This window comes from Schistocerca nitens, chromosome 3 (genome assembly GCF_023898315.1).
Source record: "Schistocerca nitens isolate TAMUIC-IGC-003100 chromosome 3, iqSchNite1.1, whole genome shotgun sequence".
NCBI lineage: Eukaryota > Metazoa > Arthropoda > Insecta > Orthoptera > Acrididae > Schistocerca > Schistocerca nitens.
In genome coordinates, this window is record NC_064616.1 from 302,901,749 (window position 1) to 302,973,837 (window position 72,089).

Here is a 72,089-nt window from a genome sequence, read left to right on the forward strand (position 1 = left end):
AGGTTGGATTAATAGAAGAGATAGACATGATCCAGCGAAAAGCAGCGCGATTCGTCATGGGGACATTTAGTCAGCGCGAGAGCGTTACGGAGATGCTGAACAAGCTCCAGTGGCAGACACTTCAAGAAAGGCGTTACGCAATACGGAGAGGTTTATTATCGAAATTACGAGAGAGCACATTCCGGGAAGAGATGGGCAACATATTACTACCGCCCACATATATCTCGCGTAATGATCACAACGAAAAGATCCGAGAAATTAGAGCAAATACGGAGACTTACAAGCAGTCGTTCCTCCCACGCACAATTCGTGAATGGAACAGGGAAGGGGGGATCAGATAGTGGTACAATAAGTACCCTCCGCCACACACCGTAAGGTGGCTCGCGGAGTATAGATGTAGATGTAGATGTAGATCCAGGGAATATGTGGTCATGAATAAACTCCAGAACTTCTCCAAAACCTTTGCGAGTAAGTGCACGTCTGACTCCACGTAAAAATGTGTGTACTCTCCTAAAGTGGAGAAGTTGGATTCTCGCAGACATTCACAGCTTCCTCAAACTCTGCATGCGTTATATCATCACCTGTAAGGTTGCTAGAGAATGCAGTTATATCGGGTAGCCTGGTTTTGTTGAGTTTTCCCATACTATCCAGTTACTTGTATGGAGAAAGCCCCTCCCTAGAGTTGAAACTTTTACTCATCTGGAAAAGCAGGTCAGTTGATGTGCGTGTCCTTCAGATGTAGACTTTCAACAAGTTTCTGCAGTAGCGCCTGCATAAAACGGAGCGAGTCAAGGAAGTTGTGCGTAATTCTTAGAGACATTTGTTTGGAGAATGAAGTATACTTCTCAACACTCTCAGGTAGGACACTGACGTAATTTTTCTCCCAGCCGAAATCAGCGAAGTGCTTAAAAAGAAAGTGAGCATCAGACCCACTTAAATTATGAAAGGAAACAGGTATGTGTGGCAATAACTGATACTTCAAATAGCGTGTGTTGTGAGCTGTGCCGTGGAACTTTCCTGTAAGGTGAGATTGGTCCCTATGAGGTGTTTTTGCTTTTCTGTCTAACAGTAGGCCACAATTATGGCACTCAACCTCCTATGAAATTTTTTCAACCTCAGTGAGAAGCGGAACTGCAGGATTATCCTGCGCCTAAGACACGAAGAATAGGATGATGCAACTTGGTGCGCTGCTGCATATGGTGTTTTTCTCTGAAGGTAGTATGTAAGGTTGTAGAGTCGCCTTCATTGTGGGTCACAGGAGCAAGGAGTCATTCAGCGTGGACATATACCAGAAACAGGCATCACTCCTGATGGTGAACATTCTTAAACTTCATGAATTTGTTTTCCTCAGTGGGTGTAATTATACGTTCCAGATCCTTGAAAGTGCTTTCTACTAGATGCTTTGCTAATAACTTGCCTGAGGAAAAGGCCTTGGAGCACCTTAAGCAAATACGCTTTTTACACCTGTGTTTACTAATTTGGGATAAAAGCAGGTGGAACATGTCCATGAACCAACCGTAGTGATAACTGCTTTTCTCTTTATTTTTCTCATCTGAGAATAGCAGCATGTTTACATGCATCTTATGCTCAGCAGCAAATTTTGAGAAATGGAGGGCTCCAACAACTATATGCTTCTTTTGCGCGTCTTAATTGAAATTCTCCAGGCCATAAATATGAACCGATATTCTAGTAGTCTGCACCTTAAATTTAGTTATGTCCTGAATCTTTATGGGTAACTCGATAGCATCAAAGTTATAACACTTATGAATGTCAAGGTATCTACCATATCGAGATGTGTTCTGTGGATCTTTGATGTAATTTCTTTTGTGAGCCAAGACTGACCATGCAAAACAAGCCTGGTCAGTTTTATTTTTGACATTAATACATGCCTTCTTATCAGCTTTTTCTTAGGAAGCGTGATACAGCTGGACTCAGCATTTACAGCACCACAGACTTACGTATGGATGTCAAGGTGCGGTATTCAGCTGAGTGCTTTTAGTTGGCCCTCTAACTACCATCTAGGGAAACTGGTCCATTATAACATTCAAGGTAGACTCATGAAACCACTCGGTAATTGATGAGCTTGCATTATCGTGCCATCATTCCCCCAAAGGTAGTGAAGGCTTGGCTCTTCAACGCCAGAGGCCTCTTTGGTGGGGTGCGACAGTTCGATGCACAGCACAGCGCTTCATTTAATGGCGGGATACCACAGATACTTAACAGCCTTGAGGAGTACCATTTCCAGAAACCCTACAGGGTGTTGGTACCCTCCTGCTGGACTCTCGATCCTAGTGAATGGGATTCGCTCCTCAATAGTTGGTGCCACAATCCTGAGCCAGTTGCCAGAGGGAGGCTGGCCCATGGACGCTAGAGCGGAGCTGGCATGGGTGGCTGCTTTTGCTTGCATGGTGGCGGCTTCTCACGTAGCAACAACATCTGTCTTACATGGTGGAGCATGTCGCACAGGACCATGTCTTGATAGTGGTTTCTTCACTGTGCCCAGTACCCATACCACTACATACTGCATGGACAATAGTGCTGTAGAGAAAGAATAGTGAGAAATATACAATGTTCCAGACATCGACTGCTGCTGCAAGGAAAGAAAGAACACTGGTTATTTGTAAGTACAATGAGTACACGAACAAATTTCCTATCTTGCTTTGGCACCATGACATATCCCTCAGGCCATCTGGCATCTCATAATGACAGAGCTCCCTCTCTGTCTCCCCCACCCACTCTGGCATCTCCTTGCCTGAATCACCATGAATCCATCGATCCCGCTCCCCTACATCACCTACAACAGTACCATATTTATTTAATAAAAAGAACATACACATACAAAAACCTAGAAAAAATTTGATGAACGATTATGTACTTACACAATAGCTGTGATGTGGATAGCATCACAACCTTTGTCCCTTCTTGTTCCTGCTCATTAAAATCATCTACAATAACAACAAAAATTTTGCCTTAAGCAACATCATATTATGTATACAATGAAATTTTTTGAAAAGAATATATCTAACAACACCATATTATTTATACACACAATAGTACGAAGACAAAAAAATATATATACTTATGATGCTGTTGTTGCTGCTGCAATCTTTCACTTACAAATGGTCCACAATTTGGCTGATGTATACTTAAACAAGAAGGAAAAAAAATTAACACAGAAATCCGATCTCATGTTATGAAACCTAAATACGAAAAAAAATTATGATACAGAAATCTGAAGTGTTAGTGGATGCTAGGAAACTTTTTTTTAACGAATGTATACTTCTATATCTGAACACAGTGATTTGATACTTCAACACTTTTTACGAAAATATGCACAACATAATCCGATCTCGTGCTCTGAAGTTAAATATATAATATGCTTACCTCTCCTTGCCTCAGGCGTTTGTCACTTCCACTGGTGCTGATGCTGCTGGTGCTGCTAGAAAAAAAGTTTCATCTTGCAAGCACTCTAACACAGAAACAGGCAAACTGACAATCAAACTAATGTAACTATGGACGATAGCAGAATGGGTTGGGTTGGGTTGTTTGGGGGAAGAGACCAAACAGCTAAGTCATCGGTCTCATCGGATTAGGGAAGGAAGTCGGTCGTCCCCTTTCAGGGGAACCATCCCAGCATTTGCCTGAAGCGATTTAGGAAAATAACGGAAAACCTAAATCAGGATGGCTGGACGCGGAATTGAACCGTCGTCCTCCCGAATGCGAGTCCAGTGTGCTACCACTGCGCCACCTCGCTCGGTGATAGCAGAATGAGGATAACAGCAAAGGGTTTAGGGTCTATATATCTTCACTGATTCAGTATTATTCAATATGTACATGGTATTGTGAGGAGGGATGAAACCTCCATCTGCATGGTTTGGACATAATGGTTCATGCGGAAACAGGAAGTAGCAGCTTGAGAGACAGTGGAGGTGGTTTCCCAGGTATCAAATATCAAAGTGTTGCTGCCACATGTTGATTTGTTCGACAGGAAGCAGCCACTTGAGAGAGCTGAAATGCATGCATCCACTCAGATGCACCCAGTGGCTGGCTGTGGGGCCTCCAACAGCAATTTCCCTGTGGCTGGCTGTGAGGAACCCAATAAGCGTTTCCTCTGCATGCAGTAAGTGAGGTGGACAGGCACTCTGCATATGCACAGTCTCATGATAGTTCCGTGTGGCGACAACAGATGCACATGCTGACACATACATGCCATTAGGCTGCAGACCTCCACAGCAAACAGAGCTCTCAAAAAAATGGTTCAAATGGCTCTGAGCACTATGGGACTCAACTGCTGTGGTCATCAGTCCCCTAGAACTTACAACTACTTAAACCTAACTAACCTAAGGACATCACACACATCCATGCCTGAGGCAGGATTCGAACCTGCAACCGTAGCAGTCGCACGGTTCCGGACTGCGCGCCTAGAACCGTGAGACCACCGCGGCCGGCAAACAGAGCTCTCAGCTCTTGGCACACTGCCCAGCATCTGTCAGCACATGGAACTAGGGCCTCAGTAAGGACCCGACCTTGGAGACATGCACAGCAGGCCCATGTGTGGCTGATCGAACACAGAGACTAATATACCACAACTCATTCAGTTCCCCAGTGCTTACAGTTATTACTTCTTGGGAAATGGGGACAGATGTGAGCTCCAGTTTCCTGCAAACTAATAAAATGCAGAATACACGTCAATATATTACTGACACTGATTTGAATTTTGTGTTGTGAGATCCTTGTACTCCAGCACAGACTAAGTGTTTTTCCCACCAATTTCCAGGTGGAGGAGGGGAGGGGAAGTGGGGGAAGAGAGGGAAGTGCTGTAGGATTTTCCAGAGGGCGGAGGGTTTAATTAATTTATCAAATTAATTAATTTATCTATTTAATAAATTATTCAATTAATTTGATATCGGAAGTGTGGTTGTATCGGCGATGGGGAGGAAGGAAGGGTTGGAGATTTCCCAGAAGCTGTGGGAGGAGGAGGGGGAGGGGTGTTGGGGGCTTCTGAGAAGGACAGTTTAACCCCAGGGTGTCATAAATCAATTAACATAACAATAGGTTAAGGGGAGGGGATGGGGATGGGTGGGGGAGGGGAGGGGGTTTCCCAGAAGAACTGATTATACTTAGGAGGTCGTAAGTAAATTAATTCCCAGGGGGTCATAAGTCAATGAAGTCTACCCTTGAATGTATATAACCTGTACAAACAAAATGCACATGATCACATTGTTCTACTACTAGTGTTCACATGTTGACACAATGACATCATCAATTACGATTTCAGTGGGCATGGGACCATCGGGATTCGACTGTAGATCAATGGAAACGTGTCGGCTCTTTGGGTGAATCACGTTTGCTACACTAGGTCGATGGTGGCCTCCACTAACAGGGAAAGGTGAAAGGCTCTAAACATGCAGTGCATCACAGACACAGGCCAGTAAGAGTAGTGGTATGCTATGGGAGACATCCTCCTGCTCTTGAATGGGACATGCGGTGGTAATCGAAGACACATTGACAGATGTAAACTACCTGCACCACTTCGTGCTTGATGTCAGTAGTGGGACAAGGTTCGTTTCAGGGCATTTTGTTAGTGCAGGGTGCCTACATCAGGGGCAGCATTGCACTCAGGGGCAAACCTGTTGTCCTCCTTTGATAGTCAGGTTATTAAGCTATTGTTCTCCTTTGACTGACTCGTTCTCAACCTATTGTTCTGATAAAAGTATACTTCCTTTGGATTGACAGGTCCTTAACCTATTGTTCTCCCACCCCCTTCCCCCACCTCTCAGGAAACCTCCAACCAACCCCTTCCTGGAGGCTGCTACAGGTACACTTTCAGGTCAGAGCTATTGGAATAGCCCCTCTCACTCTGATCAATTAGCTTGACTACTTAATTAAATTGATCACTTAATTAACACCTATCCCTCTGGTAACCCAACCTCCCAGAAATTTGTTGGAAAAAGACTCAGCTGATTGGTTATTTGGAGGGAATTCGATTGCAGTGAATGGTTCAAAAATGGATCTGAGCACTATGGGACTTAACATCATCTGAAGCCATCAGTCCCCTAGAACTTAGAACTACTTAAACCTAACTGACCTAAGGGCATCACACAAATCCATGCCCGAGGCAGGATTCGAACCTGCGACCGTAGCGGTCACACGGTTCCAGACTGATGCGCCTAGAACCGCTCGGCCACACCGGCCGGCACACTGAATAGAATATTGTTTAAACAATTTAGGCAATGTATGGAATACTGTTTAATTATTTATAGGCATGTATAGAATATAGTTGATTTATTTAGTTAAAGAATTTGTCAGGAAATCGATTGCAGTTTATGGAATATTTTTTAAACAATTTAGACAATGTGTGGAATATTGTTTATTTCAGCAATTTAGGGGACTCAAGGCAGTGTATTGAATATAGTGTAATGATTAATTTAAAGAATTTTGCAGGAAATCGATCCTCCCCCACCACCACCCCCTCTCTCTCTCCCCCCACCCCCTCCCCACCTCTACCAGGAAATTCGCAGCTCTGTGGTGAAGAGGAAGGATCTCATGAAGCATAATTCATGGGTATATTTCTTATTTATAAAAAAAATCAGTTTGTGTGGGTTGGATTTCTCTTGTTCGTCATTCTTTGCTGTTTGGAAAGATGTAGATCTTGTAAGAAGTAATTGCATGGGGAAAATATGTTGCATATCCTAATGTGCGGCACTGCACTCTAGGCTTCTTAACATAATGCTTGGCCCTCTCTTGGCATTTAACCTATTGTTCTGTTAAGTGGTTTTCCATGTCACTTCCGTCTGCACTGTTGCTCTGATAATATACACTCTGGCGATCACCGCATATATTCAGTGTTGCGGTATTTGGTCGGAAGTAACGCAATACCTCGATTTATGAAGCCAGTATAGCTTTTAGCATGGTTGCTCGTGGGCACCTGTAGAACCAAGACCGCTTGTGACAGTAACATAGTCATTGTGATCGTATTCTTAACATATGGCAGCTTGTAAGACGATTACCTCTTTATAAGACACTGTGGTACCACTTGCAAGAAAAACTTGTGAGACATGTCCATCCATCGCTGAATTTCGCTCAGTATTTTTTCATATCGCCAGAAATCAGTTATTGGCGAAGTATTATACTTGGTAGCAGGGGATGTGTGACAGATTCGCCTTGAGCTTCAGGCTTATGAAGTATGAGGGTGTGTTCCGACATGTGGAAAGCAAACGACTATGTCCAGTCGTTAGGAAGGTATGGATTTGACGTGGAATACTGTGATAGCAAAGGGAAAAGTATGTCAAGTCATAGGAATTGTACAGATATTTCTATTTCCAGAGCCACTGGCGTCAGCAGGAGTATCTCTGATACTTCGCTCATTGTCGAATGTCGTCCAATTGAGATCGTCATCGTAAAATTTAATTGAACGACAGTGATAAAATATATATGTAACCAATTTCCTGGGACGATTCTGTCTAGGGGTGCGCGGCGCGGCGCGGCGCGGCGGCAATGGCCTGTGGCGGGAATGATTCACGTTTCCCACTAATGGCAGGAGCTGTTAAATGGAAAGACTAGTTGGGGTACAGGAATGTAGCTGACCTAACCATGTCGTCCTCTAGGCGGCAGAATAGTGAACTAATACTGCGTTGGGCAGCCTTCATGATGGCGTGTGTTCTCTGTGGATTTTTGAGAAGATACAATATGGACGTGTGTTTGCACCTGACCATTATTCCCTCCCATGTAAATTGTCCAATTGACTGCTTCTGCATATTTCTCAACTTTATTTGGTTGAGAGAACGTCGATTGTGGTGTGTGTTGTGTGCATCTAGCAGGTGAAAGACGGGTGGAATACATGTTTGCTGGTTCTCTAGACATCAGAAACACCTTAGTTGTCTTTGTAAATTATATGGATGATTTGGAATCTGTTATATCACCGCCATCGGTATTCGTGAATGGAAATATCAGTTCCCTCTATTTTTTCTAGATTTCACATAAAGGTTTTCACAGAAGAGATAAGTTTCTAGTTACTCCGTGGATTACAGCACGCTGCATCTCGCTAAGGTTTCGGGTTTCTAGAGAAATATTTCCCAGTCTATATCTTCTGAATTATATTGTGCAAGTGATCGGTAGCATACTGCTAACTGCTTGATACCGAGAAGTATCGCGAAAATGGTATTATATTCTCGTAAACCATATGAAATACACATGTTCTTGTAGTCCCAGAATCTGGAGATGTGTGTAGAAAGCAAGCAAGTTAACAGGTCAGGGCCAGAAACAGTAACCCCTTGGTGCAGAGGGGAACCGACCCATCCTTTGTACAACAGTCTTTGCGGTGTATGTACTAGTGTCTGTTGATCAATAGCTATATGTAGGATGCAGAAGTGATGATTTTGTATGGATCAGGATATGAATTTTGTGTTTACTGCGTTGATATTGTGCGTGGAGATCAGTTTCATGTTGAAATATTCAAGCTTCTGTCGTCGGTGGCAGAGCAGTGTAATTGGGGAAGTGTCTTTCCATGAAACTTCCTGGCAGATTAAAACTGTGTGCCTGACCGAGATTCGAACTCGGGACCTTCGCCTTTCGCGGGCAAGTGCTCCACCATCTGAGCTACCGAAGCACGACTCACGCCCGGTCCTCACAGCTTTACTTCTGCCAGTATCTCGTCTCCTACCTTCCAAACTTTACAGATGCTCTCCTGCGAACCTTGCAGAACTAGCACTCCTGAAAGAAAGGATATTGCGGAGACATGGCTTAGCCACAGCCTGTGGGATGTTTCCAGAATGAGATTTTCACTCTGCATCGGAGTGTGCGCTGATATGAAACTTCCTGGCAGATTAAAACTGTGTGCCCGACCGAGACTCGAACTCGGGACCTTTGCCTTTTGCGGGCAAGTGCTCCACCATGGCTAAGCCATGTCTCCGCAATATCGTTTCTTTCAGGAGTGCTAGTTCTGCAAGGTTCGCAGGAGAGCTTCTGTAAAGTTTGGAAGGTAGGAGACGAGATACTGGCAGAAATAAAGCTGTGAGGACCGGGCGTGAGTCGTGCTTCGGTAGCTCAGATGGTTGACCACTTGCCCGCGAAAGGCAAAGGTCCCGAGTTCGAGTCTCGGTCGGGCACACAGTTTTAATCTGCCAGGAAGTTTCATATCAGCGCACACTCCGCTGCAGAGTGAAAATCTCATTCTGTCAGCCGGCCGCGGTGGTCTCGCGGTTGTAGGCGCGCAGTCGGGAACCGTGCGACTGCTACGGTCGCAGGTTCGAATCCTGCCTCGGACATGGATGTGTGTGATGTCCTTAGGTTAGTTAGGTTTAAGTAGTTCTAAGTTCTAGGGGACTAACGACCTCAGCAGTTGAGTCCCGTAGTTCTCAGAGCCATTTGAGCCATCATTCTGTCTTTCCATATTTGACGATCTGTAGGCCACTTTTGCAGGATTTTACTGTCAGTGCAGTATGGCGATCTGTACAAAATGGTTTTTCTGCTGAAAGCCTCACCTGCAGAAAAAAGTGGCGTACAGTTCTCCCGCACCATCAGCAGCAGTAGATTGGGGGGGGGGGGGGGGGGCGTAAATTCTGTAAGAGCCAATCAGAATGCTCTATTCACCCACAAGACATTCTTTGTGCTGGGATATCGGATCCTCTACATAGCAATGAGAACGTTTGTCATTTCAGAGATGTTTCTTGAAAGCAGGACATCACGATTTCAAGGAAGAGTAGCACGGAATGTCTCGTTACCACCATCAAACCGAATGAATTCTGTGTTTTTCTGAGCTATTTTCGTAAACAGCTCCTTTTTGGGCAAGAATTTCCATCCAGACAAGCTGAGAAATCACGAAAGCTCCTACAAAAGCGACCGTTAACTATTTCTGCGACACTTTACGATTTCCGTGAGGGGCTGATATGCGATGGACTGGCTTTGCTGTTAGGAGCATCAGGAAGATTCCATTTGGTGTCACTGTGGACTATTTACGTTAACAGTTTCTGAAAGCATTGCAGAAGATTTCTATAGCGCATCCAGAGGAAGACTTGGCTCTTATTTAGATAGACCTGTGACGTTGGTATAACACAGACAATCTTTTACTGGCGCTTGAGATTGTTAGTTGCTCGGCAATTAGGTCTTCACTGGACCACAGGTACAAATGCTATTCATCATTGCATCAGCAACGGTAAAGACGTGTGCAGCTAGGCGCACCTCACTGTTCTGTTAGAATTGCTATTAAGAATGCAACCTGTATTATTCTGGGAAGCATTGTTAAAGATTTCTGTAGTGCTTCCAGAGGGGAACTTAGCTGTTACTTACATAGACACGACACATCAGTATAACATCGACGAAGTCTAACCGTATACCCTGAAAACAGACGCTACGTTCACCTGCTGGCTGCCGGCGGCAGCGGCGTGAGAGCCGTGGCTCGTGGCCCAGCGATTGTGACTTCGCAAGGGCCGCGGGTGCTTCCCGACTCCTGGCAGCATGTGCGGAGTCGTCGGCGTCGGGCGTCGGGCGTCGGGTGGCGGTTTGTGTTTTTTATTAGCGATATTTTGTTTAAACTATTTTCCACCGATTTCCCCTACTAATAGGATGCTGGGAATTAAAAAAAACTACCCCACACATGTGAAGGATATCGATTTAATTAATTTTCATAATTATTTTGTATACATTTTTTATATCAACGTGATATTAGCAGTACAATACCTAAGGGGAGAGTGTGGGAGGATGGGTGACATGGAGCAGAGCAGCAGGTTAAGTGCAGAACACTATGTTAATTTGCATAATTTTTTTGTAAATTGTGGTACAATAGTTTAAAGGGTGGGGGTGGACAACAAAGAAGAGTGCCCATGAAATGGCATTTAAAAGCGCATTCGAAAAGTGTACCAGAAAATGGTGGGACAACATAAATAATTACTTATTTGCATTTCAAAGGCGGTACAATACTTTAATATGATGGAGGTGATGAGGAAAACCACTTAATAGAACAATAGGTTATGTGCCAATGATGAGCAAGAGAAATCCAACCCCTGCAAACTGAATTTTTTATAACTAAATAATACACGCCTGAATTACACTTCATGAGATCTTTCCTCTTCACCACAGAGCCGCCAATTTCCAGGCAGAGGGGGGGTGGGAGAGAGGGGAAGGGGGAGAGGGTGGTGGTGGTGGGGGAATCGATTTCCTACAAAATTCTTTAAATTAATAAGTAAACTATATTCAATACACTGCCTTGAATCCCCTAAATTTCTTAAATAAACAGTATTCCATACATTGTCTAAATTGTTTAAACAATATTCCATTCACTGCAATCGAATTCCCTCCAAATGCCCAATCAACTTTTTCCAGCAAATTTCCAGGAGTGGTGGTTACCAGAGGGGGAGGTGTTAATTAAGTGCCGGCCTGTGTGGCCGCGCGGTTCTAGGCGCTTCAGTTTGGAACCACATAACCACTACAGTTGCAGGTTCGAATCCTGCCTCGGGCATGGATGTTTGTGATGTCCTTAGGTTAGTTAGGTTTAACTAGTTCTAAGTTCTAGGGGACTGATGACCACAGATGTTAAGTCCCACAGTGCTCAGAGCCATTTGAACCATTTGTTAATTAAGTGATCAATTTAATTAAGTGGTTAATCAAATTGACAAGAGTGATAGGGGCTATTCCAATAATAACTTGTAAGTGTAGCTGCTGCAGTGTGGAGAGAGGGTGGGTTGGAGGTTTCCTGAGTGCTGGGGGAAGGGGGAGGGGGTGGAGCAACAATGATTTAAGGAACTGTCAATCAAAAGGAAGGATACTTTTAGCAGAACAATAGGTTAAAGAAATGTCAACCAAGGGATAACAATAGGTTAATGACCTGTCAATCAAAGGATCAAAATAGGTTTGCTCCTGAGTGAATTCGTGCCCCTGATGTAGGCAACCGGCATTAACAAAATGAGCTGAAACGAACCTTGTCCCACTACTGATGTCCTCTTTGACGGCGACGTCATCTTTCAGACGTATAACTGGAAATATCTCGGAGCTAGAACCATGCTACAGTGGTTTGAGGAGCGTTATAGTGAATTCACGTTGATGTCTCGGTGACAAAATTCGCCTGATGTAAATTCTGTGAAACCCATGTCGGTCGCTATCGGGCGCCATCACCGTGTATTAACGCGAATTACATAACTTTTTCGCAGACATCTAATACCACATACCTCCAGAAAACTACCACAAACTGTCTGATCCCCGATACGCAGAACTGATGATGCATTTCGTTCCGAGTTACTATGCCGGTGGTCATGAGGTTTTGGCTGGTCAGTGTATTTCAGATCGGTTATGTATTAACAACACTGGATATTATCGTATTGCTTACGAATATAAACACGCCTCCACCACTGTCGTTAAGTCTATTTTTATGATATACATACCGATCGGAATTTGGCGTTTTATTGCTATTAACAGGTGGTTTCAGACAGCAAATCTCTGCATAGCGCATAACATGCGGATATTATTAGCGTTGATAAGCGAAAGTATACGTTTGTAAGAATTGAAGAAAAGACATTTTAACACCAAAGCTACGACAGATGCGAAGGGAGTGTCTCGCGCCAGTAAGACACCTGGGTGCATTGACATTTCAGACCGGAAATTCACATACGTGACGTTACCCATCCACCTTCACAGAACACCTGGCTGCACGTATTCTTCCATTCTAAAAGTAACTGCTAAGCTGTGTGCTGCGCTTCCCTGCTCTCATATCGCTTGCTTACTCTCATTTAGTTTCCTTTCCCTGTAATTTTTTGTTTCAATTGTTTTATATTTAGGACTTAGGGGTCATATGGAACTGATTGCTATATTTTGCGGAAGTTCGTGTTGTCACGCAGAACTGTTGTGTTATGCTGATGGGGCGTTCCAGCTGACCGCAACTAAGAGAGTCCACATACAAATTCAGAATCCGGAGAGAAGTTTGATCTGAAACTAATACGAATCACACTTGACTATATGTAGTTGGACCTTAACCAAGTGGTTGATGGCGAAAGAAATGGTGTGTATTTAAGGATGAGTCACCAGTTAAGTCTAGTTCCTGTCCTGCTAAGTTTTTGCCTTCAAAGACCTCCTGCTACTGGAACATAAATTTGCATTGTATGCGAGGTTCCATGGAGGTGTTCGCTTATATCAACAAGGTAAAGTGCCAGGGAATGCTTCAGAATAAACAGTTTACCAAAATTTCTTTGGATTTATTGTACTTTCAGCGCACAACAGCACACTGCGATTCGGAGATGTGGCCTAGATGGCTAACAGTTAACTAATGCACGAAATTTCAATTCACTGTCACTTTCCCACTTCACAACAAATAATGACCGAAGTTCGAACTTCACCATGAATTTTGTTTTGCACACTCCTAATTGCCTTATAACTCTCACTTCCGCTTTTAGCTGCGAACGTTCGTTTGAGTATTATAAACACAAAGTGAAAAAGCACATGACGAAACTGAATCCAGCTGTTATGTTAGCGGCCATAATCTTCGTTGCAAGAGTGGTATGTCAACGGCATACAAAACAGAAGGCGGGACCAATCTCGTTTTGTGGCTGGTTGTTGCTAACGCAGCTCCCCAGTAAACAACAGGCTGTCACTCAATTGTTATTCTGATCCGGTATAGTTGTGCAACCGTTCCGTGGTCACTCCTGGAATTAACTAACATTATATCAATATTCTCTTTTATCACAAATAGTTCAAATGGCTCTAAGCACTATGGAACTTAACATCTGAGGTCATCATTCCCCTAGACTTAGAACTACTTAAACCTGACTAACCTAAGGACATCACACGCATCCATGCCCGAGGCAAGATTCCAACCTGCGACCGTAGCAAATGGTTCAAATGGCTCTGAGCACTATGGGACTTCACAGCTATGTTCATCAGTCCCCTAGAACTTAGAACTACTTAAACCTAACTAACCTAAGGACATCACACAACACCCAGTTATCACGAGGCAGAGAAAATCCCTGACCCCGCCGGGAATCGAACCCGGGAAGCGAGAACGCTACCGCACGACCACGAGCTGCGGACGGAGCGACCGTAGCAGCAGCGCGGTTCCGGACTGAAGCGCGTAGAACCGCTCGGCCACAGCGGCCGGCCGTCTTTTATCGATCCCCCGTAACGTATGCTGCTTGCTGTAGTTATTGGGGATCAGCTCAGTAGGTAAGAGCAACAACTGTGAAAACCACATCTAATCGACCATAAAGTTCCAGAGCTACCATAAATTACACTAAATGCAAAGGTTACAATTTCGTGGATAGAAATAAAACGTACACAGAGTATTATTAGGTGTTTTAATTGTTGGAGAAAAATGTAATTTTACATTAAGGAAAATTTTTTTTGAGCTATTATCGTTAATGCGATCAGACGGCTCCTACGGACCCTCCAGCTGAGGCGCCAGGGGACCCCAATGGGGAATGCCATGGCTCGCAGCTGTATTGGTCGTTGCCCCAGTACGTCGACATCACACGCAGCTCGCCAGCCTCCGTCACGTACACCGCATATGACTTCGGGGCTGTGAAGCCACCTGGGTACCGAGGCCCGGACAGCTGAAAGCAGACAACCTTTGTTACAAGCAGCACATCTGTACTCCGCATTCCACCGTCCGATGTACGTACGGCACCAGTCTCGTAGGGCTGTCGGCAACCTCCCGTATGGGCCAGGATGTCTGTAATTTTACCGTTGACGTATGGTGGAGGGCATTGTGTGGTTCTCGACTTATTTTGGAAAGTGGGCCCTCTCAAATTTGAGAGTAAGGCTATTCGCGATGCATAACGTCACTCTTGTAGCATCTTCAACCACTGTTCGCTCAGCAAGTGTGTGGCACTCTAACATAGACCAGACAAATCCGTGAAGAATTGTGAAACACTTATTTGAAAGTTTTCTATTTCTTACGTTAATCAACTCGGTAAGTGCTCCAGGCTATTCCAACTGGTGTGCAAATATATGAGTCACGCGAAATACTCACAGACTTAAAAAATAATGCAGTAACTTTAATTCTAGAGAAAACAGATGTTGGTAGGTGTGAATATTACCGAACCATCAGTTTAATGTCATGGAAGCAAAGTACTTAGACGAATTATTTAAAGAATAAAGGAAGAGAACTAGTAGAAGGGATGATCAGTTTGTGTTCCGGAGGAATGTACGAACACGTGAGGTAATATTGATCATACGACTTAGAAGACAGGTTAAAGAAAGGAAAACCTACGTTTATTGAATCTGCAGATTTAGTGAAAGCTTTTGATAATGCTGATCGAAATACACTCTTCGAATAATTTATTCATGTATGGGTCCACAGCCTCAATGTATCATCTAAATGATGAAACTATTTACATGCATGGTACACTAAAGGAATGAAATTGACAGCCTACGGTGGTTAAAACGGTCCCATCATTTAGACGAGACTCTTCGAAGTTCTGAAGGTATCACAGATAAAATACATGCAGCGAAAGGTTATTTAAAACCTGTAAAGAAATCAAATTACAGTTTTAAGAGTAGAAGGATATGAAGGGGAAGCAGTGCTTGAAAACGGAATGAGACAAGGATGTAGCATAACCCCGACGTCAGTCAATCTGTACACTGAACAAGCAGCCAACCAAACTAAGGAGAAATTTGGAAAGGAAATTAAAGTTCAAGGAGAAGAAATAAAAGCTTCAATGTTTTCTGATGACACTGTAGCTTTTTCAGAGAATGCAAATGACTTGGAAGAGCACTTGAACGCAATGGATAGTGTCCTGAAAAGTGCTTATAATATGAACACAAATAAAAGTAAAACAATATTAATGGAACACAGTCGAACTAAATCAGAATCGGGTAAGGAAATGAGACACTAAAAGAGTAGATGAGTTTTGCTATTTGGGAAGCAAAATAACTGATGATGGCCAGAGTAGAGAGGACATAAAATGCAGACAGGATATTGGAAATTTGTGGTAACTTCCTATGGGAGCAGACTGCTGAGGTCATCGGTCCCTAGGCCTACACACTACTTAATCGAACTTAAACTAACTTACGCTAAGGACAACACACACGCCCATGCCCGAGGGAGGACTTGAACCTCCGACGGAGGAAGCCGCGCGAACAGTGACAAGACCCCTCAGACTGGGTATAGTAAGATATCCGTTTCTGAAAAAGAGAAAACTGTTCACAGAGAACACAAATTTCAGTATTAGGAAGTCTCTGAAGGTATTTTTCTGGAGTGTAGCCATGTACGGAAGCGAAACATGGACTATAAGCAGATGACTGGGTGTTGTGTGACGTCCTTAGGTTAGTTAGGTTTAAGTAGTTCTAAGTTCTAGTGGACTGATGACCATAGATGTTAAGTCCCATAGTGCTCAGAGCCATATGATTTTTTTGACTATAAGCAGTTCAGATAAGAAGAGAATAGAAGGTTTTAAAATGTGCTGTTACAGAAAGATGCTGAGGATTAGATGAATAGATAGAGTAATTAGTGAGGAGGTACTGAGTCAAACTGGGCAAAAAGGAAAATCACGACACTACTTGACTAAAAGAAGTGATCGATTGATATGACATATCCTGAGGCATCAAGAAATTGTCAGTTTGAAAACAGAGGGAAGTGAGGGCGGTACAAATTGTAGAGAAAGACCAAGGCAAGAATACAGTAAGCAGGTTCGAATGTATGCACGTTGGAGTAGTTATTCAGAGATGAAGACGCTTTCACTGTATACAACAACATGGTGAGCTACATCAAAACAATGTTTGTATCAGAGACAACAACAACAGCAAGTGACCCTGACTGGCTGATAATACTCAGTAACTAGTGTAACTAGTGTCTTGCAATCGACCTCTGTCATATCATGCGCGTCCGCCCCCGGTAGCTGAGTGGTCAGAGCGACAGAATGTTAATTCTAAGGGCCCGGGTTGGATTCCCGGCTGGGTCGGAGATTTTCTCCGCTCAGGGACTGGGTGTTGTGTTGTCCTAATCATCATCATTTCATCCTGATCGACGCGCAAGTCGCCGAAGTGGCGTCAAATTGAAAGACTTGCACCAGGCGAACGGTCTACCCGGCGGGAGGCGCTAGTCACACGACATTTTTTTTGTCATGCGTGAATCGCATTTCTTCACGATTCTCCCAACAAATTTGACGCTGGCGTCTGCATTCCTCGGGCCCAGATTTATGTGGTCATCCCACCTCACATCACTCTGGACAGAAACACCCATATACGTGATGTTTGTGATAGCGTAGTCAAACGATATCGGATGTTTCCGTCTGTTTATCCTCATTCGACTACATCTATTTATGTTTAGAGTCAGCTAGCACTTTTCGATACTGGTGCTGAACATCCGTAAATGTCTGCGTTTCGTAATACGTTTCTAAATGCGAAATATGGGTATACACATCTGCTTTGTCTGTGAATTTCTTATTTGACTGTCTTTTGTTAATGGTCAGTCACCTACGTAACTAATTTCGACCGAATGATTTTATATAAAATTTTTTGATACAAGTCATTCAGGACGAATATACAGGGTGGCTATAATTAAACTTTCTCCACCTGATTCAGTATAGACGGGAAACTATTTACCGTATGAGTACCAAACTTTATAGGAATGATGGTCAGGCTGTGAGCTGGTACTAATGCACCTACGTAGGGTTGAAACATGAGCATCAGCGGCCGTCAACATGGGTCTGGACAAGGTGAGCAAAAATTGACTCCAAAAGTTGTTTTATCAAAATAACTCCAATATAGTACCGCTGATCTTCTCAAGTATCGACGCGTTAAAGAAATAAACCCCACACTGTGGTTGAAGAATATGATTCGGAATTTCGAATCAACTCGCGGTTTCGAAATTGCTCCTGAGAGAGGCCTATAGCCGATTGCACCACAAAATGTTAAAGAAGTTACTGTTGCCATGGCTGAGAACGCTGGACGCAGTATGCGATCTTTATGCCATCTTCAAGCAATGCACAAGCTGCATCACGACAGCTTAACATTCCATGCTCCACCATTCGAAAATTTTTGCGAACAGTTGTAAAATGGTATCTCTCGTGCGGTTCCATGCTGTGGTGGTTGCAGATTGAGCAACACCTGTAACTTGGAGCGTAAACATGGTACACATTTAACAAAAGGTACCCTCCCATGTGGAAACTGAAATGTGTTTCTTTCAATGGCTTATTCGTTACTTCTTCCGCGTGTCCTTACAAATATTTACATAACGTTTCATTGTCATACGACCACTCTTTTTTTCATGGTGATCCTACAAAGTAGCGAAATTTACACTACTGGCCATTAAAATTGCTACATCACGAAGATGACATGCTATAGACACGAAATTTATCTGAAAGGAAGAAGATGCTGTGATATGCAAATGATAAGCTTTTCAGAGCGTTCACACAATGTTGACACCGGTGGCGGCACCTACAACATGCTGACATGAGGAAAGTTTCCAACCGATTTCTCATACACAAACAGCAGTTGACCGGCGTTGCCTGGTGAAACGTTGTTGTGATTCCTCATGTAAGGAGGCGAAATGCGTACCATTACGTTTCCGACTTTGATAAAGGTCGGATTGTTGCCTATCGCGATTGCGGTTTATCGTATCGCGACATTGCTGCTCGCGTTGGTCGAGATCCAATGACTGTTAGCAGAATATGGAATCGGTCGGTTCAGGAGGGTAGGAGCGCCGTGCTGGATCCCAACGGCCTCGTATCACTAGCAGTTGAGATGACAGGCATCTTATCCGCATGGCTGTAAGGGATCATGCAACCACGCCTCGATCCCTGAGTCAACAGATGGGGTCGTTTCGAAGACAACAACCATCTGCACGAACAGTTCGACGACGTTTGCAGCAGCATGGACTATCAGCTCCGAGACCATGGCTGTGGTTACCCTTGACGCTGCATCACAGACAGGAGCGCATGCAATGGTGTACTCAACGACGAACCTGGGTGCACGAATGGCAAAACGTCATTTTTTTGGATGAATTCAGGTTCTGTTTACAGCATCACGATGTTCGCATCCGTGTTTGGCGACATCGCGGTGAACGCACACTGGAAGCGTGTACTCATCATCGCCATACTGGCGTATCACCTGGCGTGATGGTATGGGTTGCCATTGGTTACACGTCTCGGTCACCTCTTGTTCGCATTGACGGAACTTTGAACAGTAGACATTACATTTCAGATGTGTTACGACCCGTGGCTCTACCCATCATTCGATCCCTGCGAAACCCTACATTTCAGGAGTATAATGCACGACCGCATGTTGCAGGTCCTGTACGGGCCTTTCTGTATACAGAAAATGTTCGACTGCCGCCCGAGCCAGCACATTCTCCAGATCTCACACCAATTGCAAACGTCTGGTCAATGGTGGCCGAGCAACTGGCTCGTCACAATACGCCAGTCACTACTCTTGATGAACTGTGGTATCGTGTTGAAGCTGCATGGGCAGCTGTACCTGTACACGCCATCCAAGCTCTGTTTGAGTCAATGCCCAGGCGTATCAAGGCCATTATTACGGCCAGAGGTGGTTGTTCTGGGTACTGTTTTCTCAGGATCGGTGCACCCAAAGTGCGTAAAAAGTAATCACATGTCAGTTCTAGTATAATACATTTGTCCCATGAATACTCGTTTACCATCTGCATTTCTTCTTGGTGTAGCAATTTTAATGGCCAGTAGTGTAATTATAAGCACCCTGCACAACTTTATAGTTATTGCTTCAACTTCCCATTATATCGCTGTGATCTCGTTTCCTGTGGGGGTGCGACGGTATGACGTGTAGTAGAGCTTTTAAGTAGTGTAGTTAACTTACTTTAACCGTAACTAATATATCTGTTTAATACTACACTGAATGTAATTTACGATATAAGAATAAAATAATAATTATCATAACTTAATAATAATAGAGAGATAATAATAATTTGTGAGACAGGGAGGAAATGAAAAATGACTATAAAAGTAAAAAAAAAAAAAAAAAAGACAAGACAGAGATTTGCCATTATCACTGAAATCCTTTCGCCCTGGATACCCATTAGGTGGTCAGCACTCTGTCTCTTGGGATTTATCGCACTCATGAATCCTAATGTCCCCTCCTTAGGCAATGTCTATGGGCAATGAGATGCAGCTATAGTTTATTTTAAATTGCTTTCATTCGGGACGCGACTAATAATGTAGATTCCCAAGTCAACAACTCGCATTGATATACATATACAGTGTTACAGGTCCACGGTTTCATGTATTGATTGAGATGTTTTTAACTTTATACATAACGCAAAAGCCTTTGCGTAATGTTTGTTTATAATATAAAAACTACACTAGTGAGATGTACTTAACTAGCTCTACTACCGCTCAAGTGGTGGATCTCTGAGAGCTGAAGCCGCTGCTTTTGCATTCCCATGGGGTCAGGCAGCCCTACTTCAAAATTACGACGTGTCTTAATGGATCAAGTAAAACAGCCTGTAAATTTATCTTGATGGCGATTGTACAGGTCGTACTGTGCATCCAAGAGACAATAGCAGCCCCTAGAAAATTGCCGATTCTGAAAGCAAGCAAGTTGTGTTAAAAATACACTCCTGGAAATTGAAATAAGAACACCGTGAATTCATTGTCCCAGGAAGGGGAAACTTTATTGACACATTCCTGGGGTCAGATACATCACATGATCACACTGACAGAACCACAGGCACATAGACACAGGCAACAGAGCATGCACAATGTCGGCACTAGTACAGTGTATATCCACCTTTCGCAGCAATGCAGGCTGCTATTCTCCCATGGAGACGATCGTAGAGATGATGGATGTAGTCCTGTGGAACGGCTTGCCATGCCATTTCCACCTGGCGCCTCAGTTGGACCAGCGTTCGTGCTGGACGTGCAGACCGCGTGAGACGACGCTTCATCCAGTCCCAAACATGCTCAATGGGGGACAGATCCGGAGATCTTGCTGGCCAGGGTAGTTGACTTACACCTTCTAGAGCACGTTGGGTGGCACGGGATACATGCGGACGTGCATTGTCCTGTTGGAACAGCAAGTTCCCTTGCCGGTCTAGGAATGGTAGAACGATGGGTTCGATGATGGTTTGGATGTACCGTGCACTATTCAGTGTCCCCTCGACGATCACCAGTGGTGTACGGCCAGTGTAGGAGATCGCTCCCCACACCATGATGCCGGGTGTTGGCCCTGTGTGCCTCGGTCGTATGCAGTCCTGATTGTGGCGCTCACCTGCACGGCGCCAAACACGCATACGACCATCATTGGCACCAAGGCAGAAGCGACTCTCATCGCTGAAGACGACACGTCTCCATTCGTCCCTCCATTCACGCCTGTCGCGACACCACTGGAGGCGGGCTGCACGATGTTGGGGCGTGAGCGGAAGACGGCCTAACGGTGTGCGGGACCGTAGCCCAGCTTCATGGAGACGGTTGCGAATGGTCCTCGCCGATACCCCAGGAGCAACAGTGTCCCTAATTTGCTGGGAAGTGGCGGTGCGGTCCCCTACGGCACTGCGTAGGATCCTACGGTCTTGGCGTGCATCCGTGCGTCGCTGCGGTCCGGTCCCAGGTCGACGGGCACGTGCACCTTCCGCCGACCACTGGCGACAACATCGATGTACTGTGGAGACCTCACGCCCCACGTGTTGAGCAATTCGGCGGTACGTCCACCCGGCCTCCCGCATGCCCACTATACGCCCTCGCTCAAAGTCCGTCAACTGCACATACGGTTCACGTCCACGCTGTCGCGGCATGCTACCAGTGTTAAAGACTGCGATGGAGCTCCGTATGCCACGGCAAACTGGCTGACACTGACGGCGGCGGTGCACAAATGCTGCGCAGCTAGCGCCATTCGACGGCCAACACCGCGGTTCCTGGTGTGTCCGTTGTGCCGTGCGTGTGATCATTGCTTGTACAGCCCTCTCGCAGTGTCCGGAGCAAGTATGGTGGGTCTGACACACCGGTGTCAATGTGTTCTTTTTTCCATTTCCAGGAGTGTATGTTGATTGAATGGGGTTGAAAGGGGTGTATGGGATAAGAACATACAAAAACGGAAATATTTATAAAACTGCAAAATAAAAATCAGACAGAATGTTATAGTGATACATATCAAACGATTACGTTTGTTCAAAAGGTCACGAAATTGAAATTGTATTTTGTACGGGTAAAGTATTACAAAAGTATCGGTGTATATCGATGTACTCATTAGTTAATAGTAACAGAAATATATTCTTTTAAATGAAACTAGTTATCAGAACCGAGATATTTTGACCCGTGCTTCGATCGAAATACGTCATTGTTTCAAAATGCATTCCGAAAAAGTGTCACAATTAATATGATCACTGTTGTCATATCAGGTATGTAAGGATTAGTTTATGCAAGCTATCCCTTACAAAACCTACTATATCATTGCGAGTAAGAGGTGCTTCTAACTTACAATACATGTTAGTAAAACTCGGGATACTTTTTAAAATACAAACGATACACAAAAACGTGAACCAAATGAAGAAATCATGTAAAATAAATCTAAGTTAAATGATCGATATGGAAGGAGTAGTATAATTTCAAGTAATTTCATGTAGTGACCGAAAGTGTCGGTTATGTTATATCAGAACCAACTTCTATTCTGTAGAATTTAGGTTATGAGATGCAAAGCAGTTTTCATCTGAAACAATCGATTTGCAATAGACCGACTGGTTGCAATCCACATAGGATTTACGGTTTTAAGTTGTCGTAACTGTGTTGGGAAAGAACCAGAGCTCCAAGAGCTAATGGAAAGCACACATGCTCAAATCGCTATAGGCACTGTAAGCTGGTTAAAGCTGGAGATAAGCTCAGCCGAAATTTTTGCGAAGAACCTAACGGTGTGTCTGTTGCTGTTAGAAGTAGTTTATCTTGTCGCAAAATTGAAATAGATAGTTCCTGTGAGTTAGTATGGGCAGAGGTCTTTGTTGGCAACCGGAATAAAATAATAATTGGATGCTTTTACTGACATCCCAATTCAGATGATACAATTGCTGAAAGCTTCAAAGAAAACTTAAATTTGATTCCAAACTCGTACCCGACTCATACGATTTTTTTTTACCCTCGATATGTTGGCTAAAATACATGTTTAATTCCAGAGGTACGCATAAAACATTATCCGAAATTGCGCTAAACGCATTCTCTGCAAATTATTTCGAGCAGTTAGTTCATGAGCCCTCGCGAATAGTAAACGATTTTGAAAACAAACTTGACCTCTTAGCAAAATTAATCCTGAGTTAATGTTGTTGTTGTGGTCTTCAGTCCTGAGACTGGTTCGATGCAGCTCTCCATGCTACTCCATCCTGTGCAAGCTCCTTCATCTCCCAGTACTTACTGCAACCTACATCCTTCTGAATCTGTTTAGTGTATTCATCTCTTGGTCTCCCTCTACGATTTTTACCCTCCACGCTGCCCTCCAATGCTAAATTTGTGATCCCTTGATGCCTCAGAACATGTCCTACCAACCGATCCCTTCTTCTAGTCAAGTTGTGCCACAAGCTTCTCTTCTCCCCAATCCTATTCAATAACATACATGGCTACACTCCATACAAATACTTTCAGAAACGACTTCCTGACACTTAAATCTATACTCGATGTTAACAAATTTCTCTTCTTCAGAAACGCTTTCCTTGCCATTGCAAGTCTACATTTATATCCTCTCTACTTCGACCATCATAAGTTATTTTGCTCCCCAAATAGCAAAACTCCTTTACTACTTTAAGTGTCTCATTTCCTAATCTAATTCCCTCAGCATCACCCGACTTAATTCCACTACATTCCATTATCCTTTCAAGACACTGTCCATTGCGTTCAACTGCTCTTCCAAATCCATTGCTGTCTCTGACAGAATTACAATGTCATCGGCGAACCTCAAAGTTTTTATTTCTTCTCCCTGGATTTTAATACCTACTCCAAATTTTTCTCTTGTTTCCTTTACTGCTTGCTCAATCTACAGATTGAATAACATCGGGGAGAGGCTACAAACCTGTCTCACTCCCTTCCCAACCACTGCTTCCCTTTCATGCCCATCGACTCTTATAACTGCCATTTGGTGTCTGTACAAATTGTAAATAGCCTTTCGCTCCCTGTATTTTACCCCTGCCACCTTTAGAATTTGAAAGAGAATATTCCAGTCAACATTGTCAAAAGCTTTCTCTAAGTCTACAAATGCTAGAACCGTAGGTTTGCCTTTCCTTAATCTTTCTTCAAAAATGGCTCTGAGCACAATGGGACTCAACTGCTGATGTCATAAGTCCCCTAGAACTTAGAACTACTTAAACCTAACTAACCTAAGGACATCACACACATCCATGCCCGAGGTAGGATTCGAACCCGCGACCGTAGCGGTCGCGCGGTTCCGGACTGTAGCGCCTAGAACCGCTTGGCCACTCCGGCCGGCAATCTTTCTTCTAAGATATGTCGTAATGTCAGTATTGCCTCACGTGTTCCAACATTTCTACGGATTCCAAACTGATCTTCCCCGAGGTCGGCTTCTACCAGTTTATCCATTTGACTGTAAAGAATTCGCGTTAGTATTTTGCAGCTGTGACTTATTAAACTGATAGTTCGGTAATTTTCACATCTGTCAACACCTGCTTTCTTTGGTATTGGAATTATTATATTCTTCTTGAAGTCTGAGGGTATTTCGCCTGTCTCATACATCTTGCTCACCAGATGGTAGAGTTTTGTCATGACTGGCTCTCCCAAGGCCGTCAGTAGTTCTAATGGAATGTTGTCTACTCCCGGGGCCTTGTTTCGACTCAGGTCTTTCAGTGCTCTGTCAAACTCTTCACACAGTATAGTATCTCCCATTTTATCTTCATCTACATCCTCTTCCATTTCCAAAAAATTGTCCTCAAGTACATCGCCCTTGTATAGACCATCTATTTACTCCTTCCACCTTTCTGCCTTCCCTTCTTTGCTTAGAACTGGGTTTCCATCTGAGCTCTTGATATTCATACAAGTGACTCTCTTTTCTCCAAAGGTCTCTTTAATTTTCCTGTAGGCAGTATCTATCTTACCCCTAGTGAGATAAGCCTCTACATCCTTACATTTGTCCTCTAGCCATGCCTGCTTAGCCATTTTGCAATTCCTGTCGATATCATTTTTGAGACGTTTGTATTCCTTTTTGTCTGCTTCATGTACTGCATTTTTGTATTTTCTCCTTTCATCAATTAAATTCAATATTTCTTCTGTTATCCAAGGATTTCTAGTAGCCCTCGTCTTTTTACCTATTTGAACCTCTGCTGCTTTCACTACTTCATCCCTCAGAGCTACCCATTCTTCTTCTACTGTATTTATTTCTCCCATTCCTGTCAATTGTTCCCTTAAGCTCTCCCTGAAACTCTGTACAACCTCTGGTTTAGACAGTTTATCCAGGTCCCATCTCCTTAAATTCGCACCTTTTTGCAGTTTCTTCAGTTTCAATCCGCAGTTCATAACCAATAGATTGTGGTCAGAGTCCACATCTGCCCCTGGAAATGTCTTACACTTTAAAACCTGGTTACTAAATGTCTGTCTTACCATTATATAATGTATCTGATACCTTTTAGTATCTCCAGGATTCTTCCATGTATACAACCTTCTTTTATGATTCTTGAACCAAGTGCTAGTTATGATTAAGTTATGCTCTGTGCAAAATTCTACAAGGCGGCTTCCTCTTTCATTTCTTCCCCCCAATCCATATTCACCTACTATGTTTCCTTCTCTCCCTTTTCCTACTCTCGAATTCCAGTCACCAATGAATATTAAATTTTCGACTCCCTTCACTACCTGAATAATTTCTTTTATCTCATCATACATTTCTTCAATTTCTTCGTCATCTGCAGAGCTAGTTGGCATATAAACTTGTTCTACTGTAGTAGGCATGGGCTTCGTGTCTATCTTGGCCACAATAATACGTTCACTATGCTGTTTGTAGTAGGTTACCCGCACTCCTATTTTTTTATTCATTATTAAACCTACTCCTGCATTACCCCTATTTGATTTTGTATTTATAACCCTGTAATCACCTGACCAAAAGTCTTGTTCCTCCTGCCACCGAACTTCACTAATTCCCACTATATCTAACTTTAACCTATCCATTTCCCTTTTTAAATTTTCTAACCTACCTGCCCGATTAAGGGATCTGACATTCCACGCTCCGATCCGTAGAACGCCAGTTTTCTTTCCCCTGCTAATGACGTCCTCTTGAGTAGTCCCCACCCGGAGATCCGAATGGGGTACTATTTTACCTCCGAAATATTTTACCCAAGAGGACGCCATCATCATTTAACCATACAGGAAAGCTGCATGCCCTCGGGAAAAATTACGGCTGTAGTTTCCCCTAGTTTTCAGCCGTTCGCAGTACCAGCACAGCAAGGCCGTTTTGGTTAGTGTTACAAGGCCAGATTAGTCAATCATCCAGACTGCTGCACCTGCAACTACTGAAAAGGCTGCTGCCCCTCTTCAGGAACCATACGTTTGTCTGGCCTCTCAACAGATACCCCTCGACTGTGGTTGCACCTACGGTACGCTATCTGTATCGTTGAGGCACGCAAGCCTCCCCACCAACGGCAAGGTCCATGGTTCATGGGGGGGCCTGAGTTAATAACGACCATCAAAACGGATACAAGGATTAGTGAAAACAGGGTTGTCGTAGCGGGATTGATTATTATAACCCCCAAATCCTCTAAAAATAAACGAAAAATATACCTGTTCAAAAAAGCAGATAAAATTCACTTGACGCCTTCCTGAGAGACAATCTCCACTCCTTCCAAATTAACAATATAAGTGTATACCAGATGTAGCTTGAATTCAAAGAAATAATATCGGCAGCAGTTGAGATTTTTATATCAAATAAATTAACAAACGATGGAGGTGATTCTCCTTGGTGCACAGAATTGGTCAGAACACTGTTGCAGAAACAACGAAACAAACATGCCAAATTTAAACAGACGCCAAATCCCCAAGATTGGCGATCTTTTACAGACTCGAAATCTAGTGCGGACTTCAATGCGAGATGCTTATAGTAGTTTCCACAACGAAACTTTATCTCGAAATCTGACAGAAAATCCAAAGAGATTCTGGTCGTATGTGAAGTCTGCTAGCGGCAAGACACAATCAATGCCTTCTCCGCGCGATAGCAATAGAGATAATATTGAAGACAGTGCTGGCAAAGCAGAGTTACTAAACACAGCCTTCCGAAATGTCTTCACAAAAGAAGTCGAAGTAAATATTCCAGAATTCGAATCATTAACAGCTGCCAGCATGAGTAACGTAGAAGTAAATATCCTCGGAGTTCAAAATGGCTCTGAGCACTATGGGACTCAACTGCTGTGGTTATCAGTCCCCTAGAACTTAGAACTACTTAAACCTAACTAACCTAAGGACATCACAACATCCATGCCCGAGGCAGGATTCGAACCTGCGACCGTAGCAGTCCCACGCTTCCGGACTGCGCGCCTAGAACCGCGAGACCACCGCGGCCGGCTCCTCGGAGTAGTGAAGCAGCTTAAATCACTTAATGAAAGCAAGTCTTCTGGTCCACACTGTAAACCCATTAGATTCCTTTCAGAGTATGCTGATGAAATAGCTCCATACTTAACAATCATATACAACCGCACGCTCGACGAAAGATCCGTCCCCAAAGACTGGAAAGCTCCACAGGTCACATCAATATTCAAGAAAGTTAGTAGGAAGAGTCCACTAAATTACAGGCCCATATCATTAACGTCGATAAGCAGCAGGATTTTGGAACATATATTGTGTTCGAACATTATGAGTTATTTCGAAGAAAACGGTCTACTGAACACAGTCAACATAGATTTAGAAACATCGTTCTTGGGAAACACAACTAGCTCTTTACTCGTATGAAGTGTTGAGTACTATTGACAAGGGATTTCCGATTGATTCCGTATTTCTGGATTTCAAGAAGGCTTTGGACATCGTACCACACAAGCGACTTCTAGTGAAATTGCGTGCTTATCGAGTATCGTCTCAGTTATGCAACTGGATTCATGATTTCCTGTCAGAGAGGTCACAGTTCGTAGTAATCGACGGAAAGTAATCGACTAAAACAGAAGTAATATCTGGCGTTCCCCAAGGTAGTGTTATAGGCCCTTTGCTGTTCCTTACCTATATAAACGATTTAGGAGACAATCTGAGCAGCCGTCTTAGGTTGTTTGCAGATGACGCTGTCGTTTATCGACTAATAAAGTCATCAGAAGATCAAAAGAAATAGCACAACGATTCAGAATAAATATCTGTATGGTGCGAAAATTGTTACCTAACTAATGAAAAGTGTGAGGTCATCCACATGAGTGCTAAAAGGAATCCGTTAAACTACGGTTACACGATAAATCAGTCAAATCTAAAGGCCGTAAATTCAACTAAATACTTAGGGATTACAATTACAAATAACCTAAATTGCAACGATCACATAGATAACGTTGTGGATAGAGCAAACCGAAGACTGCGATTCATTGGCAGAACACTTAGAAGGAGCAACAGATCTGCTAAAGAGACTGCTTACGCTACACTTGTTCGACCTATTCTGGAGTATTGCTGTGCGGTGTGTGATCCGCATCAGGTGGTAGTGACAGATGACATCGAAAAAGTTCAAAGAAGGACGGCTCGTTTTGTATTATCGTGAAGAGGGGAGAGAGTGTCACTGAAATGATACAGGACTTGGGGTCGACATCATTAAAACAAAGGTGTTTCTCGTTGCGCCGGAATCTTCTCACGAAATTCCAATCACCGACTTTCTTCTCCAAATGCGAAAATATTTTGTTGACAACGATCTACATGACAAAATAAGGGAAATCAGAGCTCGTACGGAAAAATATGGGTGTTCGTTCTTTCAGCGCGCTATACGAGATTGGAATAATAGAGAATTGTGAAGGTGGTTCGATGAACCCTCTGTTAGGCACTTCGATGTGATTTGCAGAGTATGCATGTAGATGTAGATGTAAGAGCGACGAGATCAGTAATGTTATGTCACAACTTGACTGTCCTGAAGCTGTTGTCTCTCCTGTATAATCAAAGGATTCGCGAACTGATCTTTCCATTAGGATACGTCACGTGTACTAGATGTGTCGAATCGCAGCTGGAGCTAGACTGGAAATTATTTGTGAAATTTTAACAATTTACTTAATATTAACCAAACCTTTCCAAAATTCCACGTTTCTATGTGCTTTAAAATTTAAATTTTCACGCAGGTGCACTCCCTGAAAGTTACAGCTGAGACTTAAACGTGTAGGTATATCGTTGATTCTGATTACTTCATTTCGGTTGTAAATTGATCTACCCCTTACCACTATATGGGGAGCATTCTAAGGTGCCACGTAAATTTTTATTCTCACCAATTATTAAAAATTAAAGGCATAGGTACATTACAATGGCATTTTAAACAAATTCGTAATGCTACCAAATTTATAAGTTATTGAAAACAGCCACAAGTCGCTCTTTGTATTCTTTATTTACCAGCTTCGCTCTTCAAATGAACAAGAGCATCATCAGGATATACAATTGAAAGTTGGCTGATAGCATTAAAGATAACGTTTAAAGTTGGATGACAACTCTAAATATTAAAATGGCTGTGCTATATTACTTAAACTTACGTTTAAAGTACAGTAGCAAATGATGACACTAACAGCGCCAAAGACAGAGTCGTTGGGCCAGGCATCTGTATTAATAGCTACACACAGCTGTTTGTTGAAATCTGCGTGTTCGTCGCCAGAAAAATGCAAGCGGAATTCTCATTCTCCACGACAACGCAAGGCCTTACACGAGCCTGCGCACCTGAGAGGAGCTCACGAAATTGGAATATTCTTCCTGATTCACCCTACATCCCGGCTATTGCACCTTCCGACTTTCAATGAGGGATGCACTCCGCAGGAAGCAGTATGTGGATTATGGGGAGGTTACTGATGCAGCAAGACGTTGGCTCGACCGGTGGAGTGGCACCATGCCAGCATAAAGGCTATCCCAGTAAGGTATGGCGCTCGAACTGGGTTCTGTAGACAAAAGAGCGGGGAATAATACGGTAGCCGGCCGGTGTGGCCGTGCGGTTCTAGGCGCTTCAGTCTGGAACTGCATGACCGCTACGGTCGCAGGTTCGAATCCTGCCTCGGGCATGGCTGTGTCTGATGTCCTTAGGTTAGTTAGGTTTAAGTAGTTCTAAGTTCTAGGGGACTGATGACCTCAGAAGTTAAGTCCCATAGTGCTCAGAGTCATTTGAACCATTTTTGATCCTTGCTTCAAATTGATACATTTATCCTGCGCAGCTGCTATGTTGAGTAGCCAATTTAGTCAGCCAGCTAACGGTCATTTGTGACCGATCAGCTGATGGACGTGGAATATGTTATGCCTTTTTTTCTCTAACAAATGCACTTCACTATATTTATAAAATACTGTTTTACTTGCTTTATCCGCTGTGGATTATAAATCTACTTACATAGGTGTTGGGGCACACGGAAAACATAGTGACTCATCTATGCAATCACTTTTACATGATACTCTGGTTAATTCAAATTTAAGAATATCTGAGAAAAACCACATATCAAGCAAGGGAGTACTGATGCCATGCGTCATTGTCGGAGAGAAGGCATTTAGTATGTCTGAAAATTTAATGTGTCCTTATGTTGGAAGGCCTCAAACAAACAATAAAAGAATCTCTAAAAACCGACTATCTCGGACTAGGCGGTTTATAGAATACACTTATGCATTCTCTCAAATAAATGGAGAACGGGGAATTTTTTCTCGCCCAGTGGACGTTCGAGAAGAATTTTCAATTGTCATAATAAATTCACGCTGTGTTTTACAAAATAATGTGCCAGAAGGAGATGGCTTTAAATTATTTGACGGCATATTGTACGTCCCTCCAGTTCTGTAAATTCCCCCAGGTCCTACAAACTTTCGGAAGGCATCGTGCAATTTATTTCACGATGCACGAAACGTCTGGCTGCTTCGACAAATGCACGAAGACTGAAGGCAGCCACATGCGTTTTAAACGAGGCAGTCTGCTCACAACTGGCAGCGTGGAGCCATGAAATTGCAGCGGCGTAGTGCGCGGGCTAAAATACACGTCATTTTTTATTGACTACCCCATATGGCCTGCCTAATGCTGTAAAGCCATTACCGACTCGCCCCCTTCAATTGTCTCTGCACCTGCCAATTAAGTCTCCTCCTCCCACCACTAACATGAGCAGGAACTGTACGTTAGCAGCCAACGATTTCAATGCAGACGACATAATCTCTCAATCTTCAGCACCTCTCTTAGATTACTAACACTATCGGATATGCATGTCTCCTTGCTATAATTACGTAATTCGTGGTTGTAGCGCTACAAAATGAGTGGACCAATCAAGATATCAGCTGTTCCTATTAACATCAACAGACTTTTCATATAAAGTCTCCTAAAACGTTCATGGAATGTTGCTGGGTGTATAAAGTCATACAAAGTGCTTTTAAGATTAACTCTGAATAAGTTTCCTGTTAGAATGTGGAATAGTTTTTCGGTACGACATTCGTCTATGCAGTTACGTAGAGATATGAGATTCAAAAATTTCGGGAGAGGCACTGGGTTCAAGAATACAAAAGAATTCGTAATATTATACCACACTTGCAACTTGTGTCTCTTGAAGTTGTGAAAAGACGATTGAAGACGTTTCTCGCCTTTCTATGCCCATTGCAGTTACTGCAGCACAGTCTTACCCACGACTTAAAAATAAGTAGTTCACCTTTATTGCTGTTCATGACCAAGGGAGGTTTACAACAAACTTCAGATATATAATAACCAAATGAATGTCAAAGAAATCGGGTTATGAGTGTCGAATGACATTATGATGTAAAAAGAAGATTTTATTTGGAATGTGATTTGAAAAGTGAAGCTAAATTGGAATCACAACGAATTGTTTGCCAAAAACTACGACAGAACTGATGGTTTCGCAATTTTTGCTAAGAAGATTCTAAGCTGAAAAGCTGAAAGTCATAGTTCGACGTCATGATTAAAGACGAATTCAGGTGTGCATTGCATGTGTAGAACGTATTTTCTTTAGTGTCTTAACAGTAACTCTCCATACATCCAATAAACTTCCTGATGAGACACTTCTAAAAAAGAGTTGTTCTGGAAACTAATTTAAAAGAAACGGAAAGTACATTCGTTTTATAAATTACCAAGAATTTGAGCAATAAATAAAACTGGATTTCAAATTTATCTATTATTCTAAAGAGATTTTATCCACAACGGCAAAAAATTGTTATTGTTCGTATAAGTGAATAATGTTTCCAATAATATTTCTTATTCGTGAATAACGAATGGTAATTTATATTTCTGTTCGTTATCCGTCATTCGCATAAATTTCGCCCGAGTGTCGTGCTAAGCAAAGCGCATCGCGCACGTGCACGCTGCAGATTTGCAACCTATGTACAAGTGAGTGTAGGTGCGTGAAATCTGTATATGTGCGGACAAGGCCTCACGCGGCTGTGCCAGCCGTATGGCTGGTGTACGTACATGCACTCACGCGGCTGTAATTAGCATCGGTAGTCTTCGGCAACTTCCACTTCCGCCATCGTTGGCGAAGCGTATTTGCACTCTCTCTAGCACACCGCAGCGTGCGGGCCACGCGGTTGCAGGGCTTTAGTACCTTCATAAATATCTGATTACATGATAAACGGTGCACAACTCTTAGATTCCATTCAACACGGCCTCTACATTGTTTGAGTTTCGACATACATCTCTGTTTTTTTTTTTTTTTTTTTTTCTCCTTAGCTAAGCACTTACAAAATTACGTCGCTTCAGTTCTTCAGCAATACAGGATGTTGTTTGTATGTACTTCTCCGCTTCAGTTTTGGAATTGTCGTTCTGCTTGGCGCATGCATCGACCTAAAAAAGGGAAGAAAAAAACGAAAAATGGAAGAATATTGTTTCAGAATTTTCTATAATTTCACAAAGTAGTATCTATTCATAAATTACTGCATAGATGTACGTAAGTTACTGTTCGTCACACTTACCAGCTGCAACATGTCTCGCTTTCTAACGCACTTTTCAAAATCGCAGTATACAGGCGACAGTCCACCTTCGAGCACTTTAGCGTCTCCGACCTGAAAATGGAACGAAAAATTGAATGCGGAAGTCTCTTTCATACATTCTGTGAAAGTATTACAATAAGGTAATATTAAAACATGTTGGTCTCTCACATCAAGTTATTGCTCACAGGAAAGTGAATAAACAGTTGGTAACGTAATAAATCAAAATCTGATGGAACTTTCTCCGTTACACAAATCTGTGATACCATCTAAATTCCGAACAGATTTGAACTAACTTCCGTTTTTTATTTATGTAATCCATGATTTCGGATCTTTACAAAGTTTTGTAGTCCTCAGGAGTAAATTTGCCACAATTACGATTTTTCGTTTATATATCGACATTTTAATATACTGCGATGCTACACTATGAAGTCTAGTTTGCAAATAATGGCAGCAAATGTTGATAAAACTAAAGTATATCATTTACAATTGTCAACCAATATTTAATTATATCCTTTCAATAACATAAAAACTATATCATCAACTGCTATTTTCAAAAATCCTCAAAGGAATTAATACTTAAGAAAAATAGTTAATAAATTAAAACTGAACTTAAATCTAAAAGCGGAAGTTACATAAACTGTGTTTTGACTGATAGAACACGCTGGTAACTTATAGAACAATTAGCTTGGTTTATACTACCCTTGCTTGGCGTCCGTTGGCTCAGGTTCAATTTGCTGTTGAAAGGGTTAACGTAAGGTGAAGCTCTTTGGACGTATGGGTTTTAGAAAGACAATGAAGCTGTTCTCAAGTATTTTTGTTCGTTCTAGATATACGTGCTTTCTTGTGGTTCTTCACTGTGTTTGTGATTGTGGATTATTTTACGTTGAATGAGAATAAGACCACATATTTTGAAAACAAGAACTGGTGCTTCAAGCTTGTCTTTAGAAACAATCCACGACCTAGTCGATGAAATTTAAACGACGTGGATCCCTAGACACTGAAGGCATTTGCAAGTTAATTACTTTTTTTTTATAACATATGATGATGTCACTCTTACAGTGCAAACAGACGAATTGCAGTGCTGTTCACTCACGTGCAATGTGCGCAAATATTTTCTACGTTCTTTACAGGGAGAGAATCATTACAACAAGTAGCACACTCTAGATCAGCACCTAATAAGAATGTCCAAAGCAAATCAATATTTTTGTAGTTATTAAAAACCATTTTTTCTACTCGTTTACAGATCGCTTCCTCCGAAGCATGAAAGGGGCGTTTGGATTTAATTTCCTCTATTACTGCAAGCAGCTATGTACAAGCACGAATAAACCTCTAACTACTTCAGTGATTGCAAAAGTTGAAACATTTTGAAGATAGGTTGCATAATGACGACATTTAGAGGACAGTTAAAGCAAAGCTTGGTAGTAAATGATTAAAGGGCGATAGAGGGTGCGTGGGCGGAATAGCGCTTAGCGCTTTGGCACTAATAGCGCTTAGCGCTTTGGAACTGCATGATTAGGTCTGAATTCTCAATAAAAAATCTAATGCGGTGAACATTATGTATTGTTATAATTAGGTAAATAATTTATTGACTTACCAGTGCCTGACATTCTGCGTAAGATGTGCCATTCAGGTACCTTGTAGTGCATTTTTTAAGTTCTTCATATGCGTCTGGTGTCTGTAATTAAAAGCACAGCTATAGTTCTGCTTTCAAAAGATGATAAAGAAGATAAAGATGATCTATGCTATTTTTAAGGAACTATGACTGTATATTTCATCTTAAGCATTAAGAGAAATGAAATCTTCGATTTTTGAGTTACGTGTTTGAAGCGCAAACGGGTCATGTGGCCTAAAATTTCCGTAAAAAGGAGTAAGAAGAAGAAGAAGAAGATGTAATATGATTCAACTACACCAAGGAAAGTCTTGAGTACGGAACGGAGTTACTGGGAGACGCTATGTGCGCAAAGAGCTCAGATAGCTTAATAAAAGTAAGTAAACTTTGTTTTTCTGCTAGGCCAATGTCCGTAACTGTAGTGTGTTGGTAATATGTCCGCCTATAAGAAGGTCAGTGTCGTCCAATAGATGAAGGAAACATACGTTCGTGGTACACTTGACACTATAAGATACGCATCGACCATAACTGTCACCTGTGGCCACAATTGGGGAACTGGGAGGTGATCTTTTCGGTTTATCTGTCTTTTTATGTTGAAGACCAGCTAATTTAGAGGCAGTTGTCGTTATGGATGGACTGTTTTCAGGATACAAAATTGATGCACCGTTGCAGTGATACTCTTACAAATAAGATTCAGAAAATGAATACATCACACGAGAGCATTTTTTGGTGATTATTAGATTATTAGGCGTTACATGTTGTTTAGGAACACTTGAGCGACGGGCAACCAGTGACAGATGATGTGGTTAACTAGAACAGTTCATCCGTGATTTTACTGGACGTATTCATTTGAGTCAGCTATTACCATATGCATAGATCTGATTTAATTTCATAAAAATGTCAGTAGCAACAACACTTGTATTCTGGAATTTTAGTATAATAGTGTACCTTCCATTTTTCTGTAGTAGTTTGCACAGTCTCTAGACGGCAAACCTCACTTATGATGGTAAATAAATAAAAATAAGTAAATAAATATTCGTCAACATATAAATAATAAGATACTAATTATAGCTTAGGTTATTGTCTCTTAAAAGACGGGTTGTAATAATTCACTTTTTGTCAATAAGTTATGGAGGTTGTATATCTTACTCTTTTTTCTTTTACAAAGCTGGCAAATTTTCGTGTCTCCCAAACTGTATACACTACCTGCTTCATCCTGGAGTAGCGCGCGAAGCACCCATAGCACGCATCGTCGGTTGACGATTCTGAGCACAGCGGCTGCATCAGGTCGTCGAACAGAGGGCTGCCAACATAAAAGCAAAGCATCACTAACATCACGCACTTTGTTGGCCACACCCGTAGGGGCACACAACCTGTAGAGATTGAAATACATTATTATCCGGAAAGGAGGTAAAAAATTATTGTGCTGATCATTGACAATCATCAAGACGGTAAAGCGGATCTTATGTGACACTTAAAATCCGAAAATAACCTTTTGCATACACGATACCAAATTCCACATAAGCACAGGAGAAATACCTACAAGCTAAAACCTAACTCTGTGGTAATTCCCTGATCTGTATACAGCATGCGCCTGACATGTGGCGTTCGGCGATCACAGACCAACTGCTCACCAATGCAGGATAGACGAGATGTTCACCGTGGGGTTGAGGAGCAAACTCCGGATAGTGAGAGCCTTGCACTAAATATGCGCTCACTGCTGTCCATCGAGTCACTCTGTGAACTATTTTAGATGACTTTAACATTTTTTAGATGAATTTGTTCCTTAATTTACTTTTGATAGGTATTTGAGATTCCTGTTGAAATTTTTTGTTAATGTGTGTAGTGACAGAAACTGATTAGCAGACTTACTAACAGGAGCACTTTGAAAATGTGAAACTTCCTGCAAATTGTCAAATGGAGATTTTAACTTCCCGCTTTCTAATGTGCAGTCAGTAAGAAAAATGCATAGTCGAGAAGATATAGCACATGCTGGATGCTTTGAGAGTGTGACTGCGCTTTGGCAAAAAAATCCACGGTAAAAATAACATTTTATTGAAGATAAATGTTTATAAACACTAGCAGTCTTCAGTAGCCTTAAATATTCGTTGTTGTTGTTGTGGTCTTCAGTCCTGAGACTGGTTTGATGCAGCTCTCCATGCTACTCTATCCTGTGCAAGCTTCTTCATCTCCCAGTACCTACTGCAACCTACATCCTCCTGAATCTGCTTAGTGTATTGATCTCTTGGTCTCCCTCTACGATTTTTACCCTCCACGCTGCCCTCCAATGCTAAATTTGTGATCCCTTGATGCCTCAAAACATGTCCTACCAACCGATCCCTTCTTCTAGTCAAGTTGTGCCACAAACTTCTCTTCTCCCCAATCCTATTCAATACCTCCTCATTAGTTACGTGATCTACCCACCTTATCTTCAGCATTCTTCTGTAGCACCACATTTCGAAAGCTTCTATTCTCTTCTTGTCCAAACTGGTTATCGTCCATGTTTCACTTCCATACATGGCTACACTCCATACAAACACTTTCAGAAACGACTTCCTGACACTTAAATCTATACTCGATGTTAACAAATTTCTCTTCTTCAGAAACGCTTTCCTTGCCATTGCCAGTCTACATTTTATATCCTCTCTACTTCGACCGTCATCAGTTATTTTACTCCCTAAATAGCAAAACTCCTTTACTACTTTCAGTGTCTCATTTCCTAATCTAATCCCCTCAGCATCACCCGATTTAATTTGACTACATTCCATTATCTTCGTTTTGCTTTTGTTGATGTTCATCTTATATCCTCCTTTCAAGACACTGTCCATTCCGTTCAACTGCTCTTCCAAGTCCTTTGCTGTCTCTGACAGAATTACAATGTCATCGGCGAACCTCAAAGTTTTTACTTCTTCTCCATGAATTTTAATACCTACTCCGAATTTTTCTTTTGTTTCCTTTACTGCTTGGTCAATATACAGATTGAATAACATCGGGGAGAGGCTACAACCCTGTCTCACTCCTTTCCCAACCACTGCTTCCCTTTCATGCCCCTCGACTCTTATAACTGCCATCTGGTTTCTGTACAAATTGTAAATAGCCCTTCGCTCCCTGTATTTTACCCCTGCCACCTTCAGAATTTGAAAGAGAGTATTCCAGTTAACGTTGTCAAAAGCTTTCTCTAAGTCTACAAATGCTAGAAACGTAGGTTTGCCTTTTCTTAATCTTTCATCTAAGATAAGACGTAAGGTTAGTATTGCCTCACGTGTTCCAACATTTCTACGGAATCCAAACTGATCTTCCCCGAGGTCCGCTTCTACCAGTTTTTCCATTCGTCTGTAAAGAATTCGCGTTAGTATTTTGCAGCTGTGACTTATTAAACTGATAGTTCGGTAATTTTCACATCTGTCAACACCTGCTTTCTTTGGTATTGGAATTATTATATTCTTCTTGAAGTCTGTGGGTATTTCGCCTGTCTCATACATCTTGCTCACCAGATGGTACAGTTTTGTCATGACTGGCTCTCCCAAGGCCATCAGTAGTTCTAATGGAATGTTGTCTACTCCCGGGGCCTTGTTTCGACTCAGGTCTTGCAGTGCTCTGTCAAACTCTTCACGCAGTATCTTATCTCCCATTTCATCTTCATCTACATCCTCTTCCATTTCCATAATATTGTCCTCAAGTTCATCGCCCTTGTATAAACCCTCTATATACTCCTTCCACCTTTCTGCCTTCCCTTCTTTGCTTAGAACTGGGTTGCCATCTGAGCTCTTGATATTCATACAAGTGGTTCTCTTCTCTCCAAATGTCTCTTTAATTTTCCTGTAGGCAGTATCTATCTTACCCCTAGTGAGACAAGCCTCTACATCCTTACATTTGTCCTCTAGCCATCCCTGCTTAGCCATTTTGCACTTTCTGTCGATCTCATTTTTGAGACGTTTGTATTCCCTTTTGCCTCCTTCATTTACTGCATTTTTATATTTTCTCCTTTCATCAATTAAATTCAATATTTCTTCTGTTACCCAAGGATTTCTATTAGCCCTCGTCTTTTTACCTACTTGATCCTCTGCTGCCTTCACTACTTCATCCCTCAGAGCTACCCATTCTTCTTCTACTGTATTTCTTTCCCCCATTCCTGTCAATTGTTCCCTTATGCTCTCCCTGAAACTCTCTACAACCTATTCGTAGTCAGAATAAAATTAGAGAAAATATGTACGTTTCTGCAAAAAATCCAATCCACCTGATATCATAGAAATTAATATCCTTAATGAAACAGTACAACAATAACGGACATGCTGTTCTCTTTTATTTAAGACCACTAATTTGGTAAAAAATGCTCTTAATTTCTCTGGAAATATTTAAGATTAAGTAATGGCGTGAAGGTATGCCGACAGCACATTTTCCTTGATCCATGTGTGAGAGGAATACAACTGGGAGAACCCTCTGCCACACACTTTACAGCAGTTTGTGCAGTATATGTATGTATGAACATGCGCATCCAGATAAGTGATAAAACGGACTAGTCATATCTGATGATGCATGATAATTTCAAAACACAAAGAATTTACCAATACAAGAAAATAGCTACACTTTAAATACCGTCAAACATAAATTTAAAAACACGTTTGGTTACAAAAAGTTATTGACAACATTCTCATAAAAGTGTATACAGTAACAAATAATTTGGTTGATGGACGATTGGTCACCCAAGAATGCTTGAGAACGAAATCGGTGTGTGGATGACATTCACAATAATATCTAGTCAAATATTTATCGACTTTGGTGTGGCACTGAAGACCGACATGCTGCAGGAAAGGCCGAGCACTAAACATTAGCAGAGGATGTACACAGTTGCCAGGACAATTCAGTATCACCAGATAAAGTCTTGTTACAAAAGCCTGGCCACTCCTCTCTCTCCGTAGGTCACCCCTGAAGTTCACCCCCTCCGCCACCAGATGAAGTCTGCTCTCTCACGATGTCTAATGACTACTGAGGTCGCTGATATGGATTAGCTGGCAGTAGGTGGCAGCACAAAGCACCTAATATGAAAAACGTGTGTTTTTGGGTGTTTCCAGATACGTTGATCACAAAGTGTAATGTAAGGACAATAGTCGCTAAAAATCATGGTGTTTATTTCAACATTCTCGCTGACCATATGTTACCCTTTCCTTCGTGATGAATTTGCTGTGGACACTTCCATCTCAAAAGATGCTAAAAGCCACGTGCACAGGGATGCAGGAATACATACTTTTCTTGACTAAGACTCAAACGTACTATTGGCACACAATGGCACACACATACCACTTCACTGCCATGACTTACATCAGCGTTGGAGTGTTACTTGACCACCTGCCACCAAGTGTACGTCATCTACAGTTCTCCAAACGTGTTTTTCTAAGTATGTGACTAACCTTTTGTTTGATGAGCTCATATCAGAATGAAGCAGTCTTCCTTCAGAATAATAAGCATAAATGAAAATAGCTGCTAATCATAGAAACGCCCCCAAGAAAACAGCCAGTTGTGCCTACAGAATACACAGCGAAGCAGTCCCTGCTTTCAGAGTTAAATATCTCCAAAACTAAGATCGATAGACGACTGCAAAAAACGGTATGTTTATTGTAAGAGGTGTAAAAAGTTGTAAGGTGGCTATAATTTCGCACCTTACAAGCACTCATCTACATACTTTGCCGTGATTTACACCCGGAATTAGATATCATTTGATAGGTTGTCCATCGTATATATGAATATTTAAAGAACAATGTCAGTGTCACGTACACCTTGTAAATAGTTGATAACGTTTATTGCATGAAAGGTGGAGTGTCTTTATTATCAAAACGGCGTAATGAATGATTGCCTATACTAGTAGAGGTTGGAACGCCAGTGCAAATGAAACGGCAGGCGTAACTCAGGCCATGGGTGGTCCTGCTTAACAGAGGAAGTAGCCCAAGCCGGACGGTTGGGTCACCTGAGCGCTGAAGCACAACAGAGTGGCGGCTGGCCGGTATTGTAGCTATGCCGGAAGGATAACCGGAAACTCTGAAAATCTTGGATGCAGCAGAGAGGAACAAGGAAGCGTTACTTCGGAAATCAGTCAGGCTGGGTTCTTTCCGAGGATTTTTATTCTGAGAAGCATGCCATTGTATGAATTCCTAATTAACAGGGATAGGTATTTCCTCGCCAACTTTCCGCGCTGGATGACAAAAGACTAAAATATGGTTGGTCGGCGTTCGGAAGAATCTTTAGAGAGGGAGAATATTCCGTGGTTTCGAGAATATGATTCGCCTTCTGCAGTTATGAGGGATGGGAGCCGAGATTTTCTGGGAAGCCAGCGGTGGAGAGAGAGAGGTCTTTCGGTTTGAGCTCCTGTGTTTGACGGTCGCTTAGTATCAGCTTTTGTTGGTAGAGACGGACTTGCTGTCTTTGCTCTCAGAAGATTTTATAGTTAGAAGTGTTAGGCACTGTACTGTTGCGAACTTAGACGATTTTGGACTTCGCCTCCGGGTACGGAGTCGTCATTGAGTACGCAGCGTTCAGTGATTGAGAGCACATCCTCTGTTTATACTCGCGTAGAGACGTTATCTGAATTCCGTCTTTGTGACTGGGAGCTCGAGTTTCTTGTCTGTAGAACACAGAGAGGAGAAGACAGTATTAGATCATACTAGTCAGAGGACCGCCTTCTGCCGTCCTTGTGTTTGAAAGACTTTTTATTTTGTGTCTGGAGTTCTTCCATCGTCGCAGACGTGTACGAGAACCCTCACTCCGACGCACCGGACGCAGTACATACGGTGATATTGCTAACTGCTTCGGCTTAATAGGGCAATAAAGCTAAACAGCTGTGATCACTTAAATTTTATTTCCACTGAGGTTGCACACCACTGTAGATCATCTTTGAAAGTAGTGTCTCCAGTGTTTGGTATGTAGGTGATGTCAGTCAATTCGCGTTATTTATATTAGATCGCGTAGCCATAAAAAGGGTCAGATTTGGGCAGTCGATCAATCAATCATATTAGTTAGGAAATAAATTTGTATCTCTTTATGTCCATTGGACATTGATATACAAACAATTGTTATATATAAAGGAGTATTAATCCACAATAAATATATAAGCAGAAACAGCATTTCTCATTTGTAGTTACTTGTTCCCTTAATTATTCATTTATGTTTATGATGTAATTTATATGTTAAAGAGCAAGAAGGAGGAGATAATATCATCAGTCAGCAGCAGTGCAGGGGGTAGTCAGACAGGGCCAAATCTTCATTTTCGCATTCAGTATTTTCCGTTGCGCACATTCATTTTACACCCGCCTGGAGAAGCATCTTGGATAGTTATACAGAAATTTAGAAATAGTTAGAAAAGCTGCTAACAGATGGAGCTGTAATCGAAATACATAATTCCTGTAAATACTGCACCGCCGCGCGGGATTAGCCGAGCAGTCTAGGGCGCTGAAGTCATGGACTGTGAGGCTGGTCCCGGCGGAGGTTCGAGTCCTCCCTCGGGCATGGGTGTGTGTGTGTGTGTGTGTGTGTGTGTGTGTGTGTGTTTGTCCTTAGGATAATTTAGGTTAAGTAGTGTGTAAGCTTAAGGACTGATGACCTTAACGGTTAAGTCCCACACAATTTCTCACACATTTTTTTTTTTAAATACTGCGCTATGTCGTGACATCTTGTTCGAACGCTTTGTGTGAAACAAGTTTTTATCCATTTGGGTGCTCCGTTCCTTCCTTTATACAAGTGCGTAGGTGACGTACCTGAGTAGGTTACAAGAGCTGTACTTGAATCAACAACAGTAGGGGTATCGGTGCTAGCAGAAGGCTAAACATATTTCTCTTCACCACCACTTGTTTCACTATTAATCTCCTGATCATTATTTATTTCGAAGCCTGGGCCCGCGTCGGAATCGCCTTACTTCGCTCTCACCATCATATAAGATTCTGTAAATTTCATTATATAAAAGACTTTCTCTTGCCATTTTATATTGTAATTTATTGACAACGATAAACCGGTTTTAGGACATCACAAATAGTTCGCAAAGTAAGTCAATGATAGGTCTACACCAATATAAAAATGGGATCGCACTGGCAGAAATTAGTAACGTAAACGGTCGGGCTGGGCCTGACAGATCCGGCGCTTTTTAGAACACTGCCCAACTAAGCGATGACTAAACGAAGCAAAACCTCATTCACGACGTGAACGCTTTCTCTCGGATGTTTCAGGAAGCTAGCTGAGCGCTCCAGTCAAATCAGCAACTATAAGAACATAAATTCAGTGAAACAAAAACTAGTGGGTCTCACAGACCCTGCCCGACCGTTCTAGAGTAAAGAACACTGTTTATTGTTTCTTCTGTATCTATATGATGCTTGTACTGATCAAAATAGTAGTGCCATTCGCAAAAAGAACTAATTCAGTTTGTTGATTACGAGACAGAATATCGTTTACATATAAGAGAAACGATAGGAGATCTAACACTGAGCCGTGGGGAATCCCATACGTGATTTTTCCCACCAGAACAATATCCCTGGACTACACTGGTTGAATTATTAAGTACAACTTTTTCCATCCTTTTGGTTAGACATGACATGCATTGGATGGCTATAGCACCAATCCTACAAGGCTTCAATTTATCTAGGAGACTTGTGATTCACGCAGTCAAATACTTTAGATAGGTTGCAGAAAATACCAGTGAGTGCTATTTTACTATTTAATGGTTGCTGAATGTGGTGAGTGAACATGTAAATGCCACTCTCAATACAACAGTTCTTCTGCAATCGAAACCGTGATTTGCTATTCTAGAATACATCATCTTTTCAGAAATGTTGAAAAAAGACGTCAGCAGTGAGAATGATCGGTAGTTATTGACATTTGTCCAGTACGTTTCGTATGGGGGAGTATCCATACGGTAAGGCACTATGTTATTTATTCTAACTAGACAGAGCATTTGTTAGTGGGTAAACTGCTATTTTCTTCTTTGGGCTTCACCAAAGAAGACGTTACCAATTATGGTCCTAATGCCTTTTCCCACTGTGCTGGAAAGTTAATTGCTGAGATCAAATTTTAGAATCAAAATAAGATTTCTAGATTATTTTTCCTTTCAGAATCCTTTAGGCAATCTACGCTGATATCACCACAGGGTATTAACTGATTGCTGCTGTACGATAGATAACACAGTAAGGAATCCACATTCGTCACGAACAGTTCAAAATGTTTTTAGTTTCTCTGCTAGAAGTCTGCTGCACCCTAGTGTGACCTGCTTTCAAATGACAGCATTAACGTTTTGTGTGCTACAGTTTTTTTCTGAAATTACGCTAGAAATTTAAGGTTTTCCCAAATGTGAAAAAAAGTTCCACAGTACAACGTGATGATGTACCTAGGAACAAACCTGTCACTGAAATTTATGTGTGTTACAACTGAAAAAATATTGTCAGTACAGTTTTTAAATGTCTACCTGCTCTACTATACATTAATAATCAATATGTGAACTCAAATTAAGTATAAGTATCTTCAAAACCTAGATACAAGTTAAATACATTTTGAAATAGAGGCTACTGCAGATTTATATACATTTTTATTTCCAAGACTGATAAAGGCGATAAGAAATTAAATGGTCTTAGTTCATTTACAAATACTACATGATTCATGGGAGAAGACCATCCATTTCAAGACACAAGAAGGTGCACGATCGATGAAGCAGAATTTGACCGCCCACACGTTATACAAACAACTTTAAAAAGATATATAATTTTACTCACCATAAAATTCTGTAACTGGAGAGTTAAAACTAGTTTCCAAATATCTTTAATTTATCGGGTGATTAAGGAAAACGGATTTCAGTTGTTTATTGCAGAAAACTACAAAAGACAGAAACACATTGTGCATGTCACTGGATAGAGGAAGGTTCGAAGTTTTGACATAGCTGCGCTATTGTTTGTTTGTAGCAATATGACGACTACACCACAAGAGAAATCATTTTGTGTGTTGAAATTTTCGCGAAGTCAGTCCCTTGTTCACGTGCAACGTACATTCCGCCGTCGATTCAGCAAGAAGCCGCCTCTGCATGAGCAGATTTATGACTGGCATAAAAAATTCTTAGAAGCTGATTGCAGATGCGAAGGGAAGAGTGCTTGCAGGCCACGCACGTCTGATGAAAATGCTGAGTGTATCCGAGATGCTTTCACACGGAACCCTCAGATACCCACAACGCAGGCAGCCTAGGAACATGAACTTTCTCAAACAACGATGGGCGTGTTCTGGAACGACACCTGCGTATGAAGCCTTACAAGTTGCAGTTACCTCATCAATTACCTCCCACCGACCGTAACAGAAGCTACGAATTTTGCATTTCAAGTCTGCACGATATGACAGAAGATACTTTTTTCCGAACAACTCATCTTTTTGGAAGAAACGAAGTTTTCATTTATGGGGAAAAGTAAACCACTATAATGTAAGAATTTGGGGTTACAAAATCCTGGCATCGTCGTCGAACATCAGAGAGACACACCGAACTGGATGCTTTTTATGCCGTTGCTGTTCACAAATTTTACGGACCTTTCTTTTTGCGGAGGAAACTTTGACAGGGAAGTCAGGCCTCGACATGTTGCAAAACTGAGTGTTTCCTCAATTTCGCGAAGATTCCAAAAAAATGGTTCAAATGGCTCTGAGCACTATGGAACTTAACATCTCAGGTCATCAGTCCCCTAGAACTTAGAACTACTTAAACCTAACTAACCTAAGGACATCACACACATCCATGCCCGAGGCAGGATTCGAACCTGCGACCGTAGCGGTCGCGCGGTTCCAGATTGTAGCGCCTTTAACCGCGTGGCCACACCGGCCGGCCAAAGATTCCAAAGATTTCATTTTCACCTTGGTGTGCGGCGTTATCTTAACAACGCCATGCCAAAACGTTGGATTTGAAGAAGTGACAAGAAGATCTTGATTACTGATTTCGGCCTCCCACGTCACCGGACCTCCCACCTTGGGATTTTTGCTGAGGAAGTAAGACGGTATTTGTCCCATCAGTGGCAGCCTTTCTTCAAGAACTAAGAAATCAATTGTTGAAGCTGTCGATTCTCTAAACAGGGACCCGTTGATTTGTTTGTGGAATGAAATGGTCTGCCGCTTTGATGTTTCTCGTGCAACGCTTGGTGCTTATGTTGAGTGCACGGTGTAGAGTCTGTGTGAATATAAAACTCTGAACTTTCCTCTATCCAGTGACATGCACAATGTGTTTGAATCGCCACGTATTATACAGCACTTACACGTGCAGATTTCAGAATATTTATAGATGATGCACGAAAGACGACCTTAAGTCTCACAATAACAAAAACAGTAGAATTTGCTGGAAACTGCCACAGTAGCTAGTGCCCGTTCATTCAGCTGATTCTGAAATCGGTCATTAGATTGAAACATCGACCAAGAAACATGTGTTGCTAAGTACATTATCATCAAGCTACAACGCTCTCCCCCACTGCAAACAACAGAGAGCTACACAAACATAAATATGTAAAATTAAAGTATATGTTTTGTTAAAAATGTTATGAATACCATTCCCATTATCCCAGAACTGCATATATATATATATATATATATATATATATATATATATATATATATATATATATATAATGTAATATTTTTATATGTTATTTGACAGAAACTAAAATGAACCCACTGATGATGATGAAACTTCACCGAAACATGTAGAGGTGTTTGTTCAAAGCAGAACCCTATTTCCACGATTATATAAATTGAAAAAAAGCAAACACAGACAGAAAGTCAGCTTCAACCACAGGATGAACATATTGAGAATTCATGTAAATGGTGGGTATGCCGCCACATTTTCTGCCAGTTGATTATCAGTTTTCGTATATCTCCATCTCATAAAGAGAATAATGTGCTTCTTGACAATTTTTATTGTTGTCTTCAAGTCTAAGCCTGGTTTCATGTAGCACTCTAGTCTAATCTATCCTATACAAACCTCTCCATCTTTGCTGAAGTACCTCAACCTACTGGGGGTTGGAGGAAAATATGGTAAAACCAAAAAGATCACACTGCCATACTTAATACGGCGTTAGAAACCCGTTGGCATTCAAAACAGCCTCCAGTCGTCTCGGAATACATAAATACAGGTCCTGTTGGTTTTCAAGTGAATCTTACACCATTCTTCCTGAAAAACAGCGTCAAGTTCAGGCAACAGTGATGGATAGCGATCATTCACACTTCTATCCAAAGAAGCCCACAAAGGCTCAATAATATTGAGATCTGGTGACTGTGACGGCCACGGTAGACACGAAAATTCATCTTCGTGTTCACAAAACCAGTCCTGGACGATACAAGCTGTGTGAAAAGGGCTCTGTAACATCGCCATTGGGTAGTAAACATCGTACCATGGGACGGAGCTGATCAGCAAAAATGGTCGCACAGGTAATCCTTGGTAGTAGTGTGACTTTGCAGAGTAACCATGTGGCCCATCGAATATTATGATATGGCTACCCAAATCATCACTTAATCCCACTATGATTAATTCTTGGTACGTAAACTCGGCGAGAAGTTCGAAATAGTGTAAAACAACAGTCACCCGTCCAAATAACATTCTTCCATTGCTCTATAGCCAGATTTTATGGCTTCGGCACCAAATTTTCCTGTTACGGGCATTTGCATCAGTAATGACTGGTTTTGGAATTCCAAGTCACCGTGCAGTTCCCTTCTTATTGAGCTCACTTCGTGTTGTTTTGCTTCTGACAGGATTCGCGAGTGCAACACTCAGTTCTGCAGCGATCTTCGATGCTGTCATCGTCTTGCCTTTCGTGATAATCCTCTTCAATGACCATCTGTCACGACTATTCAAAAAATAATTTCGTCTGCGTTGTGACATAGCGGATGATGTTTTTCCTTTTTCCCTGTACGCCTTATAAAAATGGCTAAAACGGCTCTAAGCACTAAGGGACTTAACTTCTGAGGTCATCAGACCCCTAGAACTTAGAACTACTTAAACCTAAGTAACCTAAGGACATCACACACATCCATGCCCGAGGCAGGATTCGAACCTACGACCGTAGCAGTCGCGCGGTTCCAGACTGTAGCGCCTAGAACACTCGGCCACTTCGGCCGGCGTACGCCTTATAAATCTTCGATATGATACCTTTCGAAACGTCAATTACTTCGGCTAGCTTAGTTACAGAAGCGCCCACCATACGAGCATCAGCAATTTGGCCAAGTTGGAAGTCACTTAGCTCCAATACAATGCACTCATAACTACACAGGACACTATTCCATACACGACTGACACTTGAAACGTATTGAGGGCATTGCACAGGTCTCGTTTGTGGTCAAATATAATAGCGCAATTTTCGAGCTTGGCTACCATCTGCGTTCACGATTAAGCAAGTTTCCGTAATTTTGTCCACCTCCTGTACGTCCATTTGTACCTACACCATGTGATCAAAAGTATCCGGGCACCCGCAAAAACATACGTTTTTCATATTAGGTGCATTGTGCTGCCACCTATTGGCTGGTATTCCCTATCAGCGACCTCATTAGTCATTAGACAGCGTGAGAGAGCCTCGCAGACATCGGACGTGGTCAGGTGATTGCGTGTCACTTGTGTCATACGTCTGTACACGAGATTTCCACACTCCTAAACATCCTTAGGTCCACTGTTTCCGATCTGACAGTGAAGTGGAAACGTGACGGAACGCATACAGCACAAAAGCGTACAGGCCGACCTCGTCTGTTGACTGACAGAGACCGTTGACAGTTAAAGAGAGTCGTAATATGTAATAGGCAGATATCTATCCAGATCATCACACAGAAATTCCAAACTGAATCAGGATCCACTGCAAGTACTGTGACAGTTAGGCGGGAGATGAGAAAACTTGGATTTCATTCTCGAGCGCCTCCTTATAAGCCACACATCGTGCCGGTTACTACCAAACGACGCCTCACTTGGTGTAAGGAGCATAAACGTTGGACGATTGAACAGAGGAAGAACGTTGTGTGGAGTGACGAATCACGGTACACAATGTGGCGATCCGATGGCGCGGTGTGGATATGGCGAATGCCCGGTGAACGTCATCTGCCAGCGTATGTAGTGCCAACAGTAAAATTCGGAGGCGGTTGTATTATGGTGTGGTCGTCTTTTTCATGGAGGGGGCTTGCACCCTCTGTTGTTTTGCGTGACACTATCGCAGCACATGCCTACAGTGATGTTTTAAGCACCTTCTTGCTTCTCACTGTTGAATAGCAATTCGGGGATGGCGATGGCATCTTTCAACACGATCGAGCACCTGTCCATAATGTACGGCGTGTGGCGGAGTCGTTACACGACAATAACATCTCTGTAATGGACTGGCCTGCACAGAGTCCTGACCTCAATCCTATAAAACACCTTTGGGATGTTTTGGAACGCCGACTTCGGGCCAGGCCTCACCGACCGACATCGATACCTCTGCTCAGTGCAGCACTCCATGAAGAATGGGCTGTCATTCCCCAAGAAACCTTCCAGCACCTGATTGAACGTATACCTGCGAGAGTGGAAGCTGTCATCAAGGCTGTGGGTGGGCCAACACCATATTGAATTCCAGCATTACTGATGGAGGGCGCCACGAACTTGTAAGTCATTTTCAGCCAAGTGTCCAGGTACTTTTGATCACATAGTGTACTAACAGTTCTGAAGCCTTTGTCTTCCTGTACAATTTGTACTCCACACACTTCCATCTTTTACCGTATTAACAATTCCTTGGTCGTCTGGATGTGTCCTGTCAACAGACCCAACTTTTGTCCGGTTGTGTCATAAATTTCTTCTCCTGCCAATTCAATGCAGTAGCTCCTCATTAGTTAGTTATTCCATCTACCCATTTAATCTACAACCTCTTCTGTGGCAACAAAATTGAAAAGCTTCTATTCTCTTCTTGTCTGAATTGTTTATCGTTCACGTTTGACTTTCATACAATGCAGCCCCCCTGACAAAACACCTTCAGCCAGCGCTTAATTTCTTAAATTTTAAGTGCTAGAAAGCACCTCTTTAACCATACAACCCTTACCCCCACCCCCTCCCCCACCTCCCATCCCAGCCCCTCACTTATCCATAAAAAAATCACAATTTACGATTTTTGAAAACCTGTGATAAAACCTATAACTACCGTCTATCTCCGTTTCAGTGCCCCTTTGCTCCCTAGTTTTGTTCTATACATAATGGCGCAAGTCGTAGTCTTGGTACCTATGACATGTTTGCAACTGTTGTCTGCCGCATTAACTTTAAAGCGGATGAGGAGCAAGGTGGTGGAAATGCGGTGTTCATTAATAATTGGTTGACTGGAAATGTGTGTGTATTTAGCAGCTTTTAAATTAAACAAGCCGTTTCTATAATGCTAGCCAAAGAGAAACGTCTTTACCATTTAATTAACATGAAACTATGAGTAATGGTTGAAGTAAAACAACACTGTTGTTGAGTACTAGCCTTGCATCTGGTTCGGCCGTGTTTGCTGCGGGAGAAACGACGTTACATGGCTGTGACTTCGCATGAGAATTGCTGGCAGGAAGTGGGATGGGCATACTGAGCACACACACACACACACACACACACACACACACACACACACACACTAAATTTTGTACATGGCTGCACGTTCAGAGACCGTGAATAGTTATAATTGACAGAAAACGGCCCTCGGTCACTATTTTTAACGAATTAACCAGGTTTCGACACTGCTAGGAGTGTCTTCCTCAGAATTTAAATCAAAGAATGGTCTAAAACATGGTCACAGAATCATGACTAAAAACTTATGATACAGAGGATAAGTACAGAATCATCGTGAAAGATTGGTAGTACTTATATGTCATTTATAAAATAATAAATATGCCAAAACGGCATTAATCACAAAGAAATTTACGATAAAAAATTGTAATGGCTAGCCACTAAGGGCTGCTCGTTACTTGCGTGGTTACAGGTTGTAAAACGTCTTTTCATTACGTAACAATTCCCTGGATGCCAAATTTAAATCTGATTTCAAAGTTATCACTTTGATACACTCGCGAACTGCTCTGCAATCATGCTCCGGCTCTACTGACAATATTCCGCAACACCACAAAACTATTTCACTATTTTACATGCGATGCGCATAGCACGAGCTCCCGAGACCTGGCCTACAGGCTACTTGCCGGCCGAAGTGGCCGTGCGGTTAAAGGCGCTGCAGTCTGGAACCGCAAGACCGCTACGGTCGCAGGTTCGAATCCTGCCTCGGGCATGGATGTTTGTGTTGTCCTTAGGTTAGTTAGGTTTAACTAGTTCTAAGTTCTAGGGGACTAATGACCTCAGCAGTTGAGTCCCATAGTGCTCAGAGCCATTTGAACCAGGCTACTTCATGCTCTACTGCTTCCTCCCTCCTTCGCACCGAAAGATTTCCAGGAGCCAGTCTTTTCCTTCTAGAACGATGGGGCATCCCTGTCAGCGATGCTGCTGCTTTGTAGCAAAGGTGTAGATTCGATCTTTCAGTTATAGAATCGATATCTGTAATCTTATAATTTCAACAATTTTCTCTTTCTCAGAAACGTTTTTCTTGCAATTGACAGTCTGCATTTTATATCCTCTCTACTTCGGGCACCATCAGCTATTTTACTGAAGAAGTATAAAAACAGTCGGCAGTTAAATAAAAGGAACTGACAACTTCCTCGTTAGGTCAGTATTTAAAGCGACACTTTAACAGGCAAATAGCAACCTGACACCAGAATCACGATTGAACTTCAGTAGGGCCCTTACATGGAGACGAACACAGATTGTGGAAACTGAAATCTGGTAACCGAAATTGTATCTGCAGAATCCATTTTGGAGTACAAAACTGTTGAAGCTTTGATGATCACTTGCTTACATATTGCCTGTTTGCTTTCATTTCGGTATCTTCGCCCAAAGTTTTTTAACGATTTTTCTGACGTTACGCCACCCTCCATTTTCTGGCACTGCAACGCCATCCAGTCGTGCTGACGAAACGTCAGCAAAATCATTAAGCAAATGTCTGCCGAAGGTCCTGAGACGAAATCGAACAGGCAATACGATTCTGGAGCGTTTCTACGAGGAACTAGGCGCTGACTTGCGAAGTCAGTTTACGGAGTACAGACCTTAAGGATGCCATGTAAAGGTAGCGACTGTGAGGAGCCTCAGCGTATATATACCTGGTTGTGTAGGCGCTGAGCGGAGGGCTGTGGGGGGGCACAGCAACGCTGTCGGTAGCGGCGAGCAGCGCAACGGCAACGGCGAGCAGAACAGGTGCGACGGCCATGGCTGGGACGGTGTGGTGCGGCGCGAGCCAGCGGCTGCCGCTATATACCGCCACAAACACACTCACGGATGCATAGCCTGGAGCTTCCGCTCTGACGTCACGGCGTTCGCAGAAAAAACAATGCGCGCTTCGTTACCTGCACTTACAACAGCCTTGAGCCTAGGGATTTCCCACGCCGCTCGCAGTTCTTCTGCGTTGTGCTTACCCGTCGCTTCACGACAATTTTTCAGACAGAGCAAGAATGCGCAGTGGTTAAGGGGCCACTTGGGATCCTACCCTCCTCATGTCAAATTTTCGATGCTCATAGCTCACCGGGCAAAATACGAGGGAGTGCTGAAAAGCGATGCCAGCGAATTTATTATGTTTTTTTTTTAATAATACTAACGCTATTAACATTCTATATCTCTATTCTTCATGTGTACATGTTTATTTCTCAACAGAGTCACCCTGGCGACGAACACATTTCTCCCAACAAAAGGGCGCTACAGTCTGGAATCGCGCCACCGCTACGGTCGCAGGTTCGAATCCTGCCTCGGGCACGGATGTGTGCGGTGTCCTTAGGTTAGTTAGGTTTAAGCAGTTCTAAGTTCTAGGGGACTGATGACCTTACAAGTTAAGTCCCATAGTGCTCAGAGCCATTTGAACCATTTTTGATGATACCGTCACTGTAGTCGACTTTTTTTGACGGAGCGACAACTTCATCACTGCTTGAACCGCTTCTTCACTATCAAAGTGAACACCTCGAAGGTGTTCTTTCAGTTTTTTGGACAGATGAGAATCGGATGTGACCAAGTAGGGACTGTGTGGAGGGTTATCGATGACGGTGAACACAAAACGTCGGCTTGTTCCAGATGTCGCAGCGATCGTATCTGGTCTGGAATTGTCATGCTAAAGGAGAGGGTGCTCCATGTGTGGACGAACTTTTCGATTTCGAAACTCGATTAAAGCATGCTGTTTCTCATTCACCGACATAGGTACGTTACACACCAGCACGTTATACGCTACATTTTGGAGCCCTCTAACGGCAGAGGGATGCAAATATGTAGACATTAAGAGTAAAGGTGAAGAATGTTAATAACGTCTGTTTTATTTAAAAAGCTCTAAGATTTTTCACATAAAAAATTCGGAGGCATTACTTTTCAGCGTGCTCTCGCATTCTGAAATGAGTGCTCTGGTCGCTTTGGAGGTTTGTAGATAGTGTAGAACTGGAAGCAGGCGGTCGCGTGACCCTACACCGCTGACGTCGGTTATGGCAATGAAGAAGTGTGCATATGTCGGTCGGTATCATGGATTGCCGCTCTAAGATAGATCGACCTGGAGATGTGACATAGGAGGAAGGCGCTATCATGTTTGGGCGTGCCGTTGACCATCCTGTGAATGAAGTTGGCCGATTTGTTGGTGTATCAACGTGGACTGTCCAAAGTATCTGCAGTGAATGTTGTATCTTTCGCAACCATGTTACCCACTGTGAGAACAGTGGTCGTAAAAAGACAGATCAGAGACGAGTGTGACGACTTGCCAATTACTGTCGGTTTCATATACGCAGTAACTGCCACTATCAGCTAGTGCAGGTCCATCTGTCACTTCCGGAGTGAACTCTGCGAAGGGAGCTTCATGCAGTAGACGTCTGGAGTCCGATATCTCGCAAAAGGTTATTAATCATAGTGGCGCATTAATCGGCACATCTTCATGGGGCTAAACAATACAGAAAATGGACGGTAGTTGACTAGAGGCGTATAGTGTGGTCCGACGAATCGCGATTTTCGAGTGCGCTGGCAGCCCTGTGTGTGGTTGGAGTAGTTCAAGCCGGAGGTTGTTCTGTGATTTCTTGGGGATGATTTTCGTACCGTGAGTTGGGTTCACTGAGGTTATCCTGAACTAGGATGTTTGTTTCAACTTTCTCAGTGACCAAGTGTTGCCATAATTTCTTAGACTTACCCAGCGATTCGTTATCTCGTAGAATCGGGTGTACTATCGGTGTTCATCTTCTTCCCAACACGATATTTCGACGTTGTAGCTCGGTGTCTTCATGAAGTGTTTCTTCAGACTGTGGCGACGTGTCATTCGCTGTTCCAAATTATACCAAACATTTTTCAAATGGTGAAGATCGGGTGATTTAGCAGGCCATCACGGTACAATAGGATGCCTGAGTATTCGTCCAAGCAGGAACGTATGAGTCCACCAGCTTCAGGAAACAACTGATGAAGACGCGGAACTACGACGTTGAAATATCTTGTTGGAAAAACGCAGACCAACGACAGTACACCCGATTTTGTGAGATGACAACTGTCCTTTCTTCTACGTCCTGATGATTAGTATGCTGTGGACTCTACCACCTTCCAGGATAACAACAGCACTGATCAAAGGATTGCACTCTTATGTTCCTCCTTGACAAATATATAGGCACCCTACTATACCGCGACTGGTCCACTAAATCACCCGATCTCAATCCCATGAAAAAATGTTTCGTATAATATGGAACAGTGAATGAAACGTCACTGTAGGTTGGTATCTGTAGTTAATATAATCAGCAATAAATGGCTTCACCTCGATTGGCATACCTGAAGAAACTTATGGTATTTCTTGCTGAATTGAAGCATTAGGGCTTTACTAGTTGTGACACGGTATTAGCGTCTCCTTGGACTGACTAATTTTATGTATGGTGTGGCTTCTTAGGGTACAGCGTCTAATTCTTTCTGTGTTATTGTCGACACGCCTTGATCAGCTGCAACAACAGCTGGGCGTAGCGTGGTACGATTTCTCCCAAGATGGCATCCGACACTGTGCTTATCAATCCATGCCTGCATATCTACACTGTAGAACGAGAAACCTTGAAGTAACTTCTGTGGCCAGGTATATGATCTGTTATCAGGAAATACAGTGCCCACCAAATCTAATACAAGAGTGAAACTGATTCATCTGAGCCCATTGTCTCAGGCCGTTCAACTTCCCACTAGAGAACTTCGCCAGGTTCGAAACGCTTCGTAAGACGTCGAGAAGCTAGTCAACTCAAATGGTTATCAGTTTGGTGTGAAAGCTTCTCCGGATTTTGTTTAGTATCCTAATTAGTTATGCAACTCATTAGCCATCAGTGAAAAGTGGATACACGGACTGCGCCAGCGGAACGTTTTGTATGTGAAGCGTTGCGCTCATTACCTCGCAGTTTACCGCCATCAAACACAACTCCAATACGTGGAGTAGGACGGTATACTGATCATTTTTCGACGGGAACCCCTGTTCCATACGTCGTACACCTATTCAAGGAATCACTAAAGGCCGGCCGCTGGTGGCCGAGCGGTTCTAGGCGCTTCAGTCTGGAACCGCGCGACCGCTACGGTCGCAGGTTCGAATCCTGCCTCGGGCATGGATGTGTATAATGTCCTTAGGTTAGTTAGATTTAAATAGTTCTAAGTTCTAGGGGACTGATGAAATCAGATGTTAAGTCCCATAGTGCTAAGAGCCAAGACCAAAATCACTAAAGTAAGTTAGCATTCGAGTAGTGTGGAAGTCTGCACATGCTGTGAAACTAAATAGAGCATGGGTAAGGATTCAATGGTTCCAAAGACTTACAGACCAACCTGCCTTCTTAGCGCCTTGAATAAAGTACAGAAGCGCTTGCTGTACAGCAGACTTCAGTCTAATATGGCCTCAGCCATAGCCAGTTCGACTTCTGAAAGAGCAGACTCATAGGCGACGCAATTAACTGTTCTCTGAGTAATGCAGATAACTGTAGCATAAAGTATGTAGTAGAGTTTATAGCTGACATTGCGGGCGCATTTGACAATCTGTGGTGGCCCGGAATATTTGACGCCTGAGGCAACTACAGGTCCCATAATGTTTGCGTCACAGTTTCCTAGAGTACTGTGAACTGCGCGCTGTGACATGGGTCTCAACATCCAGTTGAGTACTGAGATGAATCAGTGAACGTTGTTCACAAGGACATCCCGCAGTTTTTTGAATTTCCTGCCAATTTATCAATTTCTCATCTTTTTATATACAGTGTAATCGGCCTTGTGATTTCTAATTTTTTATCTGAACGTCACTTTTGTATTTGAGCAAGCACATCACATGTTTTTGGTTCCACCCCGGTTCTTGAGTCCGCAGCAACAACAACAAGATTATTATCAGGAATGGCTAGTATTCCTGACATTTGAACGTTTTTATTCAGAGTTGTTAGCAATGCATCAAAACTAAGGTCTTAGAACGTTTGGTGAACCTACTCTGGGATAAATTACCTACAACATTTCAAAAAGCAGTATTAAGTGAAGAATCTAGAAATACATTACAGCTCCATAGGTATACCTTCACTGGAACTACAGTAACAAAGCTCAACTAAATATAGCATGCAAAGTCATTTAAGCTGTAATTTTTTCCGTGTTCCTATGCGAATGGAACGTGAAGAAACCAAAATACGTAGTAAAGTAGGAAGTACCCTCTGCCACGCATTTCATGCTAGTTAGCAGATAGTAGATGTAGATGTACTAAATTTGGCTGAAATAGGGACTCAAGAACAAGGGCAGAAAGAAAAGCATGTGATGTGCTTGCTCAGATGCAAAAGTGACTCTCAGATAATAAATTAGAGATCATTACAAGTAATACTACTTAACTGTTGCTCAAAGACAGCCTCTCCCGTTCGCGGAATACTACTCTCAACACTGAAAGAGCTCCAGAGCGCTGCAGTGAGCTATGTAAGTATTTGGGCATAGACTTGCGCGATAAGCGTAGCTTTCACACACAGATGTATATAAGAAAGGTGCCAAACTTAAGCAGAAACTGCCGCGCGGGATTAGCCGAGCGGTCCAAGGCGCTGCAGTCATGGACTGTGCGGCTGGTCCCGGCGGAGGTTCGAGTCCTACCTCGGGCATGGGTGTGTGTGTTTGTCCTTAGGATAATTTAGGTTAAGTAGTGTGTAAGCTTAGGGACTGATGACCTTAGCAGTTAAGTCCCTTAAGATTTCACACACGTTTGAACATATTTATTTTATGCAGTAACTAGTAAGACTAGCCACCATCGGCTTTAAGATCCCGTTACTACGTAGGACTCTTCAAATCAAATGGCTCCAAGCACTATGGGACTTAACATCTGAGGTCATCAGTCCCCTAGACTTAGAACTGCTTAAACCTAACTAAGGTGGTGGTGGTTAGTGTTTAACGTCCCGTCGACAACGAGGTCATTAGAGACGGAGCGCAAGCTCGGGTTAGGGAAGGATTGAGAAGGAAATCGGCCGTGCCCTTTCAAAGGAACCATCTCGGCATTCGCCTGAAACGATTTAGGGAAATCACGGAAAACCTTAATCTGGATGGCCGGAGACGGGATTGAACCGTCGTCCTCCCGAATGCGAGTCCAGTGTGCTAACCACTGCGCCACCTCGCTCGGTAAACCTAACTAACCTAAGGACATCACACACATCCATGCCTGAGGCAGGATTCGAACCTCTGACTGTAGCAGCAGCGCGATTCCGGACTGAAGCTCCTAGAACCGTTCGGTCACAGCGGCCGGCACGTAGGCCTCTCTCATGGTGTCATCCTCACTGCAGTTTTAGAGTTTTCCTCTGACATTACTCGCCTGACAAAGAGCTTTTTTTCCCCATACACGTCCAAGCCTGCATATTAGACAAAAGCCAGTCTAAGCTGTGGTTTTGAGAAAAAGCGCATGGCCTCCTAAGGTTACCACCCTCTGTATCAGTTCTTCTAGGACAAAGGACATTGTATCCCCCTGAGGCTAAGGATGATCCCCTCCCCCCCCCCCCCCCCCCCCCCACCCTTGCAGGTCCGTGCCCGTTTGCTGTCTGCTACTCACAACCAGGACAAAAGATGCTTTTTTCCCGTGCATGTCTATGCCTGCCTGTTAGGCAAAGGATGCCAGTCTGAGCCAGTCGGCTACATAAACTTATTTTTCACCCAACAGGTAGTAACCAGGCTGACCTTGACTGCTGACCTACATTCAATTCAGTTCAATTCCAGTTCATTTCCGTTTCAATTCCAGTGCAGTTCAGTTACAATTCGAATTCTATTCAATTCTAATTCAGTTCAGTTTCAAGCCAGTTCAATTCAAATCCAAATCAATTCGCTACTAACTCAGTTCAATTTCAATTCAATTCAGTTGTAATTCAGTTCAGTTTCAATTCAGTTTGAAACAATTCAGTTTCATATTGGACTGAATTCAAAATCAAATGGCTCTGAGCACTATGGGACTCAACTGCTGAGGTCATTAGTCCCCTAGAACTTAGAACTAGTTAAACCTAACTAACCTAAGGACATCACAAACATCCATGCCCGAGGCAGGATTCGAAACTGCGACCGTAGCGGTCTTGCGGTTCCAGACTGCAGCGCCTTTAACCGCACGGCCACTTCGGCCGGCGGACTGAATTCGTTTCAGACTTTGTACTGATGGACGATAACGCTCTACCGCATAGAGCACAGGTGGTTGATGTTTTCTTGGAAAACAGAAGATATTGCACATATGGCGTGGCCTGGTCGCTCCCCCGATTTGGGCGTGTCTGGGATGCTCTAGGAAGACGGGTTGCATCACATCAGTATCCACCAACCATCATCTAAGACATGCGAGCATCTCTCCAGGAATAACAGGCGTTACTGCCTCAACGTGAGATTGATGACATCATCCACTCATGCCCCATCACTGTCAGCCCTGTGTTGCTGCCAGGGGTAGTCACAGCCCATACCGAGCGCATTGACGAGTTGTCGGAATTTGTGTGCAAATTCGTTAAGGTGGAAGAAATGACTAAAATTTTTGTCTACCATTATGCATGTTGCAGTTTGTTTAAATTATGCATTCTTTACGTTGTTTCTACTTTACTATCATCTGTTTATACTCTTTTGTGGGAAAATAAACACAACTTCGCTAAACTTCCTTTTCAGAGTTCGAATACACCATGGTCACAGTTCCTACAACACTACACTATCACAGACGTCTGGTAACACGGTGTACTACAGTTGGTCTGCGTGCGGAGACGAATGCAGAATAACAATAGCAGCAAGCGCTACATGCGGACACTGCGACAGCTAGACCAAACCACAACAGTGCACTACAGCCACACTCGTAAACACGGTCGTCATCGTAAACATGTCCTTGCAGATGCTGCTCGCCGACCGTGGCCCGTGTTTGTTACAACACGCAACTGGACGTCGGAGGTTTCAAGCGTCAACTTTAGGTTACAATATCTCTGCATGTAATTAAAATTTTACAATGCAACAAACGGCACTGATTACGTATTTGTTTATATGTTCAGATGTGCTAACAAAACTAACGGGGTTCCATTTAAAAAAACGTAGGTTTGTGTTAAAAAACATACTTCCGTGCATTTTTATATGGTTTGTATTAAACAATTACACTGGCCCCTCTCCTCACGTTCGGTCTGTGGAATCGGTTCGTCAGTATTTGATGTGGTTTACGAAATACATCCAGCGGTAACGTTAGGTGACTCACCCTATATATAGCGTCGTCCTTTCTGTCTCTCAACAATTAATCAGCCGATCACTTTGATTTAGATTGTATTTATTTACTTATTTACACTGAGGTGACAAAGAACCATGTGATAGGCATGGATAGCGATAGGTATATACAGGGTGGTCCATTGATTGTGACCGGGCAAAATATCTCACGAAATAAGCGTCAAACGAAAAAACTAAAAAGAACGAAACTTGTCTAGCTTGAAGGGTGAAACCAGATGGCGCTCTGGTTGGCCCGCTAGATGGCGCTGCAATAGGTCAAACGGATATCAACTTCGTTTTTTTTAAATACGAACCCCCATTTTTATTACATATTCGTGTAGTACGTAAAGAAATATGAATGTTTTAGTTAGACCACTTTTTTCGCTTCGTGATAGATGGCGCTGTAATACTCACAAACGTATAAGTACGTGGTATCACGTAACATTCCGCCAGTGCGGGCAGTATTTGCTTCGTGATACATTACCCGTGTTAAAATGGACCGTTTAACAATTGCGGAAAAGGTCGATATCGTGTTGATGTATGGCTATTGTGATCAAAATGCCCAGCGGGCGTGTGCTATGTATGCTGCTCGGTATCCTGGACGACATCATCCAATTGTCCGGACCGTTCGCCAGATAGTTACGTTATTTAAGGAAACAGGAAGTATTCAGCCACATGTGAAACGTCAACCACGACCTGCAACAAATGATGATGCCCAAGAAGGTGTTTTAGCTGCTGTCGCGGCTAATCCGCACACCAGTTGCAGACAAATTGCGCGAGAATCTGGAATCTCAAAAACGTCGGTGTTGAGAATGCTACATCAACATCTATTGCACCCGTACCATATTTCTATGCACCAGGAATTGCATGGCGACGACTTTGAACGTCGTGTACAGTTCTGCCACTGGGCACAAGAGAAATTACGGGACGATGACAGATTCTTCGTACGCGTTCTATTTAGCGACGAAGCGTCATTCACCAACAGCGGTAACGTAAACTGGCATAATATGCACTATAGGGCAACGGAAAATCCACGATGGCTGCGACTAGTGGATCGTCAGCGACCTTGGCGGGTTAATGTATGGTGCGGCATTATGGGAGGAAGGATAATTGGCCCTCATTTTATCGATGGCAATCTAAATGTTGCAATGTATGCTGATTTCCTACGTAATGTTCTACCGATGTTACTACAAGATGTTTCACTGCATGACAGAATGGCGAACTACTTCCAACATGATGGATGTCCGGCACATACCTCGCGTGCGTTTGAAGCGGTATTGAATAGCATATTTCATGACAGGTGAATTGGTCGTCGAATCATGGTCCGCACGTTCACCGTATATGACGTCCCCGGATTTCTTTCTGTGGGGAAATCTGTGGGAAAAGTTGAAGGATATTTGCAACCGTGATCCCCCGACAACGCCTGACAACATGTGTCAGCACATTTTCAATGCATGTGCGAACATTACGGTTGGCGAACTACTCGCTGTTGAGAGGAATGTCGTTACACGTATTGCCAAATGCATTGAGGTTGACGGACATCATTTTGAGCATTTATTGCATTAATGTGGTATTTACAGGTAATCACGCTGTAACAGCGTGCGTTCTGAGAAATGATAATTTCACAAAGGTACATGTATCACATTGGAACAACCGAAATAAAATGTTCAAACATACCTACGTTCTGTATTTTAATTTAAAAAAACTTACCTGTTACCAACCGTTCGTCTAAAATTGTGAGCCATATGTTTGTGACTATTACAGCGCCATCTATCACATCTTTACCTACTACACGAATATGTAATAAAAATGGGGGTTCCTATTTAAAAAAAACGCAGTTTATATCTGTTTGCCCTATGGCAGCGCCATCTAGGGGGCCAGCCATAGCGCCATCTGGTTTCCCTCTTCTACATCTACATCTACATGATTACTCTGCAATTCACATTTAAGTGCTTGGCAGAGGGTTCATCGAACCACAATCATACTTTCTCCCTACCATTCCACTCCCGAACAGCGCGCGGGAAAAACGAACACCTAAACCTTTTCTGTTCGAGCTCTGATTTCTCTTATTTTATTTTGATGATCATTCCTACCTATGTAGGTTGGGCTCAACAACATATTTTCGCATTGGGAAGAGAAAGTTGGTGACTGAAATTTCGTAAATAGATCTCGCCGCGACGAAAAACGTCGTTGCTTTAATGACTTCCATCCCAACTCGCGAATCATATCTGCCACACTCTCTCCCCTATTACGTGATAATACAAAACGAGCTGCCCTTTTTTGCACCCTTTCGATGTCCTCCGTCAATACCACCTGGTAAGGATCCCACACCGCGCAGCAATATTCTAACAGAGGACAAACGAGTGTAGTGTAAGCTGTCTCTTTAGTGGACTTGTTGCATCTTCTAAATGTTCTGCCCATGAAACGTAACCTTTGGCTCGCCTTCCCCACAATATTATCTATGTGATCTTTCCAACTGAAGTTGTTCGTAATTTTAACACTCAGGTACTTAGTTGAATTGACAGCCTTGAGAATTGTACTATTTATCGAGTAATCGAATTCCAACGGATTTCTTTTGGAACTCATGTGGATAACCTCACACTTTTCGTTATTTAGCGTCAACTGCCACCTGCCACACCATACAGCAATCTTTTCTAAATCGCTTTGCAACTGATACTGGTCTTCGGATGACCTTACTAGACGGTAAATTACAGCATCATCTGCGAACAACCTAAGAGAACTGCTCAGATTGTCACCCAGGTCATTTATATAGATCAGGAACAGCAGAGGTCCCAGGACGCTTCCCTGGGGAACACCTGATATCACTTCAGTTTTACTCGATGATTTGCAGTCTATTACTACGAACTGCGACCTTCCTGACAGGAAATCACCAATCCAGTCGCACAACTGAGACGATAGGCTCGCAGCTTGATTAGAAGTCGCTTGTGAGGAACAGTGTCAAAAGCTTTCCGGAAATCTAGAAATACGGAATCAACTTGAGATCCCCGGTCGATAGCGGCCATTACTTCGTGCGAATAAAGAGCTAGCTGCGTTGCACAAGAACGATGTTTTCTGAAACCATGCTGATTACGTATCAATAGATCGTTCCCTTCGAGGTGATTCATAATGTTTGAATACAGTATATGCTCCAAACCCCTACTGCAAACCGACGTCAATGATATAGGTCTGTAGTTCGATGGATAACTCCTACTACCCTTCTTAAACACTGGTGCGACCTGCGCAATTTTCCAATCTGTAGGTACAGCTCTATCGGTGAGCGAGCGGTAGTATATGATTGCTAAGTAGGGAGCTATTGAATCAGCGTAATCTGAAAGGAACCTAATCGGTATACAATCTGGACCTGAAGACTTGCCCGTATCAAGCGATTTGAGTTGCTTCGCAACCCCTAAGGTATCAACTCATGCTAGCAGCTGTTCGTGTTTCAAATTCTGGAATATTCCATTCGTCTTCTCTGGTGAAGGAATTTCGGAAAACTGCGTTCAGTAACTCCGCTTTAGCGGCACAGTCGTCGGTAACAGTACCGTCGGCACTGCGCAGCGAAGTTATTGACTGCGTCTTGCCGCTTGTGTACTTTACATACGACCAGAATTTCTTCGGATTTTCTACCAAATTTCGAGACAATGTTTCGTTGTGGAACCTATTAAAGGCATCTCGCACTGAAGTCCGTGACAAATTTCGCGCGTCTGTAAATTTTAGCCAATCTTCGGAATTTCGCGTTCTTCTGAACTTCGCATGCTTTTTCCGTTGCCTCTGCAACAGCGTTCGGACCTGTTTTGTGTACCATGGGGGATCAGTTCCATCTCTTACCAATTTATGAGGTATGAATCTCGCAATTGCTGTTGCTACTATGTCTTTGAATTTGAGCCATATCTCGTCTACATTTGCATAGTCAGTTCGGAAGGAATGGAGATTGTCTGTTAGGAAGGCTTCTAGTGACACTTTATCCGCTTTTTAAATAAAATTATTTTGCGTTTGTTTCTGGTGGATTTGAAAGAAACGGTATTGAGCCTAGCTACAACGACCTTGTGATCACTAATCCGTGTATCAGTCTTGATGCTCTCTATTAGCTCTGGATTGTTTGTGGCTAAGAGGTCAAGTGTGTTTTCGCAACCGTTTACAATTCGCGTGGGTTCGTGGACTAACTGCTCGAAATAATTTTCGAAGAAAGCATTTAGGACAATCTCGGAAGATGTTTTCTGCCTACCACCGGTTTTGAACAAGTATTTTTGCCAACATATCGAGGGAAGGTTGAAGTCCCCACCAACTATAACCGTATGAGTGGGGTATTTATTTGTTACGAGACTCAAATTTTCTCTGAACTGTTCAGCAACTATATCATCGAAGTCTGGGGGTCGGTAGAAGGAGTCAATTATTAACTTAGTTCGGCTGTTAAGTATAACCTCCACCCATACCAATTCGCACGGAGTATCTACTTCGACTTCACTACAAGATAAACCACTACTGACAGACACAAACACTCCACCACCAATTCTGCCTAATCTATCTTTCCTGAACACCGTCTGAGACTTCGTAAAAATTTCTGCAGAACTTATTTCAGGCTTTAGCCAGCTTTCTGTACCTATAACGATTTCAGCTTCTGTGCTTTCTTTTAGCCCTTGAAGCTCAGGGAGTTTCCCAGCACAACTACAACAATTTACAACTACAATTCCGACTGTTCCTTGATCCAACCACGTCCTGTATTTGCCATGCACCCTTTGAGATTGCAGCCCACCCCGTACTTTCCCGAGGCCTTCTAACCTAAAAAACCGCCCTGTCCACGCCACACAGCCTCCGCTACCCGTGTAGCCGCCAGCTGAGTGTAGTGAACTCCTGACCTATTCAGCGGAACCCGAAACTCCACCACCCTATGGCGCAAGTCAAGGAATCTGCAGCCAACACGGTCACAAAACCGTCTGAGCCTCTGATTCAGACCCTCCACCCGGTTCTGCACCAAAGGTCCGCAGTCGGTTCCGTCAACGATGCTGCAGATGGTGAGCTCTGCCTTCATCTCGTAAGCAAGACCGGCAGCCTTCACCAGATCAGATAGCCGCTGGAATCCAGAGAGAATTTCCTCAGATCCAAAGCGACACACGTCATTAGTGCCGACATGAGCCACCACCTGCAGCTGGCTGCACCCTGTGCTCTTCATGGCACTCTTCATGGCATCCGGAAGGACCCTTTCCACATCAGGAATGACTCCACCCGGAATGCACACGGAGTGCACACAGGATTTATTCCCCTCCTTAGCCGCCATATCCCTAAGGGGCCCAATTACGCGCCTAACATTGGAGTTCCCAACTACCAATAAGCCCACCCTCTGCGATTGCCTGGACCTTGAAGGCTGAGAATCATCCTCTGAAACAGGGCAGGCAGCTGCATCTGGCTCAGCCAGAGACAGTACCTGAAACCTGTTTGTCAGACGCACCGGGGAGGCTTTCTGATCAGCCTCCAGGGACGTCTTTCGCTGCCTGCCATGCCTTGGAACGACCTCCCAATCAACCACAGGCGAGGGCTCAGCCTCACTGCAGGCAGCAACCGGGGCAACCACAGCGGCAGACCGATCTGGGGACAGATGGGACGAGGTTGACATCCCCGTGATACCCAAGTATGGCTCCCCACAGTGGTGCCCATTGGCAACAGCCTCAAGCTGCGCGACCGAAGTCAGCGCCGCCTGCAGCTGTGAGCGAAGGGATGCCAACTCAGCCCTCATCCGGACACAGCAATCGCAGTCCCTGTCTATTCTAATCGATGTTGAACAACAGTTACTGAAACACGAGTACATGCCTAGATAACGCAAGGGAAACACGCAAAGAATGTATGAACAAACCTGTACAAATGCCTAACGACTGCGCTACAATCTGCCTGAATTTTCATGCTTGACAAGTTTCGTTCTTTGTAGTTTTTACGTTTGACGCTTATTTTGTGAGATATTTGGCCCGGTCATGATCAGTGGACCACCCTGTATATGTGCATATCGCCGTGTATATTGCAGTTATGTACGCAATCACTGTTTCGTTGCTAGCCATCCCCAGAAGGTGTTACCCTCCACCAAGACTCTTTCTCAATCTTAAAAAATCAATGTCAGTCAATCATTACGTAATAATCAACAGCATACCAGTGGACAGATGGGATGGAAAAGGCACCGTCAGTGTACTGTAATAATAAGCATCACAGTTGATAGTGCAAACAGTTTTAGCAATTTTACAGTAATTTCAACACTGACAAATGATGCGACAGCATGCTTCCCAATTTCAGTATCATCACTAAAACGCCCCTCCTCTACTTTCCAAGTACCATTGCAAATGTAGATAGATGACAGTGCAGAACGTCCATTCATTGTTAATTCTCGAACATATACATCATCAAAGTATACCATATAGCGATCTACATATCTCTAGCAGCTCGAGAATAGTGCGTAATTTACGATCTTTCTCTATCCAGATGGAGTCACAGGGCATTCTCGCATTCTTAGGATAAAGTTAGACACTGAAAGATCCCCTCGCACTGTCTTTGACCAACCCGCCGTGCAGCACCGTTACCGATTTAATCTGCAGCTGACCAGAAGTGGATCGCTACATTCTGCGTCTCGTGAATGAACAGAGCTTGCCGCAACCCTCCAAGTGCAGAAGATTTCTCCAGATGCGCGAATGTCGAGTAGGTTAGCACCCCTTATCGGTGTATAGTAGTAGATTTGAAAATGGTGTGGTGTAATAGCAGACGGTTAAGAAGAGCAAGAAACGAGTGGTTTTTATGCGTGATGGAGCTCCAGACAGATGGAGTTCGAAGCTTTTTACGTAAATCAACTACGCTATCAATTGTAAAGTATTGTTCTTGTGTCTGGGACCAGTACCAGGAAGATATTTGTAAGAGCGAACATAAACACATGCACTCCTAAGGCTACACGGTTCTGCACTTAAATTAGGCTATAATGTTAGATCACTGCAGTTTCTCACCTAATAGTCATGTGGAATGCAACGCCGTTAATATTCCAGTGTAAGAAATATATTTCCAGGGCATGACACGCATCCTTCTTGCAGGATTCTCTACGATAACCAATGGTAAAAAACTGTAAAATGAAAAAAAACTGCTTCCTTAAAACATCGATTCTGTGTGATACATGCACAACATAGCTTTCCAGATATGTATAGCTTCCACTGCTCATATCCGATCACAGTTCATAAATTACGCTATGCCCACAACAGTCCTTTATCAAATGATGATTAGTAACGGAGAATACCTCTTACAAGGGAACAGATAAACGCAAAGCAGTGGCGTTTGACACGTCATACCGCCACTAACTCTGTAAACAGGACATCTGTCAAGCAGATGTATGCGTGGGTATTCCAGTGCCTTACAAACAGCTGTCGCTAATGTTCCATTAAGTTTCGGGTGTGCAGCCGCAAGAAATCTCCTTCTTCTAATATTTCGGCCATATAACGTTCAGCCATCTTCAGGGTGAGCCGCAAGACTGCCGCTCCAGTGCTCGCTTCGTCCCTCTATACTCGTGTACCGCGCGACTGCGCATGCGGCCACAGATGCAAATGCGCCAGAGACGTTGGTCGGCGGCAGAGACGTGCATAATGCGCGAGTTGTATCTATGACTCCGCAGTCGATCTGTGTTGGCATATCGATGTATCATTGTGAGCTGCACTGTGACGACGTCTTTGTGAGTTTATTACAGCAAGTGCCGGATTCCATGATTTATCAAGATTGATACCACTATCTCTATTTATTAAATTCGTCGTCAAGCGAATTTCAATTGCCTCCTTCACTATCGAGTCCCAAAAGGATGATGTGGTTGCCAAAATTTCGACGTTGTATACAACATGCTGTGACCATTATCAATACAGTGGTCTGCCACTGCCGACTTGTTAGGTTGTAAAAGCCGTGTGTACCTCCAGTGTTCTGTACATCTTTCTTGGACAGTACGAGTTGTTTGTCCGATGTAAGAAAGGCCACATTCACATGGAATTTTGTAGACTCCAGATTTTCGGAGCAGCAGATCATCTTTGACGGAGCCCACGAGTGCAGCTGTCTTGGGTGGAGGACGAAAAAAATCTCTTTTGCTTTGTGTCTGCCGAGAATCCGTCCTATTTTTGATGAGGGCTACCCACATATGGCAGGAAGGCCATCGATTTAAAGGTTTCTTCATCTTCTTCTGCTTTCTTTGTGGCCTCTTTCGGTTTCATTTTCAGTGCCCTCTGTATTTGTTGTGAAGAGTACCCATTGGCTTCAAACACTCTTTGTAAGTGGGAAAGTTCATCTTGCAGACTGCTTTCGTCAGAAATAATATGCGCTCTGTGGGTCAAAGTTCGGAGAACACTCATTGTCTGGGCAGGATGGTGGCAACTATTTGCACGTAAATACAGATCGGTGTGCGTCGGCTTCCTATGCACTTCATCTCCCAAAGTGCCATCCTCTCTGCACCGAACCAAAACATCCAAGAATGGAAGGCATCCCTCCTTTTCAATTTCCATTGTGAAATTTATTTGATCGTGGAGGGAGTTCAGATGTCTTAAGAAGTCCTGCAAGTTGTCTTCACCATGGGGCCAAACTACAAAGGTGCCATCAACATACCTCCAGAATACCGTGGGTTTCAAGTCAGCAGATTAAAGCGCCTTCTCCTCGAAGTCCTCCATGAATAAATTGGCCACCAGAGGTGATAAGGGACTACCCATGGGGACTCCGTCCGTCTGTTCAAATCCTGAAGATTCACAGCTGTCGCTACATTTGAATCACCTTAGTTATGAAACTGAAGTCTCGATTTTATACCCAATATGAGGCAGTTGAGTGGAGTACGTCACATAAATCTTCGTTCATGTAGAGGAACGTGTGAAATAGGATCCTCACGCTTCATTACACATGAGATGGAAGTGCACTGAGGAGCGAGAGGTTTGCTGTTAACGATCGCAAGTAGACAGTGCTCTGAGTCACGCACAGATCACATGTGCAAAGTTGTAGCGGTGGTAGTGCAGAGACTGAGGGGCAGTTGCAAGATGCATAGGGACTACCTTAAACCACGTTGGAATTTTACTGTAGCAGACAGGTTCGAAAAAGGTGACTCGTTTCGAGATATGAGAGAGCCACAAATATAATTCACTAGTGGCAGTAATTATTAAAAGACTTCTCCATAGGATCCAACGCAGGCATGTGGTTGAATGGAAAGACTTAACTCCATATCGCAGACAGCATTTCTACCGGAAAGCGTAGCACTAGCGATCTGAAAAGCCTGTGCACATTTCTTACGACCTCAATCAGCACAGAATCTGCTGTTTGTGATCATTCTCAATCAACCATCGCCTATAACCCAGTGATGTGGCATCGAGATAGACTGCGTTACAAATACTGGAGGAATATCTAGCGGCGGCATGAGGGAGCTCCAAATACCGGCTTCATACCGCGTTCCTTAGCCAAATCCCTTTCTAAATTCGGTGGTTTTATTACGAGCTTACACCGTCTATATTTAGTGTCGCAGTATTTGTGCGGAAAAACTACTTCATTCGGAGGTAATGCCTTACCAAGATTTATAAGGCTTGTATAGTTTTTAACATGGATATCGTTAGCGATACTTGTGAGCTCCTTAGAACCAAGACGGCTTGTGACAGTAACATAGTCGTTGCCATCGTATTTTTAACATCTGGGGGCTTGTAAGACAATTACGCCTGTCTTTCTAAGACACTGTGGTACCACTCGCAAGAAAAACTTATGAGACATGTCCATCCATCGCTGATTTTCGCTCAGTATTTTTTCGTATCGCCAGCCATCAGTTATTGGCGAAGTATTATACTTAATAAGAGGGGACACATGCCTTGAGCATCAGGTTTATAAAGTGTGTGTGTGTGTTTTCCGACATATGTAAAGAAAATCATTATGTCCCGTCGTAAGGGAAGGTATGGCTTTGACGTGGAATACTAAGACAACCACAAAGGGAATGAATGATTTTTTTTTTTACTTGGAAGTGTATGTCAAGTTATAAGAATGGTACAGATATTTCTATTTCCAGAGCGACAGCCGTCAGCAGCGGGTTTTTCCGATACTTCGCTCATTGCCGAATGAGACCGCAATCGTAATACTTAATTGTAAGTGTAGCGATCGAATATGTATTTGGCTGATTTCATAGGAGAATCTGTCTGGGGGTGTGTGGCGCGCAGCGGCGGTGGCCTGTGGCGGTAATGATTCACGTTTCCAGCTAACAGCAGGAGCTGTCCGAATGGAAAGGCCAGTTGGGGTACAGGAATGTACCTGGCCTCTAGATGGCTGCATAGCGAACCGATACTCAGTATGTGTTGGGCAGCCATCGTGATCGTGTGGGTTCTCCATGGAAATTTGAGAAGATTCAATATGGACTTGTGCTTGCGCTGGACCATTATTTCCTCCCGTGTAAATTGTGCGGTTGACTGCTTCTGCACATTTTCCATCTTTATTTGTTTGAGACAACATCGATTGTGGTATGTGTCATGTGCATCTAGCAGGAGAAAGACGGGTGGAAGCCACTTTTTCTGGTTCTCTAGACATGAGAAACCCCTTAGTGGACTTTGTGAATTATAAGGATGATTTCGAATCTGCTACATCACCGACCTTCCCCCATGAACCATGGACCTTGCCGTTGTTGGGGAGGCTTGCGTGCCTCAGCGATACAGATGGCCGTACCGTAGGTGCAACCACAACGGAGGGGTATCTGTTGAGAGGCCAGACAAACATGTGGTTCCTGAAGAGGGGCAGCAGCCTTTTCAGTAGTTGCAGGGGCAACAGTCTGGATGCTTGACTGATCCGGCCTTGTAACATTAACCAAAACGGCCTTGCTGTGCTGGTACTGCGAACGGCTGAAAGCAAGGGGAAACTACAGCCGTAATTTTTCCCGAGGACATGCAGCTTTACTGTATGATTAAATGATGATGGCGTCCTCTTGGGTAAAATATTCCGGAGGTAAAATAGTCCCCCATTCGGATCTCCGGGCGGGGACTACTCAAGAGGACGTCGTTATCAGGAGAAAGAAAACTGGCATTCTACGGATCGGAGCGTGGAATGTCAGATCCCTTAATCGGGCAGGTAGGTTAGAAAATTTAAAAAGGGAAATGGATAGGTTAAAGTTAGATATAGTGGGAATTAGTGAAGTTCGGTGGCAGGAGGAACAAGACTTTTGGTCAGGTGATTACAGGGTTATAAATACAAAACCAAATAGGGGTAATGCAGGAGTAGGTTTAATAATGAATAAAAAAATAGGAGTACGGGTTAGCTACTACAAACAGCATAGTGAACGCATTATTGTGGCCAAGATAGATACGAAGCCCGCACCTACTACAGTAGTACAAGTTTATATGCCAACTAGCTCTGCAGATGACGAAGAAATTGAAGAAATGTATGATGAAATAAAAGAAATTATTCAGATAGTGAAGGGAGACGAAAATTTAATAGTCATGGGTGACTGAAATTCGAGTGTAGGAAAAGGGAGAGAAGGAAACGTAGTAGGTGAATATGGATTGGGGCTAAGAAATGAAAGAGGAAGCCGCCTGGTAGAATTTTGCACAGAGCACAACTTAATCATAGCTAACACTTGGTTTAAGAATCATGATAGAAGGTTGTATACATGGAAGAACCCTGGAGATACTAAAAGGTATCAGATAGTGTATATAATGGAAAGACAGAGATTTAGGAACCAGGTTTTAAATTGCAAGACATTTCCAGGGGCAGATGTGGATTCTGACCACAATCTATTGGTTATGACCTGTAGATTAAAACTGAAGAAAATGCAAAAAGGTGGGAGTTTAAGGAGATGGGACCTGGATATACTGAAAGAACCAGAGGTTGTAGAGAGTTTCAGGGAGAGCATAAGGGAACAATTGACAGGAATGGGGGAAAGAAATACAGTAGAAGAAGAATGGGTAGCTTTGAGGGATGAAGTAGTGAAGGCAGCAGAGGATCAAGTAGGTAAAAAGACGAGAGCTAATAGAAATCCTTGGGTAACAGAAGAAATATTGAATTTAATTGATGAAAGGAGAAAATATAAAAATGCAGTAAATGAAGCAGGCAAAAAGGAATACAAACGTCTCAAAAATGAGATCGACAGGAAGTGCAAAATGGCTAAGCAGGGATGGCTAGAGGACAAATGTAAGGATGTAGAGGCTTGTCTCACTAGGGGTAAGATAGATACTGCCTACAGGGAAATTAAAGAGACCTTTGGAGAGAAGAGAACCACTTGTATGAATATCAAGAGCTCAGACGGCAACCCAGTTCTAAGCAAAGAAGGGAAGGCAGAAATGTGGAAGGAGTATATAGAGGGTTTATACAAGGGCGATGTACTTGAGGACAATATTATGGAAATGGAAGAGGATGTAGATGAAGATGAAATGGGAGATAAGATACTGCGTGAAGAGTTTGACAGAGCACTGAAAGACCTGAGTCGAAACAAGGCCCCGGGAGTACACAACATTCCATTAGAACTACTGATGGCCTTGGGAGAGCCAGTCATGACAAAACTCTACCATCTGGTGAGCAAGATGTATGAGACAGGCGAAATACCCACAGACTTCAAGAAGAATATAATAATTCCAATCCCAAAGAAAGCAGGTGTTGACAGATGTGAAAATTACCGAACTATCAGTTTAATAAGTCACAGCTGCAAAATACTAACGCGAATTCTTTACAGACGAATGGAAAAACTGGTAGAAGCGGACCTCGGGGAAGATCAGTTTGGATTCCGTAGAAATGTTGGAACACGTGAGGCAATACTAACCTTACGACTTATCTTAGAAGAAAGATTAAGAAAAGGCAAACCTAC

The 72,089-nt window shown here is 43.0% G+C and overlaps 1 protein-coding gene across 1 annotated transcript; it reads right to left on the bottom strand.

Moving 5' to 3' along the window:
* Positions 1-14,262: 14,262 nt before the first annotated feature.
* Positions 14,263-51,885, bottom strand: LOC126248278 (uncharacterized). Its single transcript, XM_049949123.1, has 6 exons — positions 51,733-51,885; positions 35,779-35,875; positions 34,558-34,638; positions 32,946-33,035; positions 32,716-32,817; positions 14,263-14,531 (listed from the first exon to the last, which is right to left on the bottom strand). The coding sequence occupies exons 1-6, from the start codon at positions 51,837-51,839 to the stop codon at positions 14,346-14,348; spliced, it is 663 nt and encodes a 220-aa protein (XP_049805080.1). The 5' UTR covers positions 51,840-51,885; the 3' UTR covers positions 14,263-14,345.
* Between the last annotated feature and the right edge of the window lie 20,204 nt (positions 51,886-72,089).

Bases quoted from the DNA above. Each gene is read 5' to 3' on its own strand.
- LOC126248278 (XM_049949123.1), bottom strand. From the start codon at position 51,839: ATGGCCGTCGCACCTGTTCTGCTCGCCGTTGCCGTTGCGCTGCTCGCC. The intron at 35,876-51,732 runs GTATATATACGC...TTATGTTGGCAG, and splicing joins CTCAGCGCCTACACAACCAG to CCCTCTGTTCGACGACCTGA. The intron at 14,532-32,715 runs GTAAGTGCTTAG...GTCTGCTTTCAG, and splicing joins AACTGAAGCGACGTAATTTT to CTGTCCGGGCCTCGGTACCC.